Genomic DNA, 72089 nt, shown 5'->3' on the forward strand with positions numbered 1-72089 from the left:
GCACCAACAGCGTGTTTTATAATATCTCTGTTTTTATTTTAAAAAGATCACACTGATCAGGATTTTCTGCACCATCATTACACTGTCCAGAGCAGCGCCACTCAGTACTGTGTAGCTATGCTTAGTGCTGGTAATCCTTAAAAATAAGATAATTTGAGACTGACTTCCCAAAGAATAAACCATTTGAGATTAAAAAACAAAAAATAATGAAGCTGAGGTGGGCGGGCAGTTGTGGAAGCAGGAAACTCACGCTGCCTGTCACTCAGAGAGGTCCTGCCCATAATTATGCATAATTTTAGATCAAAATATATTTAAAATGAGTGACACACACCGCATTGGCATCAAGTTCAAGCCCTGGAGGTTGCCCCTTGGTTTATGCTAACAAAATATATGGACGTATTGCCCATTGTCAACCATTCATGGTTCATGGCTGCAAAAGTCCAGGAAATAGGTCAATGTTACATTTGTTTTTGCCCGTGATTACCTTTCTTTTCTTATCAAGTTTGAATTTGGCATAACAATGCTGGTTAAGATTAGGCATTAAAAACAAGGTATAGGGATGGGTACAGATCTTAAAACACAATTCATTACATTAAACACATTTAAGCACATCCTGGCATACGGTTGCCGTTTTTGGCCACCATTAGGATGAGTCTCAGCCACCGTAAATGCAGAGATGCAGCTGGGCAAATACGCACACGTTTTCCATTTCATTGAAATATTGACCTCATGTTCATTTTCCTGGTGAGGACAGGCTTATATTTATAAACACACACCACACTGTTAGCTGAAATAAGCACTCCACATTGTGGAGCTCTTACAAGCCCAACAAATAAACATTTACCTTTCTGTATGAGAGCTTGTTGTATAGGGAAAGGCCTTTCAGAAGTGCATGGCCATAAGGTGTATCTATTGACTGCTTGCCCTCAATGCTTTTGTGAGCAGGATTACATGAATGTGGGTGTGTGTTTATATTTTTGGCTGCTCTGGCTCTTCATGCATAAATCTGGAAGACGTAGGTTTAAGGAGGGATGTTCCTTGTCACAGAGAGGAAGAGGAAGTCAGTTGTTATAAGTTGGACTGTGCTGCTCCTCCTCCTTTCTCTGACACAAAAACAAAGATGTGTGTGTGTGTGTGTGTGTGTGTGTGTGTGTGTGAATTGAGATCTCTTCCTCAGCAAGACAGCAGCTCCTAACTAAGTAGCCCTTGACCCCGTTGAGCAGCACGTAGAGGGTCGGGCATGACCGTGCTGCTCTGGAAACAGCAGTGATTGTTTTCTTTGTGAACTGAGTTTATTTTCAGATGAGGACCTTTGGCTGAACGAGCAGCAGCTTTATTTCACAGACTTCATACAGCTTCAGTGTCAAGGGAAGAGAAGCGATAAAGGGAGAGGAAGACCTTAGTATCAAGGGAATAATAGAAAACACTGAAAAAGTGTGATGATAAAAAAGTGTCCACTCTGCAATAAAAGCCTGCAAAATGTAGGTGAGAAAGTTACGTGAGCGACTCCATATGACTGGCACATGGCTGTAGATGTCTGCACTGTTCACTTGTTATCCTGACAGACTGAAGACATTAAAACTTGGAGGAAGTAAGAGCAAGAGAGACAGAGGGAGGAAGAGGAGGGAGGAGGGAGGAGAGAGAGGGAGGGTTGAAAGAGGGGGACAGGGTGACTCAGTCAGGAGAAAAGGGGAAGTCTCCATACAGAGAAAAGGGAGGGAAGGAGAGGAGAGAAAAGCGAGAGGTTACATGCGGCTATTTGAGGTAGCCTCTGAGTTATGGAGCGAGACAGAATAGCCGGTAAGTTAAAGCTTTTTCTAAGTTTCATGAAGTTTCTTTTTTGTTTGTTAGACTTACAGACAAATGTATTTTGCATTGTGGCAGCTAGAAGCCACCCTGCTTGTGTTTGATTTGCTTGGTCAGGGAGAAGCAGGCACTCATAGACCTCCCTTGTCTGTGTGTGTGTAGACCTTACCATTCAGAATTGTTACTTTATGAGCTACAACCTTAAAATCTCTCTTTTTCATTCATTCCCCGGTAGCACATCGTCAAGAATCTATTTTTTCCAAACTGCTGCCATATGCACATTTTAGTAACCTCATGTGATGTGCTGTCAGAGACGACTTCCCAGAATGAGAAAATGTATTACTTCCAGTGTAAAGTAGCTGCAGTTGTGTCACTGATTTACAGTTGAACTCTTTAAAATAAGCCACCAACTGATGGACAGCGTTAAATCTTCATACCATCATCACGTGGTTGACTTTAAGCTCAGCTGTCAGATTAATTGTAACACAGGGAATATTTTAAGTTTGAGTAAAGAAGGATTGAAAGCAGAGCTCATATGTCTGCTAATGTGACTCAGTTTTTATAAGAGCTTGAGAAATGTCTACCATCTGTGCATCTTTGTAGCATCTGCTGACAACGCCTCACACTAGCCATCCTTCCTGTTTTTTCTATGTGTGGCTTATTTAATGCTAACAGAGATCTGCTCATGGCCTGGGTCTGTAATCCTATAATCTTGCACGTTTAGGCAAAACTGAGTAAAGGACTCTTTAATTTGAATGCTAATAAGGAGGCTGATGTCTGCACACCTATTTTTTATTTCCACTTGGTGGCACTGTTGGTGTGTCATTTTTTTCCTCAATCCTATGTCCTGTGACATGCTCCATGTGAATGATTTATATTTTGCAGACATAGGGACTTTTTATGAAAGGTGGAGTAATTGAGGAAAAAAAACAGCCTGACTTTACCCCCTCCTTTTTTGAGGAAGTCTTGTATGGGCTAGGCTACTTCCTGGTTCACAACCTGTGCTGTGTAGTTCTGTTTGGACCGGTTGTCATGACAACAGCGTGGTGGCGCATGCTTACATGAGTTTTTGAATGTCCACCATCTTGATTGAGTATCTTCCTTTTCCTTGTTTGGTCAGCATTACAGTAATGGGTTCAATATGATCTGTCATCTGTCCCACACAGTCTCTGCCTGTTGTCGTGCTAATTGGTAAAGCGATGCCTTTTAACAAAGGATGCCGTCTGTGAGTGTTGTGTTATGCTATGTAATGTAAATCACTGTCTTATCTGATAGGATGCCAATAACTGGACTATTGAGCATCAATTTATGTGATTAAAGTCATAGGATAGGACAGTTACAACCCATTTTGATGATGCTCTGGTGTTGTTTTAAATCGGGATTTGATCTGTTGGTGTAAGTGCACCATTTTTCTTTACTGTTTTTGCACATGAATCCGTGGTTTTAGAAGTCCTGCATAGCCTAAAAAATACATATAACCCCAGCCACATCCACAAGAGTTAAAGCAAAATCAAGGAAATCACTCAGCTCACTATGTTCCATAAAAGAAGTGTACAGGATATCCTCTATGAGTGAACGCCCCGCAGCTCTCCTCCCACTGCCCTCCCAGTTATCTCACCTCATATTGTTTCTCAGATTAGTATTTGTTAATGATAAATGAGGGAACTGTGAAAACAGTCAGCTCAGGGGAGTGAAGGAAGCTGAGTGGGAAGCCACACCTTCAGTCCTCCTGAGGGAGGATTTCTGACAGGTGATATTATTCAACATGATGGAAATACAGAGACAGATAAACTCCTCTGTGAAGGCTGCACTACACATGTGATCTGCTGTGTGTGAAGAGGAAACCAAGCAAGAGGGGAACTTAAATTTCCTGCACACAATAATCAAGTCTGATGCCTGATGTGTTACCCTTAAAGGGACAGTTAACCCAAAACAAAGCGCAGTTTTCCTGTGGCCTGCAGTGCAATGTCTGTGTGAGTTTTTTTACAGAGTCAAAGTGGCAAAGAAGTACATGTGGAGTAACTCAATACACGGTTACTTAAGGAAATACACAGACCCTACTGTCAGCAATTTTATGTTGGATTACTCTTTTCTAGCAAACTACAACCAGCAGTTGGATCACAGTGTAGGAGGCGGAGTGCATCCACAGCAGACTTGTGCTTATGACAGAGCGGCTGGCATGGGTCAGACAGAGTGTTGAGAGTTTTAAGAAAATTGAAACAACTAGTGTTCAAGAGAGGACTAATTATTATGTCAGCTGAGAATATGGTGGATAAAGCTTGTTTTCGATGAAAGAAATTTGCCTGGTAACAAACCATGATCTTTTCCTAAACCTGTCCAGGCAGCATTCAAACTATTCTGTCATTAATGTGTGATGTGTGTTGGGTGGAGACCATATATCTGCATTATAAATGCCATTTGTCTGAGAAGAACCATTTCTTGCACAGCGAATACCATCCAAGTCTTAAAAACCACGGCAGCCTCGCTGCTGCCAGCATAAATTGTCCACACAGCTTTTAAGCCCATTTAAAAGTCTTACTATTAAAGAGAACGTGGATAATAGTTTTTCCAAAGAGCTGTCATCTTAATAAAAACATGCATACGTGAGTAGTGGCACAAATTGAGCTTGGTTAAAGTGAGGCCTTATGTGCCATAGATGGCTACTTTCAATGCACTCTTTCTGCTCTTCCAAACCTCTCCTTTCTTTTCCTATTCTTTCTGTTAGTTATGAACATTCACTAACATTCATTTTGTCATGTTTACTGGATGTGCAGTTCACACTGATTAGCTTTTAAAAGGTGTCATTTAGATAAACACAGAAACCACACATACGTGAGCTTGGCGGAAAGAAGAAACACACAAATAGAGGCAGATCTGCCACTTCCTGCCATTAAAGGTTTGTGGTTGTGCAGAATTCCCTGTGTTACACTGACCAAGCAACACCCAGCTTAAAACCTGACACAAAGGACACACTGCAACTTATTATATATTATATTTTATTAGTAATTACTGTTGTATTGTACTTATCAGTGTGGAATCATGAGTAAATCTGCTAATAAATGCAAATTCAAAGCCTTCACTAGTTACCGTAATTGTAGACCATAAAACATTCCTTGAAAACAGAATTTAGCATCACTTTCAAAATCTAAATTCTCTGACATTAAATAAATATTTTTTTCACTTTTAAATGTGACAAGCACAGTCCTCATGTTCAAACACATATAGATTAAATCTTTTACCGTATGTGCAAATGTCTCTGTGCTGCTATTTTAGTCAAACGTGTGCACACCACCTTCAAGAAACCAAATGAGCACATGCACATATACACAATCACAAATTCACTGTGTGAATGCACAGACTCCGGATTAAGAGTGTTCACTCATCCTGTTGCCCAGAATGTGTGACCGGGTTTAGATAAAAATACACACTTTCTGAAGGAGGTGTGTATTTCACACACTGTGTTTTAGCTGAACTACTGCAGAGCCTTGTGGCATATGGTGTACAGTACAGATGCACACAATTATATATAGAGAACATACACATTAACACTAACAGCTGTTGGCATGTATAATGCAGGGTTTGTGCTTCCCTCCACAACATAGGACAATAGATTTATGTTCTACTCCTTAAACTTCATTATTGGTTTCACATACAAGCACACTACTGTGTGTGCACATGCTCTGTTCACTCTGTTTTCTCTCCTGAGACACCTTCATGGTACTTGTATGATGTAGTCAGACCCAAACAAACACACAGTGTAAGTTTGTGTTACCATTGACCTTTCAGGTGTTAGGGTTAGGGGCCACGCATGGGCTTGGGATTTGTTCATGAGAACACTCAAAATGGTGTTTTTTATTCAGTCGGAACTATTTAAGACTCTAAAAGAGAACCGCCTTTCACACTGGACAAGAAAACCCACTGTGACCTATAGACGTCTGGCTTTTGTCTTCAGTGGGAAATGGTACAATCATCCATGCATTCATTCCTGTGTTGAATGGTTTGAGCTCTGATTGGAAGAGATGTAAACATAACACTTAGAAGGACATGGGTGTTCATATTCAGGATTTTTGGGTCCTCTGTTGAAGGTATATAGTGGTTGTAACATAGTTAGCAACCTGTTGCTTTCTATTGCTTTCAGATGACGTATTTACGACTTTAAACGTGACACACCCTCTGCTGGCAGTGGAAAAAGGTCTGTTAGTGGACTGCTGCCCATGTTGATGAGTGTTGTCTGTAGACCAGCCTGTACATTCACTGTAATGACCTTTACCATTAATATAGGTATAATAAAAAAGACTACAGTCTGGATTCCAAACTGGAGACTGTGAAAGGCAGCTCACTTACAGCCAATCAGCAGACACTGATATCATCACTATTGCTTTGCTTCTGTAGCTGACTCCGTTGTGTAGCGTGTCCCACAGGGAGTCGGTGGGAGTGTTTAGGTAGACACAGGGCTAACTTTGATATTTCAGCACCTTTTCCTCAAAGATCAGTCACTATATTGGCTGCAGCAGCTTTCAAGGCTAGCACAGTGTAACCATACCCACCACATCAAAAGCTGGCTTTTCATCAGCCTCCCTGTCAAAAGACAAGCAGCAGTGCTGGATTTCCTGGTCAAATGTGTGCACTATGCTGAAATTCCCATCTTCTTCCTGATAACAGTCACACTTGGTGCGCGTTGGTGCACGACATAACTTACTGATTGTCCCCAGGCACCGGTGTATATATCTCGGATGTCAACGTTCTCCAGGAAGTCTCTCATATTTGCAAGTCACAGGAAAGCAGCTTCTACAAAAGTGACTGCACTTTAATTAGCACGGCTGGTCAGATTGTAGAGGAGGTTTACTCCGATCTGAAACCTCAATACCTCACTTTTCCTGTTGCCGCTGTGTCAGAGTGAAAATACTCTTCATTTATAACATAGGGTCTTCTCTTTTTGCACATTAACTTGGTTAAAGTGAATGTGTGACATGTTGTTCACCTTCAGAGAGGCTGAAAAATCAAACCTGAGAGCATCTTCCGGGGGAAAAGGTCTCGGTGTATGACAGCATTTCTTTACATGAATGTTTGTGCGTCTACATGCGAGTGTGTGTATGTAGGGGCAGGGGAAACACACATACACAGGACATTAGTTAGGGGGGTGTGTGCTTCTAACTACAGGCAGGAGGAGGAGGAGGAGGAGGAGGAGGCTTGCCTTTTCACTCCCTCTGAAGTCTGAATGCAGCAATATAGAGAAGTTAGTGGAGGTCAGAGAAAATAAGTTGCTCCTTTAAGAGAAAGCTGTGGGCTCGAACTTGTTTCTCATTGAATCTATTTTGGAGTTTGTTCAGAATTAAGAAGGAGTCTCCTCAAGGTGGAAAGAAAAAAACATTTTTTGTGGAATCTTCTGTGTGAAAAAATGTCTGTCAACCCACACTTGGATGGAATTATTTCTGATTTTGAAGGTTAGTGATGTGTTTTCTAAATAAATGTGTGTCTGTCAGACAACATATTTCAGACATAATGCAAATGCTATTAATATTGTCTAATATCTATACACATGTTGTGAATGTGCTTGGTGCTCATGTCTGTATTATTATGGCTGGGGGTACTGCTGTGTGTGTGTTAAAAACAGGGCGGCAGGCATATGTTAGCCAAGTCACTCTAGCCTACAGTATGGTCTGTTATTGATTATACCAAAGTTACGTCAATAATAGAAACAAACAGAGCACTGACACCACACAGTTCCAGCCCCGGAAAGCCTTCAGCTGAAAAACACTGAGAGGGAAACCTCAGCACTAAGAGTTAACATCTGTCTAACCCCTCGTACACAATTCACAACCGCGTCTCTCTTTTGTTCGTCAAGCCAATGTGGAGCTGACATTAATTCCCATTGTCCCTGCCATTTGGTCATTCTTCCTTCCTCACTTCCTGTTCCTCTTGCTGTCAGTTCCTCCAGCTGCTGCTCACAGTGAGATATCATGTCAGCCTCAACAACAGCCAGATTATCGGAAGTATGCCCCTTGATGTCACATTTCATTTGTGTTCACAACAAATCAGAAAGACTGCTCGCCATCAAATTAATCAAGTATCATGTTAACAGCAGCTCTTTTATGCCTGTGTTCATGTTCTTGAGTCATGCCAACATTACAGAAAGGCCGTCAGCTACTTAAACCAATACAGGAAATCACAGGTGGTTATTTTTGTGGTATTTTAGGAGTTATGAAGTTTGTTTAGAACTGAAAAAAAAACCCAGATATTCATGAAAAGTAGTAAAAAAAAAGCTTACAGTACAGCCAAGCTCTGCATAAAGAAAGCTGACTTAACTTAGCAGCTAATTCTGAGTGAGCATATACTTTAATGCACACACAGTGGATTATATGAACTCATTTGTTCCATTCAGGCAAGAAAAAGAGTGAACAGAGAGGGGCACTGCAAACACTTGACTGAGTAAATCCTCATTATATCCCAGATCATTGTGTTTTCCAGTACATTGCACTTCACTGTATCCCACACTGAGGAGGAAATGGGTGCAGAGAGAAAGGAAAAAGGCAGTTTAATTGGTGAGCACACTGAAGATGTAATAATGTCTCTTTGTATGTGGAACTATTATGGAAAATGGTTGATTTTGTGTCATTTGTACCATAGAAACTACACACTGAAAAAATATTATGGTTTCCTAAAAGGTAGAAAATGTCCCTTCAGAACATAAACCTATGAGTCACAAGAGAACAAGCCCAGAATAAGTCCTTATTTGTGTATTCATGGAAGCTGTGTGGCCCTGTGCATGAGCTCCTCGCCAACTGAGCCAAAGTATTTGGACTGATTGTCTGCATAAAGGTGCCATGTTGTTGCCCCAGCATGACAGGAAATTAACATTGAAATAAAGAGGGTGCATGTGTGTGGTACTTTTTCTCAGCCTTGCACAGACTATAGTGTGTTATTAAGTGGGTCAGAGTGGATAGAGTGTGTTAATACAGCACATTTTTAACAGTTCTCTGTGGTCCTGTTTGCAGATATATTAGAGTGTGCAGGTGGCATTTAAATCCCGACCAGTAAAGGTGATTTCTGCATGTATTTTCTGACCTGCACATTTGCACGCTGACAGCTCTGCATCGTTGTTCCTCATTCATGATTTACTGGCAGATTCAGCATACAGCCTTTTTGTAAAATGCTGACATGTTGTTTTTTTGTGTTGTGGTTCATTCTGTAAAAAAAATGTACGTTTGAAAATTATTATAATTTCTGCTTTGAGGTCACCGAGCTCCAATTAATCACATGATTAATATCTTTGTAATATTCCATGTTGCCACCCACTTCCTCACCCATACACTCGCTCTCTCTCAGGACTTTAAAGGTCCAAATGCTCTGTGCTAACTGGTGGTGAGTGGAATTTGACCACTCCTTTATACCCTCGGTGGTCACTGATGTAAATCAATCTGCTCATGTGGAAGATAGTCAGTGGCTCATCAAAGAAACGAACTGAGGATTTAAATACCTGTCAGAGGTTGAGGCCTGGAGAGCCTGAAGCCATGAAGAAGGCCAGCTCTGTGTGTGTGTGTGCTCTAAAATCTTCAGTGAGGGGTGAAATTGCCTCTTGGTTCTGATTAGGGTTCAGATTCTCCTTTTAAACATCTGGATCTTCAACATTACAAGTAACAATGTTTCTATCTGAGCTTTGCACTAACTTCTTCTCTCATGTGTTTTTTTTTCTTTTTTACCAAAACACCTCCAACACTCCCAGAATTTTATTCTGCTGGACACAGGATATGAGCCAGACCAGTCAGGAACCATGCTGTAAATCTGACACAGTGAGCCACACTGCTGCTGGGCAACATTAGCAAACCCACCAGCGGGCAGTTGGAGGAAATGTGTGTTTGACAGTGTAACATTAAGGTTTTGTCTTACCAAGCAGAACAGCAGTGTGTGAAATTATATCGTACATTGTTTGGCCTTGTCTTGTCAGTTGGGAGGTTTGGTTGTGTTTTTCCTCGTCTGACCACAACGACTTGTATTCTGTGGCTACTGACATCAGATAAACTCCACTGTGTATAAAATGGTTTTATATAACCAGTGTTTGACACAGAATAATTGTCCTGATCTCTTGACTTATTGCCTGAGGTTAGAATTACAAGAGCCAATTATGAGTTCAAGGCTATGTACAGTGGAGACATCCTTTATTAATTAAAATACTGGTGTTTGTTATTGGCTTTGGTACTATATGGTATTTTATATACAGAGTCCTGCTACAAACGTAGACAAGCATTATACGCCTGTCAAACTAACTGTGTTTCATTTTTTTTCCCCCTCCGGGTGAGAACAGTCACATGGCAGCTTTCTGACAATTTAAAGACCCAGTGTAGGAATAGATTATTGTTTAATAAAAATGTGCATGCCATGCCATGCTCTTCTCTTTCTCAGTTTGCAGTCACAGTTTGGTTAGCTTTAGGCAACAAATCAGTTTACATTTAAGTTCAAATAAACCCTTTTCACACATTTATTAGCACTGTTTTATTTTATCTATCAACCTCTAGTGTGAATTGTGCCACTGGATATACAATGGTTTAAAAAAAAAAAAAAACACTACCCTCGATGTGTTCACAAGTGTTTCACACACCATCTGTGATGACCAAATCATCTGCCAAACCCTAAAACAGTTCAACACTATATACACAGTAAATGTAAAATATAAACATTGCAGTCTCAGTGTTGTAATATGCAAATTTGAACCCTAGCAGAATTTAGTGCACCCTTAGCAAACCTAACCTTTGCTGACAGCACAGAAATCTCCAGTGACAGCTTTGACTTGACCTGTGTTACCCTCTCCATTCCTCACCCTGCAACCTTCTTGCCTCCGTATCTCCGCTCTGTTTTCTCCCGCCTGTCTCTCTGTTTGCTTTCCTCCCTCCACCCTCTGACCACCCCTTCATAGTGCATCTGGACTCAGATGATACTGAATGTTTGTGTTCACTGGTTCCTTGAGTGTAAGTGATGACACTGGTGATAAAGAGTCAGCATGACCTAACACCTGGGCTCCATTAGAACAAATCACTGTGAACAGCTGCCTCTGTCTTTGTTTTTTTGTGCCAGTAATCCTGCACTGCGTTATCATCCCGCAGGAGACACCGTGAGATACTGGACACTGGGCAGTGATAGGTAGTGAAGGGACGTGGGGAGATGAGGCTCCTAGCTGCTGTTAATGAGGTTCCTCTGAGGTAGGACTCAGCCGCTCATTCCTAGCTCATAGTCTGGGAATGCTCTTTCACTGGGAACGATACTCCTTCATCCATCTGTCAGTCCCACACAAATCTGCTCCTATTGCCCCATGACCCTGTACTTATTATATGCCTCCTTCCCCCTTTTCCTTTAGCTGCACAAGAGCCACAGCACTACCACTGACCACATGAATAAACATGACAAAAATAAGAGTTGACTGATCCTCTAAGTGACAAATGCCCTGAATGCGTTTTGTTCCATTCACTACAACTCCAGACAAAATTAAAGCACTGTAAGACTTAGATTTACTTCTCCTCTTAAATCATGCACACTTGGCCGCACAGTCCCAAAATACAAACAACCTGAGAGCAAAGCACTCAAGTCCTCTGCTTTAGTGTTGCGCCTGAGAGCATATAATCAGAAAACAGCCAAGAACAGAGATCTACGATCACTTAACAGGTCAATGGCAAAACATCTTGCTTCTTACTTGTGACCCTGTTATTGCTCTGCTTTCACATTTTAGAGATCTTCCAAAATTCAAGCTTACAGAAAGTGTCAAGAGATGTTACGGCGTACACGCTTTCTTAAAATGCTGCCTTCCTCGCTAGACTAAAGCTTGTTGTATCAGGACCTTCTTTTGAAAGCTACAGACCACTTTTTGGCAGACCGACTTATGCTCTGGCCAGAGTTGAAACCTTGGACTTGCTCTCGGCAATCATAAAACTCAAGACAGGAAAGCAAGAGTAAGAAGGACACAGTCCAGTGGCAGTGTGGGTTTGGACCCCACTTACAAATTACATGTTTATTATTGTATATGCATATATTTTTTTTATCAGTTTATCAGTCAAAAGGATGGATTTTAAAGGCGTTTTATGGAGCCGTACTGGATAATAAACTTTGCTCTTTGTAAAAATTGAGCACAGAAAATAAGGAAAAAGAGTGTGAGAAAATGACTGTTAAACTGTTTATGAGTGGTTGTTTGCAGTTTTTTTTAACCTTTTATGTGCTTTTTAGGGGATATTTCAGGCTTTCTACTCTGCTTAGGTCTTGAGAAATTGGTGGAGGGTTCACAGGTCTGATGAATGCCAAGATCTGAGATCAGATCTATAGGTGAAAGTCCACAGAATTTCTCACTTGGGAGTAAATTCATACGTCCACCATGCTGGAACGAGGCATCTTATAGCAGTAAATCAGATGGGTGATGCCTGAAGCGTGTGTGTGTGTGACAGCTTTGCTGTGACTGTCGAGCTCTCTTTCTCCTAACAGAGTTTTGGTCTTAATTGGGAGCAGTGGAGCCGGGGCATGGTGTCCTCCCTGTGGGTGTAGCTGCTTTAAAAATAAGCATGTATACATTCCCGTAACGCATACTCACTTCTTTTTACGACCATTTTCAACAAAACTACAGACAGTTGGACAAAAACAGAGGCACATGTGAGGCACACCGCAGGCTGCAAACAAATCAAATAATCAGCACTGTGTTTTGAACTGAAGGAAACGGTAGATGTTCTTAAGGGTGTGCGTGAGCTGACGAGTCTAACTAGTGTGTCATTACAACGCCAGCTCCTGGCCGCTGGCTTGGCACAGCAACTCAAATTCAAGTTGACTTTCAGCCAGTGCACTCTTTCCAGGGGGTGATTCCATCCCTCAATATCTTCACGTTGGACGGCGCAGCTATTGTCTCACATCACAGCTAATCTTGGGGAACGATGAGCCTCTGTCTATGCGCACATAAACAGGGCCTTTTATTTTGACTAAATGCTTGGCAGGGGATGATGGTTGGCTGATTGCGTGCATTATAACATGTCGTGAAACGCTTCAAGTGGCTCTGTGTAAAACCCTAGTATTTTATACTGTAGTCTGCCACACACAGAGCATCGAAGTCACGGCTAAACGATGCATGAATTGACTTAAACATGTTATAAACTATAGTGAAAAAGAGGATGTAATGAATGTAGATAGGTATGCTGCACGCTATTTCTTTTGTACGCCACCAAAATTGCTTCTCCATCTCCTCCACCCTCAGACCTCAGGCGTTTCACTGCTTGGATGCTTTAAACAATTAACTTTTTATACAACTCAGTTAATTGTTTCGACCTTTTTGATGAATATTTTATGATATTGTTCCTCCTTCCTATAAACAGTAATCTTGACCCATAAATTGTTTATAAGGGAAAGATGAGCTTGTTTTTCTTCAAGAAGTTGTAACAGCAAATTGATGTGCTGTTGTGTTCTGGTTTTCTGCTCTGATGAAGAATAGGAACTTCAGTACAAAGTGGACTAGTCTTTTTTTACCTGCTATGTTAGGTCATATGCACAAATAATAATTAGACTGTAATCTCTCAGTTCATTTTCAGGCCAAAGTCCTTTTTTAGACATCTCATTTCACAGAAAGAATGTGTAATGGTTTTATAATCAATTCCTAGAAAATTAGACGTTCAGTGTTTTTTGGAAGTTGTAACCCTGGCAACAGGTCTTTTATTCTATTATATTAAAAAAGGAAAACACCAAAACATCACATTGGAAAAACTGCAACCACTGTAATAATTGACTGAAAAATCGAAAAATAATCTTTGCTGTTGTCATGTGACCACATGACTGATATGTCGACTTTGTGTCTTCCCGCAGCCCTGAAGAGGTCCTTTGAGGTGGAAGATGTTGACACCTCATCTCACTCTTCGCCTGGCTCCCGTCGCACAACCAACTCCCCTCACCGTAACGCCATGTCCCCCACCAGCATCTACTACCGCGACCTGGGCACCGCTGCCCAAGCCACCAACAACAACAACCTCAACTATACCCAACCCCGCTCCATCATGGGTGGAGGAGGCTCCAAGACTCCTGAGCCCGTATCACGCCGCTCCGAACTTTCCATTGACATCTCTTCCAGCAAGCAGGTAGAAAACATCACCAGCCCCTCTTCTGCCCGCTTTGCCACCAACAGCGCTCTGAAACGCCCCGAAGTCCTGGGCCACTCCAAGACCCCCGAGATGAGCCACAAGAGGGAGGTGACCTTTGCCAAGACGCCAAGTGACTCCCCAGTAATACGCCGCAATGAGGCCAACAATAACAACAACGGAATGAGTCGAACCCCAGAACACAATCACGCTCGCAAGTTCGAACCCCCAAGTCCCGGGGATGTCCGTAAACCTGACATCAGCATCACTAAAGCTCCTCCGGAGAACAACGGCCACCATCCAGCAGCGCATCACCCACACCACCCGAACCCACACCACAATACCATTGTCACCACCTTCCGCTGTTCCTCGCCTAACCATGCTGGACGCAAATCCCCCAACCCTGACAGTAAGTCTACTTTAATCTCAGTTTATCTATCTGATATGCTACAGTGGTGTATGTGTGTGTAAAGAGCTTTTGTAAAGACACCAACCATAGAGTTTGGTTGCAGACAGTGAAGTTACTTTGCATCTATTTGTAGCACATGTGGCCAAGTGTTGTGTTCAGTATTTTAGTAAAGTATTGCTTTGGTCATGTGATTGAATCCTCCAGTTTGTGTAAATTGTTTTAGCATTGACTTAAAATCTTGGTGTGGCAAAGTCATCTTTGGAAAAGAGTTTAAATTGAGTGAAAGAGACACTCTCAGATTCACATAAAACCAAATGACATTTTCTTATGTGACAAGGAAACGGCGCCTTTTCTCTCCTGGCTGTTAGTTTCCATTCAAATCCCACTGGGTAAAAAAATACTGTCACATTTTCCAGATTAGATTGGATGGATTTGGACTCTGATTCATTTGGACCTCGTATCTTTGTGCTCGGTCTCCACTCACACTGCTGCAGCCGTCTAACTTGAGTATCAGAACTCTCACCAGCAAACAGAGCAGCTTGTTTGATTAAACTGATGTCTGCATGTCTGTCAGTAATACAAGTAACCGTGTCCTTGGAGGCCTGTCTGACGGTAGAAACAGCAGACTGTCTGACTGTATTTGTGGTAATCCGCTTCTGTTTTTTTCATACCGTATTGGAGCCATGGTGGTTTTTGTGTGATGTGATGAAAGCCTAACCTTTGCACCACCAGAACAGTTGCAGTGGAACAGTAATTAGTGTTACAGTTATAGTAAAACTATATGGAGCAGAGAAGGATGGATTTTTTTCCTAAAGGTTTGTAATAGATTTTACTGATGGACGTTAGCACGTAATCTGACATGTACACAATACAATTAAGCCAAATATGTACTCACGTTTTTCCATCTATACACTTCACATGTCACTAAAGATTCCCAGCATAGGTTGCACCAGATAATATAGACTGTTTGGAGTATACTTGGAGGAGGAATGGTCACAGTGGGTTTAGGATTGACAAAATTAATCCGTATGTTTCACAGTATTATTTGCTACATTTGTAGTGTTAAAAAGGGATTTTAATGCCAAGTTTGTTTGTTAGAGTTATTGTATCATTTGTGATTTGCATATTAAAATGATTATAGCTTGCAACATCCAAAATAAGTAATGGCTGCCTGAAGAATTATTTCCCTGTTGATTTCATGTTGTATGTCTCTGCTTTGTACAGTTATATAGACTTAAAATCAAATGTTACGGTTTTTCATTGGGCAGATGTTTTCTTGTCAGGTTTCAAACAATGTCCCAGTGTCTGCGCCTGTGTGCCTGTGCTGCAGTGTGTCATGCTGTTTTTACTGCATACGACCGTAAATCTCTCGACCTTTTCTGTGCTGAAAGTTTTACATGGTTCTCTTCAGGATTATTGGGGTTGTAGCCACTTTTTTGTCCACAGGGAGAGGCCCTAATAAGGGTGTAAATGCACGGTGACCTGCCTGGAGGGCTCAGTGGTTTGCAACTGGGCCCACCATGCTCTAGTTCTAATATAGTAGCATTACACACATATGTCACAGATTTCAGACTAAATTAATGTACATGCCTCTAAGGCCCCATTTAGAGGCCATTAAAGGGTTAAAAACACATTAATCTCTTCGTAACTTATTGTCATCCCAATTGCTTCAATGGTCAGTGCTTTCCAGACCGTCCTTACCAGAACAATTTAATTTTTGTGTCTCCATGGTAGCCAAGAAAATGGCCTCTGCTTGCTAACAGGAAAACGTTAACCCATGTAACCCTAATGTGTTTCGATGCAAATATCAGAACTTGTGACAGTAACACATCTAGATACGCCCCACTTTTAGCAAAGATTATTGCTTCCATATTTTACCATGTGTCTGTAGGCTTTGTTTTTGGTGTGTTGAGTAAGCTGCTTTCCTGTTCCCATTCAGTTTTTCCAGGAGGAAATGACATCACATGAATGCACACAGACTACGCCGTGCTTCCTTCCGTGTTCTGTCAGTGTGATTGTTTCCCCTGCAGTGTGACCTCACTAAAGAGAACTTCCTCTCTTGGGGTCATGTGATCCAAGTCACGTCTTGTCTGCATCCCTCTGTACTTTGATCCAAGTATGACAGAAAATGAAATATGCAAGGATGTTTATGTAGAAGGTCAACATATAAAGGAACTGTGGACACACTTACACATAGTGTGAGCTGCAAATGCATCATTTGGGAGGATTGATGTCCCCAGAGGTTACACAACTCAATTACATTTTCGTCTAGAATTAAATCATAATATTATTTTACTTATGTGTACATTGTAAGGTCATCCATGTGTTATAGAAAAAGACCCTTAAAAATACAGTGGTGAGAGTGGGAAAGAGGTAGAGAAGTAATGCAACCAGGATGTTAAGCAAACCAATCACTTTAACTCCCATGAGGGGTCAGTCACTGTGTAAGGTACCTGGAAACATATCCATTTAAGTTGTTTGCTCCTGAGTTGTCCAGTTAGGATATGTTCCACTTAATTTGCTTGTGTTTAGTGTGTTTATATGTGCTTTGAGCTCAGACCGTTCTACCTTTGAAAGCACTTTTCCCCCACAGTGTTCACACCTGAAGATGCCTTTGGTGTCCTGACCCTATCAATTTATTGGACCCTGTTGGAAATCCATCATTATAAACTAGTGTTTTAGACAAACACTTCCTAAAGCATGTGAATTGTAGTCACAATCTCATCAAGGATAATAAATGTGTAATAAAGCAAACTATTTTCCATGTGGCGTAATGTGGGGGGCCATAAAAAATATATATATATATTTAACACGGCTTCAAGGAGCAGGCAAAGAGCTTTTAACTGATGTTAAATTTCTGAAGAAAGATGACAAACCCCACCATTACTTGAGGCTACAGACTCATTCTGATGGGTATCTGGTCCACCCCTGTGTGGCAGACAGACAGTGAAGCTTATCTTGACAGGCAGGCCTGCTGTTCATCAATTTATCAAAGACAGCAGAAAGAGCTCTATCTAACTTCTGTAGACAGAGAAGCTTGGACCACCTGTGAAATGACACATTTCTTACATTCTGTATATGATTATAATAACAATACTATAATTTCTATTTAAAAAAAGAAACAGTTGAAGTGATGACACCCGTGTCCTGTGATGAACAGAGCGGTGCTTTAGATGTGAACTTCCTCCTTTTTTTTACAGTATTCAGTGTAGAGATCAACAGACAGGGCCATAAATAGTGTCCTTATCACTGGGATTATAGGTTATCATTGGGTCACATGCAGTAACTTTATTTTAGTAACTTTTTAGTGTTTTTGTGATAAGAGTTAAATAAAAGTCATTGTCTTATCATCATCAGCTTGATTATAGCACTGGAGACAGCAGAAAGTAAACACTAGATAAAGTGTTTTATGGGGAGAAATGTGTATTTAATGGGCGTTGTGCTTTATGTAGTGCGAGTGTGTCCTGTGTTCCTGTTGTTATGGTGAGAAAAATGAGCAAGTGAAGCCATTGGTCTTTTATTTGGATTTGGTTTGGGTTGCTGAGTGTGGAGGGTGAATTGTGTCTGCCTGTCCATAGGTCAAAAAAGAGTGCACACACACACACACACATGCACACACGCACAAACTTTTTTGCCTTGTTTTTGTTGTCTCTCACCAGCACACCTTCACAAGCACACACACATACATTGACCCTCAGGCGGAGGCATATCCGAGGTCAATCCTCTCCCAGTGTAATTACTCTGGACTGATCCCAGACCATTACTCAGTGTGACCTGTCAGCTAATTACCCAGAAAAAAAGAGAGAAAGAAATTTTGCCTACGTGCTTGTGAGGAGAAACTGCTGCTGAGACTAACATCGTCAGGTTTAAGTGCTTTGTAGATTCTTATTAAAGCTCTGATTGGTTTGAGTTTCCTTTGAAATGTAATTCCTATTTGAACCAAAATAATTTTGGATGGCTTGAAGTGTAAAAAATTGATGTACAGGATTTTTACTTTCTGGGATAAATCTGCTTGCAGAATTTGCCACTATTGCTTGTCAGACCTGATATATACCGGTAATTGCTCCACATGTTTAGATATTTTAGTTGGATTAAACCACACCCTGTATGTTAAAGGCCTATTTGACACCATCACAACTGATTCAGAATCACATGTCTTTTGAGGAAGCTCAGTTACAACACCAGCAGGCTTTTTGCATCACAGTAACACTGTGACCTTTCTTGCTCTGAAGCGCAGGCTGTGTCTTGGGTTTAGCTGCCATATAATGAGCATTTTTTGCTCACTTGAAGTCAGAGAGCTTCTTCTTCTGCTCTGTCTATCTTTTCAGTTCAAAAATGTCCCGCAGTAATAACACTGTCACTTCTGATTATCTTGAATATGACTTTCACTGTGGCTGTGTTTCACAAACAAGCCACCAGGGGGCAATGCATGATAGGAGAATCTGGTAATAAACCAAACCTGAAAAAGCACAGTAACAGACAGTAAACAGTACTAACTAAACATGTTATGCTAACTATGACTGTGCTTTCTGTCACTGCTGGAGCTTGATATAGAAACAGGTCCAGGGTCAGCTGAAGAACACATCAGCACAGAGACGACAGGCTTTTTATGTTTATATGTGATTCAAGGTTTTTAACACTCTAATAAATTACAAGGCTAGACATTTATTCAATATACAACTTTGCAGCTCTTTGAAGTGTTTGACACTAACAGAACTTGACATGAAATGTTTTCTTCATTTGTAATGAACATCTTACATTGGCGGAAGGGGGTGGAGCTGACTAATGGGAAAAGGACAGCTCCTCTGCCCCAGATATATACACACACACACACACACACAGAGAGACAGAGAAAAAGAGAGAGAGACAGAGAGAGAGAGATACACACATGCAGAGTTTCCCTCTCCTCCAGATAAGGCTTTCGGAAGTTGAAGTTTACATTGAGCATCTGGGGGAAGTCAAGGGTTAAAGAAGTTTCCCACCACTGCAGAAAGACCTTTGTCCTTTGCAGTCATTTTGCCAAATCCCAGAACTGCTGCAAACACCCCCATTTCATTCAGTTTCTGGTGCATGCTGTGCTGTGACCATCAACACGCTCACATCTTTCATTTAAAAGCACACACACAGAAACCTTTGGCAGAATGTTCACGCTCTGTCTTCCATCTGTAGTTTCACAAAACAACCGAACTGATGACGGACACAGAATCATGCAGTAAGATAAAAGACAGCCACTAGGATATGGGCCATCAAAAGCTGATGGAGGAAACCAAGATAATGTGGGTCTCTTTTGACATAATCTTCATTTATCTCCTCTGTCTCTGTGAATCCTTCTTCTTGTTTATCCAGATATGACACTCAGCTGTGATTCCTGTGTGTCCATGAAACTGATGGGAAAATCATGCCTCTTATCTTGGCCATGAAAAGGAAGAAACAGTGTCTGGACATAGGGGGAAAAAACACCATGCCAGTTTGAATCATAGGCTTTATTACCACATCAAATGCACTTACATGCCAGTTATACTATATAACAAACACAAACCACAAGGACAATAAATTATGTTTTAATAGTCCAGGTGTGTAATTCCAAAGCTGAAAAACTGTGTTAGCCTGGAGTTTATGTTAACTCACGTGCAGCCTGTTTTACTCCACATTCTCTGCTCTCACTTGTTGGCTGACAGAGAACATACTGGAAAAACAATTGTTCTGTGTGTGTGTGTGTGGACAGACAGATGGCCTTTTGTGCCACAGTCCTGCCATCTGCTGACATGAGTAGATAAGTGAGCAAAGGGATTCATGTGTGAGGGTGTCTGTGTCCCTCCCTGGAGGGAGCATGTGCAGGGAATAAAAACTTAGAGGGCGCAGTTGTGTCCCTTATGTTGCACCAACTACAAAGTGAACTTTTAGCCGTCTGGTGTCAGGACTAAAAGCGGTCGGTTGTGCACACCATGTCTCTGTTTTGATCATCATATTTTCTGTTTGGTCATAATAAAATACACATACTGGAACATTTCTGATAGCATGGACAAAGATGCTTCTAAAAGTCAAATCATAAGTGTTACAAGGTTTCTCCTAAAGCAGTGGGCTGTTGTTTTTGGTGCTGTTTACTCTGTTTACAGGCTGTCAGCTCTGTACACAGGAACTTCAGTTCTGTGAACTCATATACTTTAGTTGGTAAACCCTCACCACATAAACAACATGGTATAAAGATAAACTTAATCAAGTTAAAACTAGGTCATGGTCACATTTCTAAACCACACTGTCTTTTCTTGTACACATTAAATGAACATACCTGTTAATTCTCACAGTGTCAGGAGAACAGTTTCTGGTGGTTTATCCCAATCAGCTGTATCTGCAGTTTGTTTTTGTTGCTGTTTCAGTCACCCTAAGTGTTGAGAAAAGACATGGTAGCAGAGCTTGGTGAACTTTCACCTCCAGCCTTGATGGTGCTCGGTGGTGTCACACAGCAGACTGCTGACAGACTGCAGACATCATTCATAAGAGGAGGAGGCGTCATTTTCTGTGCGTCTCTATCTGCACATGGAAGGTTTCTATTATAGATAATTAGCATCATAACTTGATTAGATGCCTTTGGAAGACATGCTTCAACCGCACAAAGAGTTTAATCACAGAGCTCCTTCCGTCTTCTCTTCGTTTCTGGAGTTGAGTCATCCTTATCCCTCACCCCCGCAGACTGTAACGAGAGGGGCCAGGGATTCCCCAGAAGGCCGATCCCCTGGAGTCACTGTGTTTATTGTACATCAGGGAAGGCTTCAACTCCGGAACATCATGAGAGAGCACATGTTGCTGTGTGTGTGAGTGTGTGTGCATGTGTGCTCTGAGAGAGTAGTTAGTTCAATTTGCTCCTGTTTATCTGCAGAGTTGCACTGAGTGTAACAGTGGCTGCCACATAGAAAATAACAAACTCAGAAAGCGAGAAGAAACAAAAAAAGAGGCTGAGATGACTTCTACTTGCAGTGAGATATACAACAACCATGAGATGGAAAACCTTTGTGAGTATCTGGTTGTTTGTATGTGTGGGAGAGCTTTGGACCCTGCTGAGGTAGGAGAACTGCCTGGTTTCCATTAAGGCCGATCACATCGAAGTATGATGTAGATAGCGCAGATAGCGCAAGTTGATGTCTTTTTTTCTTTAAATGCATTTTTTTGTGTGTTGAGTCTGCCCTGCTTTTGAGATATGTTTCTATGTTTCCTCCTACAATCCCTGTTTCAATCTCTCTTTTGAAGAAACTGTCATTTGAGCATGTGATACTTGAAAGTGGCGAAAGCTCCTTTTCTCGCTCTCTGGTCCAGCTGGGAAAACTTTGGTGGCTTAAAGCGGACTGAAAGACACCATAGACAAACATTTACACTCATAAACAGTCGCTCAGCTTACAATATCTGGCCAGTTTATCTGCTTTTGTGGTCAACATTATGAAAACAGTGCAGAGGTTTTTCTGTTAACACTGTAGAGTAAAAGAAAACTGATGAAAAAGCAAACCCAGGCCTGAGTTATTGTAACCTTGAGATAAAATGTCCAGGCTGGGCTCACAGGAGTAAATCTGGAGGAGTGAACTATTTTACTGTCAACATGTGAACCATTTCAAGATATATACACAGATTAATCCATCTGTACTGTTAACGTATGTTCAGTGATTTCATCCATGGGAGGGGAGGCTGAGTCTTGGGGGCCACTTTAGGGTGTCCTCACTCGTCACACATGCTGTCTCCATTTGCACCACAGGGGAGCACAGCAAAAAAACACAACAGGAAGTCTCCAACAGACTCAGCTATCTTTCCCGTAGATATCCAGGCCAAGCCAGATGTTCTTCCTCTTTTCCCTCTTTACTTTTCCAGCCACCCCCATCCACCCCTCCTCTTTTGTCTCTGCCTCTTCTTGCCATTTCTCCTTCACTCAGCTCTCCCCCTCTCCAGGCTAGAATGTGTCGCCGAGTCACTCGATCCCCTGAGTCACAGAGGTGACTCCTTTAATCAGCTCCATATGCGCTCTGTTCTGATTGGGTGGCCTTCAGCAATCACTGCTGACCTTTTTGGACCCATCATAGATTTCCCCAATTGAGCTCAAGGCTTGCCCGTCATCACTGCGTATTAGTCTTTAGATAACTTCAGGCCACATGGCTTTATGAGTTGATGTTTTCAACCTATGCTTTAAGTTTAGTTCTCTCATTATATTACAGAGTTCATATAATGTTCCATATTTCCACATACAGGAAGATGATTGTGTCTCACAGGGTAGCAAGATTCTTGTAAGATTTGTGCGATCACAAACTTGCTTTAAGCTGTGTACATATAGTCAAATCACGGGTGGTCTGGGCCAACTACTTGCTAGTATTTCAGAAATCCTCATAGCCATGTAAATCCCGGTTGTTTTAATCATCATTACTGTTGTTTCCCCGGTGAGGTCAGGCACAGCGATCACTCTGCTTTTCCTCAACACTATTATTAGATACCTACCACACAGAAGACATCTTTGGTTCCCACAAGAAGAAATGGCAGCTTGAGACACTGGTCTGTCATGAAACATAAATACAGACAACAGCAGGAATCAGTCTAAAATCTGTCACCAAAAAAGGATGCTCTCCAAGCTTTAGAGAAGATTTAGCCTTGTTTACCTTCAGAGCACAGTCTAGGATAGATTTAGAGTCCATGCATTGCTGTATTTCTAATAACATTATGAGCTATAGAGAGAGCTGAAACTGTTCCATCAGGATGTTTAACTGCTGTTCAGACCACAAGAGACATCACTGTAAATCATACTGGAATACACTGGAAGTAAATCTTCTGCCACTGGTGTAAAATCAATTTATATGTAAAATGTATTAGATTCCTTACTAATGAAAACACATGAAACCTTTTTATTCTCCGGCAGTGTGCAGCACAGATTACCTGACGCTCACACACTGTCAGTTGCATGAAAGCTTTTGTAGATTCAAAACAAAACCACAGCCAAGAGTGAGATTCATCTCCAGCTTTAACAGGAAGGAAGCATATCTGCTGAATGTTATGAAAACCTCTCTCAGACATTCAGCCTGTGTGTGCTGATGGAAAGAAAAGTCGATGCACATCAACAAAGGAACAGAAAAATCACTCTTTTGTTCTAGTCATTAAAAATGTTTTTGTAGCCAACATTTCTTTAAGTCCATTTAGTCATAAAATCTATTCTTAGAAGACGTCTCTCTAGCATGTTGACTGCATTAGTGTTTTGCAGTCAGTGGGTTGCATGTGATAAATGTGTGAGTGTTGTGGGAGAGCTGGGATACAGGAAGGAGCAGCCCTACAGATTTCCACAGAACTTTAAGCACTTGGAACCACTTTCATCTTTTTGCAGCCAATACTTACTTCAGTGTAGCTTCACTCGATTACAGTAAAGTTGCTGTGAGGATTTTCATATTTTTCAACACATGTTGCCAAACACACAAGTACATAAATGGAGCGCTCCTCTTAGGCAGACATTTTGTATTATAATCTTGTTTATTTCAAGTTGGATACACCAGAAAATGGTTAATGAGATGTGAAAAAGAAAGCCATTGAGAAATGTGAGCCAAAAAAAGGCACAGGAGTGCTCTCAGACAGGGTTTGTCCATCGTGATGTTGCCACGCAATGAGTCTATTAAACGGAGTCTGTACACAGTCATAACACTGTTGAATGAAAACCACCTAAAACTGGAATTATTTAATAAGTTCAAAAAGGAGTATTTTAATCTTCTGTGTTAGTCATGCATGAGTCAGGCTCAGTTTGAAGGATGGAGTCGTGTGTGTTTCTCAAACAGGAAGAGAAAGTGAGCGAGGTGTGGGTGAATAAAGGAGAGTGTGTGTGTGCACATTTAAAATCATTTAAACTCTAATACCCTCCTCTGGAAAACAATGCAGCGGGGAAGAAGAGCAGATGGACACACACAAGGACAGAGAAGCGGCCTTTTGTCTTGCGTGCACACACCTTCACCCTCCCTCACAGAGTGTTGTTTGTATTTTCTATTTTGTCATAAACACACACTTTTACTTTTGTGGATTTCTGTAATCACACATGGTTTGTAATGGCTTGTGTTATCCACAATGTTCTCCATTCACTTTCTCTGAATGAGGGGTGTGGCCGCCAAATGCCTTTCTAGCCATTTGGGATAGTGGTCACATGATCATATGTGGGCGTGGCCGTAGGGGAAGCAGCAGCAGCAGCAGTCCAGCCTCACCAGCTGGAGCTGTGATTGAGAGGGGAACAGAGTGAGGGAGGAAGAAAGAGAAGGAGAGGAAAGGGTTGGGTAAGTTGTTACATTTTTACGTTTGTCTTAAATGTTTCTGTAACAGTTGAGAGGGAATGTAGGTAAGTGGAGAAAGTAAGGGTTGAAGGAGAGACAGAGAAAGTGAAAGAAGGCGGTGTAGTTTGAGTTAGCGTGACTTTGATACCACAGTTAGTTTGCCAGGTGTCTACTGTGTGATTGAAGCTGAGATGTCTTTTTGCTGGAAACTCTTATGCAGCGTGAAGGCCTCATACGTTCTTATGACTTTTTAGTTCTGTGTTTTCCCTTTTCTATTGTTCAGCCATCGCTGAAAGTTTGGGGGGTCAGCTCTACCACCCCCCACCACCCCCATTCTCCTCCTCCTCCTCCCTTCTCATTTTCTTTTCTTCCTTCCCCTCCCATTGTGTCTCTTGCTTTGCAGCATGCATGGATAGCCAATCTCCCATAATGAGACAGGAGTGTTGACCAATCAGGGTAGTCCTTACTACTCTTGTTAAGTTATATGCCTCCAGGGTTGTTCAGCCTCTGCTTTGGTCACATCAGACAGAGTTTCCAGGCTGAGTTTGATCCAGTGCAGTGGATTAGCTAAGCACTGATGGAGCCGAGCTGTTTTGATGTGATTTAATTTTGTCAATCCCTCATGTCTGCCCTCTGGAGAGTTTGTAGCCAGGTTCAAGGAGAGGTGAGGAGTCAAACGGCTCATGTTTTAAGAGTTGCTTTTGCTAAGGAAAGCGCAAGAGCGCTTTTCTTCAACTAACTCTTGTCATTTGCTTCTGGTGAGAAGGAAATTGGGTTGTGGTTAGTCACTTAGCTATAATTTTATCACCCCTAGGCCAGTGAGGCTTTTGAAATATTAGCTATCTCTCATGATTTCAGTGCATCACATGATTTTTACCCAGTATGGTGGCTGAATAGTTGCTTTGTTAGATACTATACTCAGAAATCCAAGTTAAGTCTGAGCCACAGAAAAACAAAGACTACAAATTATTTTTTAGTTTAGTCAAGTATTGTCAGAGATCTTCTATGATCCTTGTTGTGGAGCCACTTTTTATCATCGCTGCCATCAATCCTCCACATTGAGAATCCCTGCATGATTAGAATCCACTTGTGTGCTACCCTCAAGTCAAGTCTAGCATCACAATACCAACAAAGCTATATTGAATTATGCAATTAATTTGCATGTGTTTTGTATCAAGGCTGCAGCTCTACACACAATACATCACAAAAATCATATTTCTGATTTACATAGAGCATCATTACACATTGATTCACATTAGGCTTCAGTTAAAGTCACTTAGGCATTGTTTGTATAAGTAATTCAAACACTGCTTCATAAACACTTCACTGGGATTGCTGCATTTTCCTATTGTATATATTGTGTAACTGGTAGTTGCAGTTTATGTGTATGTCAAATCTGTTTCTTTAAAGGTAAATCCATTCCTGTGGTTGCCACCGGTGGACAGTTAGTGCACTTTTGGCCTGTGTTTTTGACCAAAGTATTTGCCCAGAAGGAATCAGAGAGGAGAGGAGGCGTAATTGTGTTTTACAGTAAACAACCTGGCGGTCTGAAAAATGTGTGCGGTGGCACATTATTTAGCACATTCACAGTTAAAAACAAAGCTAGCATAGGGGCCACTGTATTTTATATTCAGAGGTTTAAAAAAAGTGTCCTGCCCTGTCACACCCATGTCATGATGCTGCTGGCTCAGCAGCAATGCATGTCCTTTCTACAGCTCTCTATCAAAACAATAGTTTGGTCTCTCATGGCTGTCTGTCTCTGTCAAAGCCATGGAGTAACTGTCTATTTTATGGACAACTTAAAGCTACTTACAAAAAGAACCTTCTTTGTGTGTCATTTCTGAAGAGTGAGATGTTTCTCATTTCCTCTCATTAGGCACTATGCAGTTCTTAACATTGAAATATGTGAACCAGTCAGTCCCTTTCCCACTTCATACTTAGTGGTCACTTGATTTACAGCGCTATGGGCTTTGTTTGTCCTCTGCCATATACCAGTTCCCCTGCTGCAGCTGTGGATGGGTCTTGTGGCAGGACCCTCCTAGTTCCCCTTCCATGTTTCTCAGAAATGTTGAGGCAAAGAGTCGCAGCTGTGGTCACTGAGTCTGCAGTACTGATAGCTGCCCAGAACAGCGGGCTCTCACAATGCTACTCAGCACCACAGTGTTTTTGCCTGCTGCGTTAGCCTTTGCTTTCTCATTTTCTTAGTCTCTGCTTACTGTTATTGATCCAAACCTTGCCCTGTCTTGTTGTGTTTTTCAGCTTCTCACTGTTGTTGTAACATTTGTCTCATATTTCATCTTTTTCTGGCCATGACTTTTACCCTCCATGTGTACAGGCTCTTTCTCTCTACTCACTCTTTCCATCTTTTTGAGGTGTTTTTTGGACACGACCAGAAGTTTCCGAGTGGAGAGCTGTATTTCAACGCTGAGCAACACACCATCTGCTTTGCTCCGCACTAGCCCAGGGGTGGTGTTCTCAGAGGGCCGTAACAAGTGACAAGACTGAAAGATGAAGTGGGCCGGTAGCATTCCTCAGATCCTTTTTGAAGCGCCGACTTTTGTCAGCTGTAGCCATCACTGACCTTACTGTACCTTGTTGCCTTGCACGACGATGAGTCTTTACAAAGGATGAAACTCAGTGGGATTATTTATCTAAAAGTCTTCTTTTGAAGTACTGATGTGGTGGATTGAGTGAGAAGGATTTCCTCTTTCATTCTCATGACAGCACAGTGAGAACCTCTTCTATTCTTCCAACTTCCTTCTGGTGACAGCACTTCTGTCATTCCCTGCTGCACACATGGCATCATGTTATCTCCATCAAACACAGCACCATGTAGGACTGAGCTAGTGACCTGTACCTGTTTAAAAAAAAAAGCATACACTGAGGCCAGCAGCACTAAGCAAAAAGATGAAATAATATATTAGAAGGAGAATTGTGATTTCAACCCATAATATTAGTTTCCATTTAACCTAGTTTAGTCTTGTCCATATACTGTATATAAAGAGAAAATATTTCTCAAAAAGGCCAAAACATTTCTAAACTGCCTTCTTTATGTTAATGAAAGGTCCACAGTACTCCTGTCTTTGGTCTAATCTGTAGAAGGTCTGACTGCAGAACCTGACTTGTTACAGGATATATTAAAGACAAAGTGCTGCATCATTCTGTTTTTGTTACAGACAAATCCACTTCTTTTGACTCTGTCCACAGCATAATAAGTCAATACAGCCTTGCCTCCCTGTCTGTCTTTTTCTTTCCATCTCTTCAGCTGTTCCTTGTCTTGCAATGTGCTGGATTGCTGCTGAACAGGCAGGGTAACTTCAATGAAAAGGGCAGCATGGATATTAGTTTTACCCAACATAGCACTGCCTCACAGATATAACAGTATATAGCCTTGCCTAATAACAGTCTTGAAAGAAGAGTGAAGTTCAGGAGGAAGACTTGACCTAAAAAATCCCGAGTGGATGCATAGAACATTAAATGATGCTGACCGGCCTTCAGTTATAGACTAAAGTGTAATTCCTAGAGATAGACTTTAAAGCTTGATGCTGTGTCTGCAGTCTTGGCTTTGCCAGACTCCTAGTTGGTCGTAAAAAGGGCACGACTGGGAAGGTGAGCGTGGCCGACTTGGTGATCTCTACAGAGAATCAGCCAGCAAACTGCAGCGTGGTAGCTGGAGTTTCAGCCAGTTTGCACTGATTGAGAGTGAAGAAAGTAAGTCTGTGTAACTCATTTCATTCTTTACCTGACTGCACGTATAAAACGACTCCATAAAGTCAATATGGGGTACTAAATTGTGCATGCGTTAATCCTGTATTCATTTGACACCGCTTCCTTCCTCTCACTGGATCCCCTTCATTCATCTTCAGACAGCAGCAGGCATAAAACTTAACGATCTTTTCCTTTTTTTGAGGGAGTCACCAACAGGCCAGTGGAAATGTCATTTCTGTTTTTCAAACCATATTTAAAAATTACCAGAGAGGCTTCATACAGTGCACTGTTTGTAGGAGCGGTCACTGAGTGTGTTCGATTGGAGGAGCAGACGTGTACCTTTAATCCCCATGCATCACACTCACTAAAGAGCGAGTAGACACATTAATCACACAAGGAAGAAGATGCATGGTTCATCTACGAAGTCCAAATCACATTTACCCAGAAACAGGTTTATTTATGTCCTTTAATATTTTTGGCATCCCACAGATCAGACCTTTCATCAAAGGTGGCATTGTTTGCCAGACATCAGAGGTTTGATTCGAAGTAAACAACCTGAGTCCTTTCCAGTGTGACTGAAAGTTATATTCAGGGAAGTTCTCACAGACCTGCTTTCATTCATGCATTTATTTCCAGTTGGATTTAGAGTACTGTAGGGCTCAGGGGAACATCCAGAAAGTCCTGTGTGGCTTCACAGAACAAGTATGTGTTGTTATATTGACTGCCAGTTAGAATATGTTTTTTAAAATGTTGAAACTCATAGATTGAGATCTGAATTTTTATCCTAGTAACAGAAAGATCCGACACCCTGTGTCTATGCTACGTGGTCATGCAAATAACATAGGTCAATGCGGGGTCTCCTGGTGAAACTTACGGTTGCTATAGTAACCAAGAAGATGGCTGAAAAGTTTGTTGCAGAAGTGACAACTTCGACCTCGCATTTTATGTTGTATGTGTTTGAACCCACAACGCAGCAGTGCGCTTCAGCAAATGGCCCGTTAAGCTCCTAGTTCAGTTCATCTTGGTTGCATGAAATCTGCAGGATTCTCCATGGTTGTGAAATTTGTCAGTATCAGCGGAACTGAAAGCTACTTTCGGGTTAACTTGCAAATTCTCACAGACAGATGAGTTTCACTGTAAGGAGTGTGGCTCATTTGCACTAAGTACATGTTGCACATATATTAAATCATTTTATTTTGGTCTCCTTCAGCTCATATTTTCCTGTTCTTCCTGCAGCATATTTACAGACAATGTCAGGGACTCCACCAACCAAACAATAACACAGAAATGTGATGATGTGGCTGCTGTGGATCGATGGAAACTGAATTTCTCTGGCTTTAGGAGGCTTCTCGGGAAGACAATGAATGCTTTGTTTCTGGCGATGGCCTGTTCAAGTTTCACCGGGTGAATATTAAATGCAGGGGTTGGATGCGATATGCCTGATGGGACTTTAATGAAGGGAGTGTTGAGTTATGTGTGAATGTGGAAGAGGATCCTTTGTTACAGCAAAACAGCAAATTATATCTGATCGAAGGGGGAACTTTATACATTAGCTTTCCAGGAGAGTTTGGTTACAGTTTAAGGAAAGAACAAAGTGAGTTTTGATGCTTCGGGATAGAGGTTATTGATATCTGTCAGCCAAATGTTTACATGTTACATACTTTTTGAAATCCTAACTTGATGTATTGCTCTTCGATGATGGCTGAGGCGACACAAGAATGCAGCCTGAAAGCACTTTTGTGTTTTCCCGGTCTCCACGGAGCTTTACTGAAGCTGAGGACTAACAAAAATAAATTCGACTGCACTCACTTTGAGACTGGACAGTATCGGTTTTGTTTTGCCTAAAATAATGTAATGGCTACAACTGAAACTTATTTGCACAGGATTTGTGAGGTTTTTCCAGAGCTTAGTCATATTATAGTGATACAAATCCATAATTACCTTACTGAGCAACAGTACTGTACAATACAGAAGGCATCAAATGAGAATGTAACCTTTTAAAGTAAATAAAGGGATAAAAGTGCACTCCTTAGATTTAGTGCAGCTTTTTAATTCAAAAATGGTTCATCGCTGTTGTAGTTGAAGATCGTGTAAACTTTGCAGTCTGCTTTTTCAATAGTTTCAGCAGAGCCTGTAAACCTGCCATCAGAAGAAGAAGTCATACGTCTTGTGAGGAATAAACTGCTGTGGTTTGTCTGCTGTGAAGCTTTCGGTGGCAAACAGGAAGCCAGATAAAGACATGCAACAGAACTGAGTTTAACTGACATACGAGCACTTATCACCAACACCTTTTAGAGCAAACTGTGTTGGATGCTGCACACCATGAATGGATACGTGCACTGTGAAAACACAAGTGATAAAACATGAAGCAGCTCTCATAAGTGCCCTCATTGGAAAATAAACGACTGGAAACTGGAGTAATCTCTTTGATGGGATCTATGCATTCATGCGGAGAAAGACCTTGAACTCATCTGCATTCATTGAACAAAGGAGTGAAGTCAGCTAATCCTGGAGAGAAGAGGCAAAAAAGGGGAGAAATATGCTTATGCAAAATGCTTCTATCTTTAAGATTATATTTACAAAGAAAGACAAGGGGCAGGTCAGATATTAGGATGTGTTTAGGGTTCAGCTTGGGTCCATGGATGCACATGTTTTTTCCCTTTGCGGTGGTTTCATTTCAGAACTTTTATGAACAATTATGTGCATTATTTAAAAAAGTGTAACCCACATGGTGTCTGACTACCAGCTAATCCTTACCTTGTATCATTAGAAAGCATTACTGATGAAAGTCGTTCTTTGTGCCCTGTTAGAATGAGAAGTGAATATCAAAGCAGCTGAGCGGGTTGCTGTCAGACTTCCTTTTTTCCCCTCTTGCACACGTGTCATTTTGTGTTTGCTCCTACGCCTGTGTGTTTGTCTCTGCTGAAGTGTATGACTGTTTGTCTATTCTTGGAGAGCAGCTTTGTATGCCAGTGGATGTCCCGGGGCTGGCATGGTCACAGTGGCCAGAAGGCCGTTTGGCTGCAAACCTAGAATGTGTCATTAAAGCTAATCTTCATTCTGTCATTCAAAAGCCTACTGATGCACTTGGTAATAAGAGGTCAGTGCAGGGTTAGCCAACTATATAAACACTGCACAAATATTTGCAAAATGGTTAAATCGAACCAAATACCTCAGGATTATGGTGTCATTTCTGTGACACAACACTTTTTACAGCAGTGCTGCACTAAATCAGCTCACTGTGAAGTTTACTCATTCTTTGTACGGCATTATTGTGCAAAAACAAAAACCTTTATGTGGTGATCGTTTAGTGATTGATGATAATGGATTTGGTGAGTTTTAGCCAAGCTACACTGTGCACAGTGCATTAGGACTGATGGACTATACAGACCACGGAAGGTGGTGTAATCCTTGCTCATGGTCCAAAACTGTAGCTTCTTTCTAAGTAAAAGTAAGACGCATTCAGTTCAGACTGTGGGTATGTATTTATGTGCACATATGTGATGTAGGAAAGTCCATGATCACAGGGCACAAGCTGTTTAATTAAGAGGTGGATACGTTGCATCCTTTGCAGATAAACCATTAACTTTAACCTCCCTCTGTGTGTGTCTCTCTGCGAGACAGGTCCTTAAACAACCATAAAAGCACCCACAGTGCTACAGGGGCTGCACAAGGTGGTTATTAGTTACACTTTTCCCAAGACAATCACTGGTACCCAAAAGAGGGACATTTTTTTTCTTGTGGGGAAGAGTTTGCAGTTGTTAAAAAAAATGGAAAATCACATGTCTCTTTCACCTTCCACCACACACTTTCCATCCAAAAAAACAAATGCAGAGCAAGGACGCGATATCGGAAAGCCGTCTGTTAAGTCTGCTTCATTTGTATTCATGTTGTCAACAGATGTACTCTTGTGTAAAAAAACATCCCATGTTTATGCCCAAAGGCCTCTACCACAGTTTGACTGCTCCTGTCCTGTCAGCCACACAGGCTGTAAATATGGCCAGAAAGGCTCGTCTCCATTCAGTGTCAGGTATATGTGTCTGTGGTTTGTAGTGTCTGTAACTGCCAACCTCACACAGACACTACCAGAGGTTTCTGTCACAGCACAGGAAATGTTGTCTCCTCCTACTGCAAGCACACACTAGCACGTTTGGCAGAGGCCGAGTCGAGTTTTAGTGTGTTTGCTGCAGCAGTGCTTTGGCACACAGCTTTGGTCTTCTAGCAACTCCTGAAAGTGAAGTGTGTGGTTGTGCTGTTTTTTCTTCAAACCAGGTCTGTTCGTTTTGTCGTTAATAATCATGAGAGGAAACTGTTACATGGTGTAAATTCATAGTTTGTCTGGCTAGGTTGCTAATGTGGTTGTTGATCAAAGTTTGTGCACACTGAGGTGTGGATACACTTCTGTTTTTCAGTTTAGACATTTGTGATGATTGTTGAGTGTATTTGTTGGAAAAGGGACGCTTCTCAAAAGTGTGAATTTGTCTGGTGTCCTGTTTCACACAGGAAATGAACTGTTCAGATCAGTACATCTTCTCACTTAACTGCAGATAAGATTGTACTTCTGTGAATATATCATGCTCAGCACATGAATTAACATTTCTGTTCCCCTTTCTTTGTATCCCACAGGGTCAGAGGTCAGTCTGAGCCATACCATGTCTGAATCCGCCAAATTACACCCCAACCCTCAGGGTAAGGGGGAGAAGACCCATGGCAGCGACTTCAGCTACGTGGGTATCGATGCCATCCTGGAGCAGATGAGGAGGAAGGCCATGAAGCAAGGCTTTGAGCTCAACATCATGGTTGTTGGTGAGTTTGGCACACGTCGTAGTAACTATAGTCATAAAAGGTGACAAATCCAGATGACGTAATGGCCCCAACTGCCTTGTCCTTGATGTTGACACTGAGTTCGTCTATGCCTGGATGATTGGTTAAAACCAACCGACACAGATGTGTCACAGAGGCCTGAATCTCTGAATGCTCCCAGATGTGTTGTGTTTACAGCAGTTATTGACTCTGTGCTGACATCAGCAAAAAAAAATCACATGGGAACACTTTTAATTCATGCAGCAGTGGTCACACAAAACAGGACATGCACAATATGCCTAGTTAACATAATCCAGGTCAGAAGAGTGCAAATTAAGCATGAGAGATGTTTTTTATTTAGTATAAAACCTCTTTTATCGTTATGTACGTGTGGTTCGTTGGAGTATGTTATGAGTCAGCCACCATGGAGCCTTCCTCAACAAGCTCTTTTATTGTGCGTCCATGACGTGGCAAACAAACACACTCGCACTTGAGTGGATAAAGGGAGGCTGTCAACTTGAGAAAGTGGCATAATGATGCCGATTACTCTGACAAGTTAAAGCTTTTACACTCCAGTGAGAGCTCCCGTGCCTCCTTAGAGAGCTACCAATTAGATGCCACCATCAAGTCTGTGTTCTCCTCCACACGCACACTTATCCATGATTACACATGCATGCAGGACATGTACAGTGTGACATGCTGTCTTTAGAGAAAGGATCGTCAAAGTGTGTTTTATAAAACACTGGCATACACTGCCTCATTCCAGCTGTGTAGAAGGTAGGGAGATTTTATGCCCTGCAGGGTGTTGTTGTGAGCACACAGCTATAGACGGCATGTCAGCGCAGCTCCAAGGAGACACGGCATGACAAACAAGCACTTGTTGCATAGATACGGTTCATCAGAAGAGACATATTGATTTATAGCTGCTGTGGAATGAAGTGAAAGTGTAAGACAGATTGCTAGTGAGAAAATGATGGCCATGCAGTCTAACTCAGTAAATGTTTATCTGTGACAATAAGCACCGTAAAGTGCCTGTCTGTTTAATCTTCCTCAGATGAGCATCTCAGTTTTCATTACTGTTGCAGGCAAACTAGACATGCATCCACTTGCACACTTCAAGAGTAAATGTGTAGTGAAATGATATACTGTTGTAATGAAAACTGTAGGCGCGATTGGGATACAGTAGGTAATAGAAAAGAACAATGACGACGTGCATGAGGAGAGTTTAGATTGATTCTGATAGAGGGAGATTTGAGGTACTATGGCAACATATCAAGAATTCACCTCCTCGTCATTGTGATGCCGGTACTAACTTGCCTTTTATATTTGGCACCATCCGTCTTTTCTCAATCCCAATGTTTGGCATTGTTTCAGACACAGAGGTGTGTGGCATTTTGGAGATGTGTGTGATATTAAATTCACCCCTTGTGCAACAGTGCTACAGTGTGCTCAGATAGATCCTTGTTATACAGCACAGAAAGCTGACGTGAAAGGTTCAAACCGCTGTCTTGACCATGTCCCTCTAGGATCTTGTGGCATTTACACAATGCATTTGCCTAATCCCTCCCCTCAGCTAGCTGACCTCAGCCAAGGTGTCAAAATGTGTGTGTGTGTGTTAGGGAAGTGAGGGAAAGAAAATGTGAGCGTCTCCTTGTAGGCAGTGCATGAGTGGACACATGTGAAGTGTGTGTGTGTGCGTGTGAGAGAGAGAGAGAGAGATAGAGGTGGAAAAGCCTGCCCTGGGTGCCACAGAGGACCTGGCAGCTTGGCAACAGTCCACACACCACAGTGATTGCCCACAGGGGCTGAAAGCAAACAGCAGGCAGGGGCCAGGCGAAGTGGGGCGTGTGTGTGTGTCCATTTGTTAATCGGTCGCACAAAACCATTCCAAAATCAATCATTGTGTTATACAGTACTGTAATATAGATATGTGGAAGAACTACCTGCCATGTCAACTTTTTATTTCCAGAATGCATAGCTTTTTATTTACTTAATGAGAGCTAAGTTCTTCTCTATAAAAGGGGTCAAACCGAGGTCCTGATGTGTCTCACAGCCCCCTCCCCCCGCAACACTGAATTCATGTTTACCTTACAATATATCACAAAGACAGCCATGTTCAGCGGTAAAATACATTACCGTAGACATGACTTAAGGGAATTCATGCCTGCTGTATTTTGTGTGTGTGTGTGTGGTCCGTACAACACATCTGTCCTCTTCAGCTTTTACTTCTGACCCTGCAGTTGCAGGCATGAAGTCCCATGTTTGTGGCCGATTCAAACTCTCACGATATGTTAGTGCTGACGTCATGTGATGGCATATCATTTGATTTGAATGAGACTCTTGTCTTCATAGTGTGGCCTTGTGACTTTCTTGGACTGGAATATGTGTTCCTACTTTCTCTAAATGTTGTTTTTGTGTGTGTGTGGGTGTTTTGCTCTTCAGGGCAAAGTGGTCTGGGGAAGTCCACTCTGATGAACACACTGTTTAAATCCAAAGTTAGCCGCAAGTCGGTGCTGCCCAACCCGGAGGAGAGGATCCCGAAGACGATCGAGATCAAGTCCATCAGTCACGGTCGGTTTAATAGCTTACAGCCTACATGCATACAATATATCATAATTGATGTGTCATTATAATAATATGTTTGCATCTGTTTCTTTGTTTAGATATTGAGGAGAAAGGAGTGAGGATGAAGCTGACAGTCATTGACACTCCTGGCTTCGGGGATCAAATCAACAATGAAAACTGGTGAGCTCAGATTACCTAATCTGAAGGCTGCAGCAGCTGCTTGTAAAATCCTTCAGAACAGATTTTCTTTTTCCTCATGCCTGAACTATGTATGCTTTTTTTCAGTTGGCAACCCATCATGAAGTTCATCAACGACCAGTATGAGGTCTACCTGCAGGAGGAAATAAACATCAACAGGAAGAAAAGGATCCCTGATTCCAGGGTGCACTGCTGCATATACTTCATTCCTCCAACTGGCCACTGGTAAGAGTTCATAGTAAAGAGACAAAGCTTATAACATTACATGGCTCTTTAAGTGGTGCTACAGCCATGTGTGCACTCCTACGACAAGCTATTAGCTTCCACATTGGTTAAATTCCCATGATCCTTTGCTCTAGGTTGATGGAGATCTTTTGTGGCACAACAAAACAGCCTAAAGTGCTCTTTTGTTTCTTGCACAGCTACAGACATGAATCAGGGCTGCTGGGAACCTCTCCTCAGCGATTCTCTGTCTACAGCTCTATAAGCTGCTTTTTCTTTTTCATCTCGCTCGCTAATGACCGCATGTGGAACTCATTCTCTCCTCAGAGACACTTAAGTATCACTTGAAGAGTCCCGTTTCACAAAGATTCTCGACTCTACAGTTAACACTGTAGAGGGAGTTTGATCATAGAACCAATGTGATATATACACACACATACACACACTCTGTGTGTGCTAAATATGCCAGTTTTCTGCCTAAATATGTTCAAAACACTGTTACATTTAACAACAAAGTAGGAGGAAACCTGGTTGTGTCTCTCTCAAGTGTCCTTGCAGTACAGTTGACTTATTGAGCCAACAGTTGGAGGCTGTTGACATCATGTTTGCTTTGGCGTGCTTTACTAATTCCAAGGTAACACAAACCACATTTCTGTTGTTAGAGTTTTCAAGTTGCTGTCATTTGTTTGATTTAACCATGATGAACTGTGTGTGGGTCAGGAAGGGCATACAGCCGCACATCCAGACGCACAACAATGCTTGGAGTGTTTGTGGTCTCTCAAGGCCTCTTAGGGTTATATATTATATTATACATGTGTAGATAAAAAAAAACATAGTGCATGCTTACAGCCAGTGCACACTAACCAAGCAGTGACAGACCCATCCTCTGCCGTTACATATTTCTGTGCACTACTTGGCAGCTGACGTTCCTTCTATGATTGGGGGATGACATGTTGTGTGTCTGTGTGTCCCGCTGTTTGACAGACCCCCTCATCATCTGCTCATGTCGGCACAGCTGCTCCTTTGGATAGAGTGTGTGTGTGTGTGTTTCGTGAAGGAGGGGGGGTAGGTAGTGGACTCAAGTGGGCAGTGGGCATGCTAACACTTGTAGAAGTGTGTGGGTGCCCTGGATGATCATATTTCCTCCAGCTGCATCTTTTCATTTCTGCCCCTGTGAATCTTTGTTGCGTAGGTCCACACACATACTTGGGCGTGCTTTACACCTATTTCGACATCAGAAATGCAAACATGTCGGGAAGTGTTTTAGGTGTATAGGATGAAATATTCAGACTAACATACACTATTTAAAAAGCAGTCTGCAGTCATCCTCCCACACACAGTCAACTCCATTATTCTCTTTTCGCTTATTCTCTTTTTTCAGTTCACACAGTAATGTCAGTCGAAGTTTTAAATTGGGGCCTGTTACCAATTACACAGACACGCTGCCAAAAGCTTCTGGATGCCTCTGCTGTGACCAAGAATTACACGCAGAAAAAATGATGACAGAACGAGGTCTTACAGGCCTCTATCATATCGTTTTTCTACAGTTGTGTTCTCCTCAACATCAGTTTGTATTTATCGAGGCTCAAATGTAATTTGCAAGTAATTTGCCTTGAAGTCGCTTCTGTGGTTCCAGATAGAAGAACAGTGCTTAGTAAGGCAGAACACAGCCTTGGCATCAGCAACCATTTCCGATAATGGCAGTCAACCACACTATTTTTCCCTCAGGGCAGTCTTCTTGTTACCTCATTTAACAAGAGAAAAAAGGGACTGCACTTTGACTCTCATCAACTTAGGGCTGGTTTCTGATCCATTATGAAAAAGGAGAAGGCGGGTGGATGGTGGGGGGTGGGGGTGGCAATTATATGCACTGTGCTAGGTTTGTTTTTTTTCCTCATTTCATTTGATCACAGAGCTTAACATTCCCTATATCTTTTTTTTTAACCCCATAAAGCTGCATTTGTACATACATACATAAGTGTACATCTGTGCATACATGCATACTGTACAGCTTATTGTGCGTGCAGCACATATTATCATGCAAGGATACATGTGTGCATGTTTGCTCTGTCATGCATGTGATGCAGCACACATCCTTGTATATTCACTTAATGCATGCAGTTACATAACTGACAGACAGATCATCCCCCACCAACCTATGGTCCTTTTCTTATTTCTTAGATCTTCTATCCTTTATATTTCACATAACGTCTCATGACATATATCCCCTGAGAATTTGACGCTTCACTTACTCTGCTTCTCTTTTTACCTTTGTGCTGCTCTGTTTCCTCCTCTCTCCTCTCTCTCCGTGCTCACCAGCATTTCATCCTATTTTGATGTCAGTCACTGTGGAGAGCTAGCCAGCCCTCTCATCCAGCTGCCCCTGGGTCTCTGAACCAGGCTGGCATGGCTTGGCTGAGGCTAATTGGAGGGCAGAATAGACAGCATGAAGAGAGTTTGTCTGCAGGAACCACTAGAGGCAACACAGACAACAACAGCTGTGTAGAGGAAAAGGGCAACTCTGATCATTACTGCAGTACACAATCATCAGCAAAATGTGGCACATTTGATCAAATATACATTAAAATCAATGACTAAATTCAACTATGATCACAACGGATGGAAACACAAAATTTCAATGCAGCATGTAGTCGATGTAAGAATGCGTGGACGACTAAGTGCAATAAAATGGACCATTACTGCCCTCTAATGGCTGTTCTGTTTAACTACAGCCACAACTAATTCTACTCCTGTAACTTCCTGTTGTAAGTGTGATGATTATTTGTAAAAACAAGCTGTTATATTGTCGTCTTTCTCTCCTACAGTCTCAGGCCTTTGGATGTGGAGTTCATGAGACGTCTCAGTAAGGTGGTCAACATTGTCCCAGTCATCGCCAAGGCTGACACACTCACCCTGGAGGAAAGGGACTACTTCAAACAGACGGTGAGAGGATTGTGCTATGTGTGGATGTGTGTAGGTGTTTTAATGACAGTGTCCTTTTTTTGTTTTAATAAATAAATATTGAGAATAGCCACACCCAGAGTCACAACCAGAGCCACAGAGAGGCTTTAAGACCTCGGCTGAGGTGGCATAAAGAAGAAGAAAAAGAAAGCCTACAGTTTCTTTTATTATTTTAGCTTCTTATTTTGTTCAGGTTTAGAAGGACTTGATTTGACCACGTGTTAGAGCGCCTTTCTTGTGGTTACAAATTGCATTATTGCTAACACATAAAAAATTATTGTTTTGTGTATAGACAGGTTTTCTGATGTGGTTTGAAATTACACGTCCCTGTCATCACACCTTCAAAGTTAAAATAAATAGATGAAACACACCAGTAGGTCTGCATACATAAATATAGGTGTTACATACAGTATAAAAGCTGCCAGGCACCACAAACAAAGGCCAGCTGGACAAACCCACAACTTTTGGCCATCATGGGAAACACTGTACACAGCACGCTCTTTCCAGATGGAAGAAGTGATTATTTAAAGCATTTATTTTCTGAGTGGTGATCCACAACTCTTGACAGCTGGGCCCTCCTTTTTTTTAGATGTGGATCCACTGCCCACTTACCAGCTGAGCAGGCAACCCCTTCATTACCCATGAACCTACGGGGTGACCTTACAGTACAGCCGAGTTCAAAGAGGTCTCCACTAAAACACAAAACTAAAATGCCAAGCAAGCTTCAGTCAACAAGGAATATACATTAGTATACATTAAATACTCTTTGAGAGTTTTTCAGTTTTTAATACATCATTGGAAGTCAAACCCCTCTATATAACACCGTGACTAGTGTGTGTACTTTGTAAAACATCCTGCAGCACTTTAAGATTCATTCATAAACTGGAAATTTTTATTTGTCCCTGTCACTGCGTTTTCTAGTTGTAGATGTATTTGGCTTGGGCTACATTACAGTGTGTTAACCTAACCTTCTTATCATGGCTTCCCTGCTACAGCAGATTATTGCTTCACCTGGCTGAATCTCTTCCTCTGTCTGTTTCGGTTGGAGTGTTTTCAAACCACAGGAGGCGGACAGCCACCTGCCTTCCCCCATCATTTCCTTTATCGTTACATCCCTTCTTTCAAGAGTATAGACTTCCTGAACAGCTTTATTCATCTTAGAGTGGAGTGAAAGCACAATGGGTGTCTTGGCTACCATTTCCTTCCCTTGGTGTCCGTAACACCGTCCACTAAGGACAAAGCAGAGATTGCTCCAAGTCTTAGCAGAGATTGCTCCAGCCGCAGGGCTTGTAGCTGAATTGTTTTGGTTGGCCACACATGCTCTGTGTGACCCTGAAGATTACTGACTAAAAACTTCACATGCCAAATGTTTTTTTTGTCCTCCTTTTTTTTCTGAAGCATCCTAAACATTGAAACTAAATAAGATTTGTTTTTTATTAAATGTTGGTCCATTCCTATAACCAACAGTTGATGTGGCTGTTTTGTAGAATTTTACTCGGTTTGCATCCTATAATGTAGCCTTTAGAAAACTTCCAAGGATAAACAATGACATGTTTGATCAAGGACCAAGTGGAAATTGTCATAAGTAGTAATTGTGGGAGAGAAAAGCCATTCATTAAAAGCACATTTCTCTCAGAAACTTGTCTGTTTTCTCCGTCCATGCCTTAGTTTCAGTCATTATAAAGACATCCGCAGAATAATGTCGGCAGTTTACGAGCCACGCTTCTGTCTGGATGTCTTTTTCCTTCTTCTTCCTAACGTCCAAGATAGCAGCGGATCGTATAATGTATAAGGATAATTTACATTTTAATCACGGTTTTAAACCACTAAAATATCACGCATAATTTTGATGGATAAGACGATGTATTTTTAGATCTAACACTGTACTCCTTTGTGTCTATGTGCCCTTCTGTGTTTAGATAAGGGAAGAGCTGCGAGCCAATGGAATCGATGTTTACCCACAGAAAGAGTTTGATGAGGATGCAGAGGACAGGATGATCAATGACAAAATCAGGGTATGTTCACACTGTCAGATTTTTTTACAGCCACAGTGGACTGTGTCCTTATGTGGCCTCAAATCTATCATCACATCTTAAAAGCCATGATTACATTGAAAGAAGCTAATTAGAGCATATTGTTCTGGTAACAACACTGAGCATTTATATATGTGTGTGTTTACATGTGTGCACTTGACAGGAGATGATCCCTTTTGCTGTGGTGGGCAGTGATCAGGAGTACCAGGTGAATGGGAAGAAGATTCTAGGAAGGAAAACAAAATGGGGCACTATAGAGGGTAATACACACAAGTCCTAAATGCACCACAATGCACAAACTGTATGTATGAAGTGCACAGCTGGTCACCTGACCAACTGAAAAGATAATAGAGAATGAATCACCGGGCTGAAAACACTTTCGTTATGCAGTGTGAATGCAGATCAGTGATGTTATCTGTCCATATAACGGTGCTATGTGCATGCTAGTAGGTCAGTTACCACAATGTACGATAATCAAATATGTGCATTGGCTTTGCAATATTTCTACAAAGTTGTGGAATGCAGCTTTAAAACTCTGTTGTTTGACTACCAGGTGCATGTTTACATACGTTTCTCCTCAGCCTGTATGGGGGACAGCAGGAAAACGATTTACAGGGACTTTCTGTGTCCTCTGGGATGACAGGCAGAAACATAAAACACACACACATACTGCCTCCCTCCCAGACACACTTGCACGCAATAACTTTGATGCCGTTTACACTTGCTGGCCTGTGCTGCGCACTCAGACTGCCAAAGAGGTTCTTAGCTTGTTGAGTGTCCTTACATCACCTACGGGTGTGTGTGTGTTGGAGAGGCAAAGAAATAGAGGGGGGGGGCATCTGTCTGGGCAGGCAGTGAAAAGACGAAAAGACAAAAAGACAGCTGAAGGAGGACTGTGAGTGCTCAACAAAGTCTCCTTCTCATTATGCCTTTCCGTACGGTTATCTGTAGAGGACAAAGTTTATTAGCTGTCCTATAAATGTGTAAATCCTTTGCAAAACAACATTTAATATGCTTTAGATTTTTAAGACTGTACAGGCAGAGTACTGTATATTTGATCTATGACTGCATGTGGTTGTGAAACAGTGTAAAACAGCCAGTGTTCACCAGGAGTATGAACTTAAAATACAAGCAAGAGACATGAGTGAGTACAAATATACTGGAAATATTCAGCTCAGTCAGTAAGGCAACATACTGGAATGATTTGACCGTAGTGTTTTTATAATATAATATAATATAATATAATGTAATAGTGTTTTTCTTTCTCAAAAGATGACATCTTACTATTAGTATCTGATGTTGCGGCTCATAGCAACTCCACCGAGCTGTAAGGTGAGAGGACTGTGGGAAAGAACAACGGCTCCATTCTAGTTAAGCTAAGTGTTAGAGGAGAGAGAGAGAGAGAGAGAGAGAGAGAGAGAGAGAGAGAGCTGCTGCGCTGCTGGACATGTCTGCTCCAACATCATAAATTAGTTCTCATAGGAGAAGCCAGAACTCTCTATATATCACAAGTGGAGGAGAACCTGTTTACTTTCATGGGCTGAGAGAGGGCAAAAAAAGAAGCAGGAACAAATTTAAATTTATATAAGGGACTTTTCAACGGTACCCCAGGAGCAGAGACTGCAGATAGCAGCCGTGCAGCTTGTTACAAGTTGGTAGCATGTTCCCTTGATGCCGCTAATCACCGCTCACAGACCCAGCAGTTATACCACCCTCCTCCTTTTCAAAGAGAATTTAATTTCCTGCCCAGGATTTCAAAGCTTTACATAAATAGCACCCTCCTTTATTTCATTTTCACCCTTGACATAATCTATAATTCAAACATGTGTTAGCCCTACTGGCGGCACCAGCAGCTTGTCATGGGGAGTTTGTTAAAACGTCTCACTTAAAGTTCTTCCAATATAGAGGAGAGCTAAGAGGTATTAAATTACTGAAAAGTGGAAGAGTGTGTTATCTTGGCTTAAGAAAATTGCTGGAGATGTCATGTTGGAGGATGCCCTTCAGTTGACATGTGAGCAACATTGCCATCGTGTGGCAGTTTTTAGAACTACAGGATGTATTTATTGTCTAATGTCATTTCATTGAGCTGTTTCCTCTTTTCTTTCTTTACAGTTGAGAACATCGCACACTGTGAGTTCGCCTACCTGCGAGACCTCCTCATCAGGTAAGCCTCCATCACTATAATCATTCATAAAATTTATCAGGGTGTGACTCCAGCTCCCCGTTAGAGATCAGATCAGATATTCACTCACACATTTTATTTTTCTGAGAATTTGGAAATAGTAGTGACTCTTTAATTTTCTTATTTAGCACCTTTTATATGAAAAAACTGGACTCAAAATATTTTACAGAAACCTAGAGCTTGACCCTGAGCAATGATTTAAGTCAACAGTGTCAAGAACAATTTTCTTTAATGGGAAAAAATTAAGACAGAGAACACGGCAAACTTTTTTTTTCCGTTTGTCGCTTCAACAAATGTTGCACAAACACTGTGACATTTCTAACTGAGCTAAACAATGCACCAAACATGACAACCACTGACAGGTAAATGCATAATATTGACTATGCACCTGTCTGGGGCCGAGACATATTGGGCAGCAAGTGAAGAGCAGTTTGAAGCTTTAGAAATGCGATCGGTGCCCAGTGGTCAGGGAAAACAGCCCATTCCACAGAAGAGCTACTGTCTCAGGAATTGCTGAAAACCGTATAGTGCTAGCTGTGATATAAAGGTCACTCTGCATCAATGCACATCGGTCTGTCAGAGTACATTTTTGAGCACTCTTCAACAACAAAAACAGGGAGATGGTGACCCGGTCGGATGAATCATGTGGACAGTTGTGATGGGAAAGAAACCACATTAAACTGTGGGAAGGAGGGGAAGCTGGTGAAGGCAGTGTAAAGCTCAGGGAATCACTGGGTCCCAGCACTCATGTGGTCACTTACCTTCCAAAGACCTTCACAGAATGAGGCAGCTGGTTTTAATGTTTAATCGACCACATGGACATTTTTACATTTTCTTTCATTCTTTCCTGCAGGACACACATGCAGAACATCAAAGACATCACGGGCAGCATCCACTATGAGACGTATCGAGTGCGCCGGTTAAATGAGTCCAATGCGCTTTTCAGCTCTCAGCCATCTGACCATCCTGCTGTTCAGCCAAAGACCAACGGCCAGCCCGAGCAGCAGCCCAGCACCCTGCAGGCCAACGGAGTGGCCGCACAGCATGAAGCCCTGTCCCATGAGATGTAGATGGGGTCTACTGTGGAGCCAAATCTAAGATATCAGGACACAGCCAGGCACAAAACATTACACTCACACATCTGTTTACATGAACAAGCCCACATCCACACAAACACACACACGTCATGCTGTGAAGACCATGTTTCATTACCTAGAAGGACTACCCAACTACAGCTTTTAATTTATCAGGAAGTCAGAGGGTGGAGAGTTAGTCATGACATGGGCTGATTTCTTATCTTTTTCCATTATGAGACGTCCTCGCCACAGACCTCACATACTGAACAGGACTCTTGTTTTTCTCTATCAGCCTAACTGCCTGGTTTAATCTACTTTTAGTTTACAATAAACCACGAGAAGTTGTCAGGTCGTGTTTTAGTGGATCCATGGACTGTCAAGTTTGCAGTGGAGTGCAAAATAGAATGTGCGTAGATGGACAGTGAAACAAGATTATGATCAGACTTAATTAGTATCAGAGCACCAGAAGAAGAAAATAAGTCACAGAGTTAAGGACAGACGGGAAAATTTTAACAACAAGAAAGAGGTTACACAATTCAAAATGAAATATTTAGGATGATAGTAAAATGAACTAGCAATAACCTGCCTGGTCTGCTTTGTGTTGTGGTGTATAGTATTGTATAGTTACTAGTAGGGATATATAGATTAGGCTTATAGTGTTACAGAGAAAGTAAAGATATCATTGACACCTCCACACTGTAAAAAATGAAAAAACAGTATCGGTGTGGAGACGTTTTCAGACACCTCTTATAATGTTTCCATCGTGTTATGTTTTTAAAAACCTCTCTTTGCCCGACCTTGCTGTCTTTCTATATATAATGCTGATGTTGTGTTTTACAGTTATATGTTGCATTTTACATTGCTCATTTAATGTTGTTTTTATTGCTGATGTTCTAATGTTATTGTATAAGATGAGGGTGCAGCTGTTGTCCCATACAGCCGTCATTTTGTCCATTTATAAACCCAATAAAGTCATTTTTTTCTGTTCTGCAGAGAAGCACATAAAGTATTTACAGCTGATTTAAGAACGTGTATTTATGTGTATGTTTAGTGTAGTCAAGTTTCATTTAACTTTCATTCCAGTTGTTGGCTTACACGAGCTTGTTGCAGGTTTTAAACAGTGATTATAATTAGCTTGTTTTTGTTTAGTTTCCTTCAGTATGTTGTACCTATTTTTGCAAGACTGCACTATATCTAGCAAGTAGAACTGGTCTGTTTTTTTGCACAGAGAATATTAATATTCACCGCCCAATTCTGCCCATGGTTATTAGTAAGAACAGTGACCTTTACACTGCAAGCGTAAAGCATTTCATTAGTCATTTGTGACGCAATTTGTGCCTAAAAAAAACCTGAATTAACAAAAGGTCATTACGTTTCAGAGACATTTGTCAATATTTTTGATCAAAATGTGCATTCATACATACTTGAGAGAGATCCTATAGAGACTACATCTACAATAACATTCTAATTTCCCCCCAAAGAGTTGACATTTTAAGAAAAAATTATTTTCCACACACAAGCGATCCTTATCTAAAGACAGTTAGTGGGTTACCATTTGTTTACTGTTGTATAGTTCGTGTGCAATTTGTCATAGTATTATAGCTCGAGGTTTTATCTTTGATATGCCATCTCAAAGAATAAAGATTAATATTTTTATTGTTTAAAGTTGTTTGTCTTGATTGTTGAAAAGGTGAAGGACGTGACTAAAAGAGCAGACACGTCTCTGTGCAGAGGGTCGATGCCGATACTTCCGAAATAAGCCGCGGTGCCTCTAGTCGAACTTCACATATTGACTACAGTTGTAGCGATCAACAGCGGATGGTGCGGTCTATGGAAGAGAATTAGGGCCACTGAAAAAAATACAAAAAATTTCATGACAGAAAAAAAAAATTCATACAGAAAGGCTTCGGTTAGCTTGTAGCTTGTTGGCTAGCATGTATTAGGAACGTAATCTCAGAATTTTGAGATTAAAGTCAGAATTCTGAGAAAAAAAAATGTTTTTTCTGTCATGACAATTTTTTTATTTTTTTCAGTGGCACTAATCCTCTTCCGTATGCGGTCACAACAGAAGCAATTTCTCCTAAGAAAAATCACAAGAATTGTACAATTTTAAACTAGTGCTTATCGCCCTATGATGTCAGAAGGGGCTGTAAACAGCTACACATCAGTCACACAAAGACAGGAGTTTTTGGTTCATTCATAATAGTCTGGATGGAATCATTAATGAAAAGAAGCAGCACCACAGAGGCAGTATGAACCCAACTGTGAGGAAATGTGACTTTTCACTAGCATCACACCATGCCCACGCAGCGCTGGTTTAACAGGGCTTCTCATTTACACCTGCTGCCACACTCTTTTTCAACTACCCTGCCGATCAAAATGTGTTGACAGTGTTGCTTGTTGAAGGTCATTGTCACCCTTTCACACATCCCAGCTCCTGCTGTGGCTTCCGCTGCTCTGTCTCTGTGTGTAGGATTCGTTGGTTTGAAAGTTCTCTGTGCTGAGGACGACATCACCACGGCGACGAATGACAAATGTGAAGGTGAGAGACAATGAAACCTGCAGAAAGATCAGTATCTATTGAAGACCTACTGAACATTGACACCTCTATCTATACTGTTTTCCAGGCAGTTTCCCCGAAGCATGAAGGTGAGTGATAATGACATCTCTGACACCACTGTGACAGTCCCACATCTCCCTGCCGGTGGGGGTACTACGCCAAGTTAGTGGTGCATGTAAGGCGATATATGTATGCACTTCCTCACTTCATTGGTGCAGCATATTTTCATGTAATACAGGGATTTTTTTTCCTAATGGTAATTCTGGAAATGCATCAATAAATTGGACTAAAATATGTAAGTTTAAGAAAGTGAGTTGCCAGAAACCTTGCAGAAACCTGCATTTTACATTGTATCACCAGGAGAGATTATAAAGTTTATATAGAAAATTATAATTATAAAGTAAATATAAAAAGCACTAGTTCTGTGTGCTCACCTTTAATCTGTGTTTGTTCCACCACAACCAAACTTGAGTCTTTTATTTTGAAATTCCCCTGATGTGGGTGGAGTCATTTTTAGGGGCCAGCCTCCAGCTCCACATGGCCTCTCCTGTCAGTGGAGCTGTGAGCTAACTTCTGGAGTCTGGAGTAACACAGGAGTCTGTGTGTTTTTTTTACTCCTATAAGTTCTCCAGGTTGCAGTAAGTGGTCATGTTAACCTTTGATCATCAAAGCAAACTTGGTAGAAGTTTTAGGAAGTGGAGGAGAAGACTGAAGGTGGGTGAAGGTTTTGCTTTTGTTTGCACCACAGCTGTGACTTTTATATGTTTCTGCTGCTGCAGTTTCTCATTGGCAAGTGAACAACTACACATATCCTGAAGTCAGTATCAAAGCAAAGGTTGGCTAGGAAGCTACATAAATTAGCTACATAGCAAGTTACTTACATGTGACCAGTGGATGAATCTACTTTAATGTGTTCTTTCCCCTAAGATTGATGAGCTCACACCACACGTTCACACATCAAGTGATATTTCATATATAGCACATACACAGCTAGCTAGGATGCTACTTCTGTTAGTTACTAGCAAGCTGCCAGACTTTCTTCTTTTTATTTTTCTTTTCACTGTTGTTTCCATGGCAAATTGATATCTGCTTTAGCTTGATGGCATCGTCTCTATATTTAGCTACGTCTCTAATGATGTCTGTTTGTGAGTTACAGAAAGTTATGATTACCAGATATAGCCGTAGCCTATTTAGGCAAGAACCATGTTTGTTGAATTGCAGGACGCCTCCCAAGGGCTCAATTATAGATTCTGCACTGTGCTCATTCACTCATTCAGCCCTTCTCTGGTGTCTGGATCACAGCAGTTCACAATGATTTCTATTCTAATCATCAGAGCGACTGGAGTTAATGGGATGGCTGACTCGGAGAGCTTGAAATGGCCGGCTCAGCACTTCAGAAAGAGTTTTGATTCTCATTTATCAGCACTCGTCAAAGTCCTTGTTTCCTAACAAACATGTAGACAGAAGTCACCAGAACAAAAGAGGATGTTCCCCGGGGTGCTTTAAACATGTTTATGAGCATTTTTCAGAATTAGCAGATGCAGCACGTGTTGAGCTGTGTTTTGTACTCGCAGACTACCCAATGCTCAGCTCAGGCAATGAGCCAGCATGTAGTAACACACTGTGAAAACTGTGGGAGGTCTGAATTAATTAGCTATTCAACAACACGAGCTACATTGAATAATTTTAAGTTATATCAGCTCAGCCAAGGCAGATCTGACGAGCTTTTAAATTTGACAGTGTGGTGAAATTATGTTTCTCACTTTTCCTCAGATGGTGAGCGGTCTGTCTGCAGGTGGCTGTCTGGGGCTCAGGGGATGATGTGTTGCCAGGATTGACAGCATAGATGGGGCGGTTGGAGACTGACAAGGTACCGGTACGTGTGTGTGTATGTGTGTGTGTGTGTTTTCAAAAGGGCTTGATAATAATTCGCAGGCTTATAGTCCTTTCAGTGAGATGAAAAACATGGAAATGGCTCAACTGTATTTAGTCAGAGGCAGCAAATAGTGGGCAGACATCTCCCTCCACCACGGTGCTGCTTCAGACGTGCCAAATATAACAGCAGGTACATTATGTGTCTCAGCTGGATCATATCGCCTAATATATCACTGCACTTCACCCACCACCATATTGCTCTACGGTTGCCTGTTACCAGTGACTACTGGCCAGGAAAACGGTGATTCATGTTGCTCTCATTCAGTAAACACAGCCAACACAGCATGCACATTTTCCCACCAACTGATAAAATCTTAGTCGTAATGGCGGATGCATTTGTTCATAAATGTACATAAAAATCCTCAAATATATGAATATCTAAGCCCCAAATTTAGAGAGAATAGAAAAGAAGTGTTAAAAACACAGCTTCTCTTGTTCGTTCACTGGCTCCGTCGTTACCAGGCAGAGTTCTTCCAGCCAGACAGCCAATGAGCCACCAGGCGATCCAGACAGCCAGTGATGCCAACCAGATAGACTCCCAGCCAGCCAGTTCACCATCTGGCTGGTAAGCCTATCGTTGAGCGAGCCAACGCCTGTCTGTGCTGGTGTGGCACCAGTGGCTACTTGTGTTAGTCCCAAACACAGACCAACACACACAGAAGCACGTCTTTCGTCAGCCCTAGTCTCCTTCAGAGCTACTTAGAGACACACTCACAGAACAGAGGAGAACTGTTATATCTGCCTGTTCCTCAGCCCAAAACAAAAGACTGCTACCCAGTACCCAGCTCACACATCCTCTGCCTGGCTGCACAGCGCCTTCAGAGTAATCGACGCAAGGTAATTAGTTGGTAATTAATCGCCGTCCGTTAATGGCTTTGCGTTTATTCAAAACTGTGCATGCAGACGATTTGTATTTTGTTTATCCTTTTCACTCTGGGCTAATGAGCAGCTTTAAATTCACCTACTTATTTACACAAGAGCAAATGCGTCACACACAGACCAGTAGTGTTCTTTAATCCTCTGCCCGGTTTACCCTTGAGCGCCGCTGGACATACGGCGTGGCACCCCTGTTTGTTGTTGTTGGTGTACGCTAATGTGCCACATCCATCTGTTTGTTTGTTTAATTTGGATTTTGCTTGTTTCTAGCCATGTTCCCGCCCCTTCCCTCCACCATTCCCTCCCCCTTTCCCCCTCCATCCACACCTCTCGCAACTCCTCCTCCGCCTCCTTACCACCTCCTTCCTGCTGCTGTGACACCAGGGAGCTCATCTGCCTACATCACAGGCTCTCGTGCGGTCAGGGCGAGGAGTGGGGAGGAGGGTCCACTGCCCCTATGCAAATTTGCCTTGTTTTGATTAAAAGACAGCTGCATATTTCATTAAAGTCACCAGTGGAGGTGGGAAAGACGAAAAAAAAGGCATACCTCTCTTGGGAGGCGAAGGTTGTTTAGCTGGAGTGAATGTTGTAGGAGCTGCTGTTTAGTGCTGCTGAGGGGAACAAATAGAGAAGACGAAAGGGCTGCCCAGGGACTGCTTTGGGGCTTAATGGTGCTGACTGAATGGCACATCAGTTAAAACTCATACTGACGTAGAGTGTGAGTGAGTGTGCATGGCATGATAACTGGAGCAATTGACAATGAAATATAGACCCCCATCAGCCTTGAATGTGCTTTGGTGTGCCAGGGAGGTTGTGTTGTTACCCCCTAATGCCAGGCTGAGAGAGAAAATCTTTGCTTCTGTGTAATAAAAGGCAAATGGCTTCACATGTGACCATCTTTCTACTCTGGGGTTGATAGGATATTTGTATAGAGGTTTTACTTGAGTTTTCAGAGTTCAATTGAGTAATTCTTGTATGAAGAAGTAAACATGTCTATCTAGAGTGCTATTTTTTTGTATGATCTTTTACAACTTGAGGGTGACAATCAATGGTATGTGTAGTTAGGTGGGCATGTTATTAAGTATAAGGATGGAAATAGGAAGGATGGGGGGGCTGGCATCGAGCCAAAGACTTGGGAGGATGAAGCAATGGTTGCTCTGCATAATCAATCAGAGACAATAGAGGAAGCAAGCGAGTGGTTGTGGCTTTCTTGACAGGGCTGATTGTATGATTGTATTTATGCAGGGGTGGAAGTGAGGGGGAGAGAAGCATTAAAAGGGATAGGGATAGTAAGATGTCGGTGCAGGTGCAGGGAGCGCCATAATGGGTGGTGCAAAGCCAAGGACATATACCCAAGAGGAACTGATTGAATGCCATGGCAATAAAAAAAGAGGCAGTTTCATGCACCATTGACGGAGTTGGCATCCTCACACTCACACTGAAATGGAAACCCCTTCCAGGTCATGATATTGCATTTTGTTTCTTTGTGTACTGCACTGAGTAAAATATAAAATAAAATTAAAAACGTATCCTCAAACCTGATTTTTTTTCTTCTCTTTCTCATGTGGCATACATCTGATGTTTTGATTGTATGTCAAAACAAAGATATGACAGAAATGAGAAGATCAAATTGCGAGTCACAATAGGTGGGGAAAATAATCAGACCTGAGCCTGCAGTGCACATACAACCGGAGAGATTGTCCTTTTCATTTTCTCTGTAGGTAGTGCAGCATGTCCCCGAGCGGCCTAATAGAATGCTTGTCTTGTATCTTCTCAGCCATGAACTTTTCTCTGTCACAATTACATTCAGTCTGGAAGCATGCGTGCCTTGCAGCCAAACACATTATATTAGCTAAAATAGGCATTCAAATGCTTTTGTTGATCCCAACGTTCATATAACATTAGAGAAGTATTGTTCTCAGCAGAAAAGTGCAGTGCTTGCTATTTGTTTACACTCTTTAGTCTGTAGTAAACAATAATTTCACACACAAGAATACAAAAGTATTGTAGTAGTCTTTCAAACAGATTAGTTTGATTGGCTTTAGCAGTCTGCTACACTCATTAAAAAAAGAAAGAAATGGCAGGTTAAGCTTTAAATTAGGTATCATGCAGCTTCACGGGGTGTGAGGTGTGCCTTACACTATGGTCAGACAGTCATGGAAAGATGGAGGACCATGCGGCGAACCTCCAGGCCTGAGAAATGAAGGCCATCAAGTCTTAAAAATTGCAGTTCAACCTGAGGCCTCTAGAGGCTGCCTTGAAAAATGAGTCAATCCATGAAGGCTACCATGTTACAGCAAAAATAAGCATATTTAGAGCCTGCTACATGTAATTTTTAGCTTAATGGTAAGTGTTGTTTATTTTTGTTTATTATAACTTATTTTAATGATATTAAGACATATTCTTCTGCATTTGAGTGTGAGAATTAGAGGTGCTGAGCCAAACTCTAATGCTGCCAACCTGACAAGGACACTCACAACAGCACTTTAAAAAGAGTGGTGACATCACAATGGTGTGTCCATAGTTATATAAAGTCATTGGGAGGACAGAGGAAAATGTGCTTTCTTTAGTAAGTCTTACCAAAAGAGTCATTTTGGAAGAACTTACTTTACCAGAATTAGCAGAATATGCAATATGCACATAAACTATACGAATGTAAAACTAAAATGTTGAATACTTCATCTATATAGTAATAATAATAATATCTGCAGTGAGAAAAAGAAGCAGATGCTTAGAGCTGTGCCATCCATGTCATGTTGCAGCACTGCCTCCTGCTGTTTGTCCACAGCTGTAGCATTTCAGTCCTGTGCCAACGTGTGCAGAAAAAAAGCTAATTCCCCACTGTCAGTCCCTAACATTAATGCATATACTGATCCACAAGCACCTTGGAGCCCTCTCCACTCCATCTACCGCTCCTCCTCTGCCCGCTGCTCACTCATGTTATCAATTCACTGTTTTCTCTAGGAAAATATAAGTTAAGCTCACCTTATTTACATTTATATGATCAGATTTTCATCCTTATGGAAGGTATGCAAATTTGCCCTTTTCTCGAGACTTGGAGCCACTGACTGTGTAGATTTGTTGCGAGTACTCGGAGGAAAAAAAAATAATAGCATTGCCCTCCAGGAGGAAAGAGACCCAAGTTAGGATTTCTGGACCTCATGAATTTTGTAATGATCAATTTTGTTTACCATACCCCAAGACTTATCAGGACATTTGAGTGGGGGATATATAACATGAGATTGATTTAGACTCGAAATGTCTATCTTTTTGTGTGTGTGTATATATATACACCTTTGGTTGCTGTTCCTGCAGTGTTCAGAATATCATTTTCTTCATCTGATGGTCTCTAGATTCCACCGTCGGTGTATGAGATGCGCAGAGGTGGCAGGGTGCGCTCAGGCATCGGTCACATCTTAAATCCTCTGTGTGTTGAAGCAGAGGTCTTGAGCTTATTTTTTTTTTTTTTTTTTGGGGGGGGGGGTCTTGTTTGTGCGCATCTATGTACGTGTGTGTGTATGACTCAGAGACAGAAAACGTGTATGGAGGTCAGTGCTTTCCCCGAGTGTAACTCTTGAACCCATTGTGAAATGAGTGGTCAGGCATTGCACTGTTTTGCTATATGTGTGTGTGTGTGTCCAGTGTATGCCGGAGAGGGAATAGCACTCGAGCAAATTGCTTTCTGCCAGCATATTGCCAGCGCCAGTCTTTATTCCTCAAGATGGGGAGGCACGTCTCAGATGATTACAGCCCCCAATTCAGGCTGCTGGCCTGCCCTGCTTAGCCCGTTGCCCTGCTTTACAATGCTCTCCTCTATACCTTGCTATACCCGGCTTGATGAAATGCTGATGTGGAATATTTAACTGACACTCCAAGCGAAACCCAATAATATAATCAGGTAATAAGAAATTAATTTTCTCCCTGGCTGCACTTTGACTGGGGTGTTGATACAGGGAAGGGGAAGAGAACTCAAGAGGCAAATGTTGGCGAGGGAATGTTATAGGTAGCTTGGCCTCTTCCTCTCTCTTTTGCTCTTTCTCTCTCTCTCCCTTTCTCTCTATGTGCATCAACATTTCTCATGACACACTCCGGTGATTTGATAGCCACCCCCACACAGTCATTCACACACGCCATGCTCCTGTGCACATACAAATTTGCAGAGACCCGCACAATAACAAGGATGCCTCCCTCTCTACACCGCTGAACTGTAAATGACCAAAGCAAGAAAAGCCACTCAGACACCCACACACCACTACAAATGCACACACACACACACATTCATACATGCACACGGCTGCTGTCAGTGCAGAAAGTTGATGTCCCTTACAGGCTTACATCATGAGTGCTGGCAGAGGGTCCCTGTTGGTAAAAGGATGCATCTTGTTGTGTTCATGTCCCACTAAGTGCATTTCAGCTTGCTGCCTCTCTATTTTTTCTAGATCTATCTCGATTTATCTCCCTACATCTTCCCTCTCTCTCACTCTCAATCTCTATGCTTGTCCTTTATGTAGTTAATTAGGAGGCAGGAGTCCGTCGGTGTCAGTGCTCTGGTGTTTTATTGTTGCGCCCCCCCCCCCAATGGCCTCCAAGGGGGAGACATCAATAACCCTCCCCCACAACACAGACAAACATACACTTCATGCCAGAGTTTCCACAGCGCTGCCTGTTCTTGCCTGGCATAGCCATCCATCTCTCTGCTTACTCCCTCCCTGCCTCTCCTCGCCTGCCACCCACCCGACCGCTGCTCTCTCCTCTTCCTCCTCCTCCTCCTCCTCCAACAACCCCTCCTCCCCTCCCCACCCGCATCTCCATTCCCTGCCATCGCCTCTCTACCTGAGAGCATTTGTCATCCCGTTGTTCTGTGCGCCGACGCGGAATGAAAAAAAAAGAAAAAAAAAAACGATGGTGGGGGGGGGGGTGGGGGGTGGGGGGGCCTCAGTGGTAATATGCAAAAATGCGAAAAGGTAGATGCGGGTTGCCCTGGCAACAACTCTGAGGTTATTTCCAAGCGCTGATGGAAATCAATGTCATGTGCCAGGCAGGCAGGCACCTTCGTCCTCAGGAAAATTAGAAAAAGAGGGGGGTTGAGGGAGGGGAGGAGGGGAAGGGAGGGTGAGAAGGACAAAGAAAATGCAGAGGAACAGAAATCAGGTTTTCTTCTTTCTGAACCTTAAGGGCTTCTGACTTTCCTTCAAAGGAACTGGAGGCATGCCGTCATGCTATTGTGGGTCACTTTCTTTTTGCTTTTGTTTCTGCCTTTTTACATTCACCATAAATCCTGTGCGTTCTCTGCACACTTAATACAGCATCCAGACTCTCTTTCATCTTTTTATGTACAAAGAGGAAAAACAAATTTTCTGGCTGCAAAGGGCGACAAATCAAAAAGATAAATAAGACTGCTGGAAGAGGAGGAGGAGGAGGAGGCGGGGGGGAGGAAGAGGAAGAGGAGGAGGGAGCAGCAGCAGAGAGCAGAGGGAGTGTTGGGTGTGTGTTTGTGTTTGACCTGCATCAACAACTGATGAATCTGTTCTGTTGTAGTGAGAACCAGCGGCATGGCACTAGTGTCATCAGGGACTGATTCATCCATGAATTTATGAAAGTTTTTCAATTACTTCTTTTGATTCTTTAATGTAATGTGAGTCTGCAGGCCACTTTGTTTACTCGTGAATAGGAAAACATGCACTTACCTTTGTATAGAGTAGGTGGGGTTAGCCATCTTTTATCAAAAGTGGACAGCTACAAGAACAACCTACACCAACATACACCGCTGAAACACTGATGTGAGGCAATCAGGCATGAGTAAAGATTTAATTTATGTAATTCTTCTCTACTCATGGGTTCTGTATTATGTAAGTCAGGTAATGACACATTATGGGTATGCAGCTTTGTGCTACATTCTATTCTCTTTGTGTTTATGTTGCAAAAATCTACAGAGAATTGTGGATTCATAGAGGAAAGCATTTTTCTTATCACTTGGCACATAGAGAGATATATATTGAATTAATTTCCCTAGGTTGGAATCAATAACCCATAAACTATAATTTATTGTCTAAATGGCTGCAGCCACCACAGGCCATCTCTGACAAGTCTTGCGTCACCGTGGCAGGCTGCTGTGGAATAGATGGGCCATGCATGCCAAGCCAATAGGTTTTCCTCCTCATTTGCATACCTAACATGGCGTTCACACTCCAGTTGACACATTTGCAACCCGCCACTTATCCCATTACCGGCTGTCCCTGGTCACAGCATTGTTTGCTGTGTCGACACTCTCTTGCTGCCTGGCCAGCTCCTTCCCTATAGTGCAGCGTGTCGGAGCACTCACAGGTTGCTTGGATGCAGCCGAACACGACACAACTGGACTTGCAGGCACAGGCTGGAAGATGCATGCCAGCACACAAGAGCAGCATAACGTGCACGAGAAAACACACACATCTATAGAGTGTTGTGGTCATATCAAACAGACCGCATAAACAATAATATTTATTTCTTTTGACCAGCAACACAAAACAATACAGCTATTCTCTTTTTGATCTCTCTCTCTCTCTCTCTCTCTCTCTCACACACACACACACACACATACACACACACACACATACAATGCCTCCCACAATGCCTGCTCTCTTTGTGTATTGGGTGAGTTGCTAATATGGGGCTAATAATTTGTCATTAAGGTTTAATTTTTGTTGCCGCCTTTGCCCTGGATGTTTAATTTGAGTCTTAAATAAACTCCCCAGACCCTGCAGCCATTTTTGCCTCCATATCCCCACAACCCCCCCACCCCACCACCACCACCACCACCACCCCCCCCACCCATTGCTTCCCTGCTTCCCTGCCTCCCTCCCTCTTTTGCCCATTCTTTCCCTCATTCCTTCTCTTCTCAGAGGGCAGCATTATAAGTAAAACTGATTCCCACCGGCAACAAAAAGAAACACTTTTTACTAGTCAAGGAAGAGCTACCTTGTTCACCTTTAACATCGCTGCTGGATATAGTCTGTTACTCTCTCATGGAGCCACTATGGCATTTGCTTTCTCAGAAGAGGTATGCTGTTCTGCGGTAAAGCTGTCAGAGTTCCATGTTTTTTTTACAGCAGGGGGTTTGGTATCTTTCACACAGGACTCGCATGACATTTCTGTCCTTCTCTGTTATCAAATGGCTTTGCAAACCGGCTTACACAAACACTCTGAACTCTGTGAACTTAAAAATCTGAGCAGATTCTCCATGGCAGAGGGCTGTAGCTGAATGCTGTATGTCATCCATGGATTTTCTGATAAGATCATTTCCCACCCTGCGCATTTATTTTTGATGTGCTGTGTTGGTGGCGAACATGAGAAATGAATATTCATGAGTGTTGAAAATGCCTATATGTATCATGGTGATTTCCACCCGTGTCATCAAGCCATGCAAATTACATCCTCACATCTCTGTACAACCATACAGCCCCCTCTTTCTCCTTAATTAATGGTGCTGAGAAAATGTTTTTTCTTCCAGTGAAAATTAACTCCTTCAACATTGAATAGCTGCAGATATTAATGGGAACCAGTGACATAAGCAATGTATGTGTACACATTTGCACATTTACACTTCTCTAATGGACGTTATTGAACCTTGCAGGGGGGATAAAGGACATCCTGGTGTTTGTAATTACATCCGTACGATAACTAAAGTCCAGTTATTCCTCATGTGTTCATATACTGACAAATAAATTAAGAAACAGTTGTGTTTACCTTGTAAGATTCAATCATGCGATGACAAGCTCACATCTTTCCAAGCTTGAAGAAACAGCTGAACAACAGTTAAACACATAAGTGAGGGACTGGACTACTGAGGAAGGAATTCAGGTGTGACACAAGTTATCCAAACATCAGGTACCACCACAAAACTTACTGTCCAATAGGCAGCACTCTATTTTCATTCTCCTATGTTGGGCTGACACTGAACTGGTTAGCCTAGCTTAGCTACACCACAAAACAACATATCGATATCTAGTTCATATTTAGACTCTCATGCCCTAAAATACACACAGAGCATATGATAAACTGACAAAAAACAGAAATGCATCATGTGGCATTGTTTTAGTTTGCTACATCTACCTCTCCCACCCACATTATTATAAGATTAAACAAACCTGGTTGTGAGCAGAAATAATAGGTGTATTCAACTTTTCATATGCGGCCAATATGGGCAACAGCTCATGATGAAGAGAAGAGCTCAAGAAAGCGGTAAAGCTGACATGAGGGTCAAGTGCTGATCCAGCATCACATTTCCCTTTCAAATCTGTCCCTGAACATACGCTCACATACACACATTAGAGTCTTTAGTTACACATGTGTAGCTGCACACCCACATGGTCTGCTGGGAAAGCTGCCAGAGAGACGCTAAGTCACAGGCAGACAAAAAGCAGATGGATGAAATCAAATGAGTAAAGGAGAATGTTGCAAATTATTTAAGAGAGAGAGAGAGAGAGAGAGAGTGTGTGTGTGTGTGTGTGTGTGTGTGTGTGTGTGTGTGTGCGAGTGCGTGTGCGTGTGTGTGTGTGTGTGTGTGTGTGTGTGTGTGTGTGTGTGTGTGTGTGTGTGCGCATGCGCGCACGTGCAATGTGAGATAATATACTATATGTGGGGAATGAGAGAAAGGGAGAATCTATGCAGGATGGAGGCAATAGCTCACTGACAGACTGTGCTGCCGTGCTCAGCCAGTTCATTGCTGTCATTCCTTACTTCTTTTGACATTTTCAATTATGTCTTTCACACATGGCTGGGCACTTGGTTTTTTCTATGCTCTCCTTATCACCCTCCTTTGCTTTTCTCTATCATGCCCTCTCCCCTGCCTTCCTATTCTATTCCTCCACCTTATTCATTCCATTTCCTTTTTAAGTGGCTGCTCCTTCCTTGTTTTCTACCTTTTTTTTCTTTTCTTTCTTTCTTTTTTTAATAAATGGGGGTCAGGTAGCCTAGGCATCCCATTACTTCCTCACTTTGTGGTGGATGGAGTGAACTGTGGGGATGGTGAGGTGAGCAAGGGATAGGACGACCATGGAGTGAAAAGGATGCTGTCGGATATGTCAAGGAGTCCAGTTCAATTTATCTTGTTATCCAGAGGGGACCTCACAGGATGAAGGGTGAAAAAGGATCGGCGGACTGTTTTTCACAGGGCGACAGTCCTTCTTACTTCTTGTTCTTTTGGTAACAATGGAGAATTAATTCATAATTTTATGCTGTCAGATGACAGATATAAATTGCTATTTGCATTTTAACAGCCCAGTTTTCTTAGCTGTTAATGTTGGTGGCATCACTGTAAATATGTTAATATAATAAACGTAGACTATAAAAGAAGTGTGCGTAGGCCTGAATTCTTACTAATGGCCAGCAGGGGGCGAAACCTGAGAAGATGACATTCCTCTTCTTTTGATGTATGACCTTGTCCCTCACTAGTTCCTAAAAAAAGGAGTTGGTGGTCTTGTGTTTAGTGTTAAATTATCTTTTAATGCAGCATAATGTGAGCATACTTCAGGGTTCTAATGTGAACAACACCAAAATTGAACCAGGACATTAAAAAAAAAGCTGCACAACTCATCTGCTTCTGCTTCTTGCACGATCAATAACACAAAGTTAGACTAAAGTTGTTAAACAAACAGCAGCTAAAACATACAGTATATTATGTAAATACTGCATAGTGATTTAATTTTTCCCCATAACGTGCATTTTATTGTCAAGATGTGAATATTTCTCACATTATTGGCAGTCAGTATGTTATTGAATGCACTGCAAGATATCATCATGTAATAAAAACAGCACCGCATCAGTTATTGTAAATACACACTACATATTGGAAACACCCAAATACTGGTTGATGGATTGGATCTGTGATTGATTATCTGCTAGACTAATTGATGGAGTCATAATGAGGGCATGATGTTTTTCTCCACAAAGAGCAACAGACGACACATAATATCCATAATGCACGTTCCATATTAAGGAGAGCAGGGTTTTTTTCCCTTACTCCACCGACTGATGGATTTACTGATTGATTGACTGGCTGATTGACTAATTGATTGGTTTTCGTAATGAGGCAAAAACACATTTTTCTCCATTAATGTGAACCATGCAGGAGGGGATTCCCCCTCACTGGCAGCCATGATGTAATGTGTAGGTTCTAATGACCTCAGCATAATCACCACCATTATGAAACAGGCGCTCAGCTCTCAAAACCACTTCATCATCAGAGTGTTGCCTACTCATGCCTACGTCTCTCATTCAGTCCTCTCTCCTCTTCAACAAAGTCAGCCAAACGGATTACCAGCACTGCTGCCAGATCTCTGGCCACAATCACAGCAGAAATTCAGAGGCTGCCAACAAAGCTTTGTTTGTGTGAGCGACAGAGAGGTAGTGGACATTTGGCACTGCCAGGCTGGTGGCCCTGGTTGTACTCACTTTCACCAGGAGGTAGGGAGGGCCAGATTGTTATTTTTCCAGGCTAATCATTGAAGAGGCTTTGCCAGCCCCCCCTCCTCCTGCTGACTCTTAACCCTGACCCTTCAGCAGGAGAGCTCTCTCTTGGCAAGAGGAAAGGTAGAAAAGCAAAAGGGAAAAAAATGGGGGAAGTCAGTGGCACAGGCTGAACAAGAGGAATGGGGGAGTCATGGTCAAGAGCTGATTAATGAGCCTTTAATTTAATCAGCAATTCCCATCTCACCAGGGCCTCTCCACGTGGCTCTGTAGCAGCTTATTATTTTTAACAAGTCTGTGATCTCCCCCATTTCCCTCTCTTTCCCTCCTTTTTTTCCGTCTTTTCCAGTTCCTCTTTCAAACAAAGCCCTTATCTGTGTCAGAGTCAGGGATATGAATAGAGGGGAAATGATTAATGGAGATTTAAGAACTATGAAGGATGTCTAACTGACTCGTCATTCCACACAGAGCCACATTTGTCTCACACTTTGCCCTCAAATTTCCACACTAATAAGATTACCCCCTTTTTAATAATTATTCATCACATCAGACAAGAGCTTTATCTTGCATTAGTAATTAAGTACCTGTGTTTTTTTTGGTTTTTGTTTTTTTGTGGGGTGTTTTCTTTTTCCTCTACCTAACAGTAGAAAAGGTGGTAAAACAAACACATTTTATGAGGCATGTGTCCCATCTCTGTCCATTTTGGGGGGGGGGGGGGGGGGGGGGGGGGCTGCCTTCTATGTTCTCCTGGGGAGAGTGTGCTTGTTAGATTTATTCCAAGTAAATAACAAGCTGTACATTTTACATAAATTAAGTTTTGATTGCAGGCTTTGTGGGATTTTTCATTTGTCTTTAAGTGTCAGACTTCTCAATCAGAACGAAGCCTGGCCAATACAGGATTTTGGAGCCGATGCTACTGATATTTATTTTAGTAGTAGTAGTTATCCAATTGATATATTTCTTGTGTGCCAATATTACTGGTGTGTACACATCCAGGGGCAAAACTGTTTTGGTCGCTGGTCACAAAGTCTGCCGTAATGATCAAAGTAGATTTCATATCTCACTAATTCTAGAGCCTCTTTTCATCATAGACACCGCACTGATACACACATATCTGAAAAAGGCAAATATTGCACAACTAATTGATGCATCAGTTATGCTCTGTATAGAGTATATAAACAACAATTGAATTTGTCATTTTGATAACAAGGTGTGAGTGTATATAATTTGACATTCGTGCACTGACTTCTCTACCTCTCTGTAGTCTCTCCTCATACCGTACACGTCCTATAGTCACATTTGACTGGATAAAACAGCACACGCAGCACCTTTGCTTCAAATGCAATTCATTTATTTCTAGATAATTAGAAATGATGGCAGGTAAAAAAAAAGTGATGGAATAAGAAAAGCTTTGTAGTGAGTCAGAATGGAGATGAGAGGAGCTCTTTAATTCTACCTCTGATTACTAAGTGGCTCCGTCCATTATCTTTACACAGTGAATAGCAGAACACCATAAAAGTAAAATGTGACTCATCCATCCCCAGCGGTTATCGCACTCGATGGCTTATGGGAGTGAACCCCCCCCACCCCCACCCCACCCCCACCCCCTATCCATCCCCACACAGATTGACACATTGCCTACTTAACATTCAGAGAGTGCTTTTAGATTGTGTGTCCTTGTGTGTGTGTGTGTGTGTGTGTCTGTACAGGTTTGTACATACAAGCAGTCATTTACTCACAAGGTATACTTCTGGATGTCTTCAGGATGCACTTTTGTGTATGTATGAGTGTTTGTGTATTCATGAAAATGTGCATATGTGACTTTGCAAGAGTGTGTCAGGTCATTGCTTCTCACAATCTGAGACAAGGGGAGCTGTATGTAGGTCCCCCTCTTCCATCCTCTGCTGTGGCTCTCTGAGAGGTATTGCCTCTCTTATTGCTGTTGAAAAGTCCCATCAGTGCCAGGCGCTCTGATTTATGTCCCTGATCCCCTCCAACCTCCAGCTCCTTTCCATTAGGCTTTACAATATTCCCCCATTGTTCAGCTCCCTGCGTTATCGGCCCTGCCCAGGCCTGTCAGCAGGACCTGCCCCACACACAATCACATAGAGAGCAGCGAAGGGTGGGGGGACTGATAGGACGGAATGGGAGATCGAGGAGGTGGGGTACAGAATGGAGGCAAAGAGGAGGGAGAGGCAAGGATAAAGAGTGAGATAGAAAAAAAATGGCAGAAAGAGATGGGTGGGGGTAGGATAAAGGAAAGATTGGGTTAGTGGGATGAAAAGAGGACGAGGAAGTCGAGGTGGAGGGCAGCATGTTGAGGGAAGTGTCGAAGTAGGAGATGTCCATCTAAGCCTCTTTTTTATTGTTTCTGAAAGGGTGGAGGAGATGGTGATTTTAAGGGTGATTTGGAAGGGTTGGGCACAAGTTAGGCAAAATGTGAGAGGTAACGATGGGGGGGGGGGGTGGGGGTGGAGATGCCGTTTGGATGCATTACTTTAGGACATTCTCTTAGTGCATTTCCATTAAGATATAGATTTTATTGCCTTAGAAACGTGTTGGGTTGCTGTGTGTTCAGCGCGGTGTTGACGAGATAAGGCGCCGGCAGTGGTGCTAGCTCGTGAAAGCTTTTGATATGGAGCCCACTCTGTCATTTTCAGTCAGCTTTACTGCCTCGAAAGAAAGGTTAGATGAAGCAGGAGTGCTGTGATGCACTTGGTTAAATTGTAGGTGCCTTTCAGAGTGAAGTTTACAATATAGCAGAGGCAGGTGCAACAGAGTTGTTAAGTGCAGCACAATGAATGCTCAAAAGGCAGCCTTGAGAAAGGTCGACAGTGCCACATGAGCAGAATGTGAATGAGGGAGGACTATTTAAAGCATTCCAGGATCAATGCTTGTCTTGATGATGTGTGTGCAAAGACTGAGCACATAAAGGTTGTTTGTAACAGTGGAGTTTTGAGTATTTTGGCTCACAAATACGGCACGCTAAGTTGTCATTGCCACATTTCTGCGAAGCAGTGGAGTGTCATCATTAATTCAAATATATGTGTTTTTTTCAGCCACCTTCTTGCATGAGGATACCACCTTGTCTTAATTGTAGCCAAAGTCACAAATGGAAAAAAATTCTATTTGTTTCAGAATCTGCATACGCCTGCCCAGACAATGACATGGTAAATATAAAATGAATTGCAAATCTCCTTCATTTCATATGCAGGGGCTTCTTGTCTCATGAAGAGCCGGGTCCTTCCTGCAAAAGATCTTTCTGACATATACCTTTAAGAAGAGGAAGATGAGAGAACGTGGATGAAAAGGAGAAGAGGAAAGAGAGGGAGGGGGTAAGGAGGGTGGCCGATAAGCTTGCTTGCTTTCAACTCTGTGGAGGATAAGGCAGAAGTTTTAATATCTCTAAATCAGCTGCTCGATATTGAAAGTGTCATCTAATTGAAAATGATTTAGGACACCGGGCCCGCCTGGCAATCATATATAAATTCACTCCTGACACAAGCTCCAAAGTCTCTCTATTTCTACTTTATGAGTCATTTGCATGGTGGGGGCCTTGGAGAGTATAAACCATGCAAATGATATGGAGCGCTGCACAAGGTGATGTATCCCCTCCCTCCCCTCCTCCATCTCTCCATCTTTCTCTCATTCCCTCTCTTAGCCTCAGGAGAAATGCTTTCTGCTTTGCTGCTGCCTTTGTCCAGAAAGTCATTTATTTCTCTTGTTGTTTGCTCGCTTGCTATTTTACAGCTTGCCGCATAGGTTAAGGGGAAAGAGCGGGCTGCCACCCCATTCTGCTGAATGACTGTCATCTTCCATTTACAAACCGTGTTGTAACGTGGAAGTTATTTCCTTATTTTGTGAAAAGACAGACCGAGACAGCCACAATAGGAACTGTGCTCCCTACTGAATGTAATAAATATACTTGTGCTTTAATAGAGCACCGAAAACCTTGGGATTGTGTTGTTGCACTTTTGACTGTAATATGAAGTTAATACCTGCTATCTATAGCTTGAATGCAAATGAAACAATTTTGTTTGCATGTTTCATTTTGCTTTTGTCTTCTTAGCAGTGCTGTTATTTACATGATTGGAGGACAACTTTCAAGAAGGCAACACAAACATCAACAGAAGTGCACAAGGAACTTGAAATTGAAAAGAAGAATTTGAAAAGAAAGTCTTGATCTTTGCTGTTCCAGAGCAATTCTTTACCTGGCTGCACTCCTCTCAGATGGATATAAAGAGCAGCTATGAGAGTTCAGAAGGGCCAGCTGTACATGTTCACCCTTTACAGCACCTATAAAACTTTTATGATTTGAAAATCCTCTATTTCTCTCTCTGGAGAGACAAACTGGGGTTAAATGGATAAAAGGATATAAAAAAATGGAAACCAGCAGAAAGCAACAAAACGAGCATCACTATGGCTGCTGTTTCTCTGTAAATTGACTTTATAGGTAAAAGCTACTTGCTCCACCCAAAGCTGCTGTTAGTAAGTGTAAGGAAACTGGCATAAGGGATTATTCTGTGCACATTATCACCTAGCACTGTGTGGCCTTTTGTTGTAGAAACGGGGCTAAGTGATTCCACAGGGTGTAATTTGTGCGTAAACATGTGTGCCCTCATTTTTTTTCCCCCACTGGTCCATTTACCAAGAAGCACTGCGGTATAATCTTCTTTCTGTGTGTATGTGTGCATATGCTTAATGTTTTGTGTGTGAGTTTTTACATAAGCGTGATGGGAGCATCAATGCGTGCATCATCATTTTGCTGGTCTTATTTGTCCTTATATGAATTGATAAGTATATGCAAATGTTAGAGATTCTATATATGTATATATTTGTGTGTTTGTGTGTGTCTGTGTGTGTGTGCATTCAGAAGCTAGTAAGTGAATGACTGCAGCAGTCTCAAGTGTTGCCCAGGGAGCTCCTGCATGCGGTAGCAGTCTTGTTTGTCTTCTACAGCTGCTCAAACAATGGCTCCCCATGGGCTTGCTCCCCACCTAATTGAGAGACTACAGAGAGAGAGAGAGAGAGAGAGAGAGAGGAAGGAGTGATACGACTGCACTTACACCAGCTCAATTACAAACGCATCCACAAACACATCCGCCATGTCCACGCACGCACCAGTAAACCCGGGCATGTTGCCACATAAAGCATTACAAACTGGTTATAGAGCCACTGTACATTCACTGTCAGGTGCATCAACACACACACACGCACCAATCGTATCTGATGAAGAGACAGCTGCACTTAATCTAGCAGCACTTGTAGCACAAGGGTAAACCAAATAGTCAATACAGTGTTTTGTTGCGTCTGCGTCTCTGCCACTCTGCCCCAGTAAGACGTGATTCTTCAGTACATACTCTTATAACATCACATCTGGCTGCAAGAGCAAGTGATTAACTGCATTGTGAGCAAAATGGAGTTGCATCGTTATTGCATCAGATAATGAATAATGATTCAGGATTTTCTTATGTGTGAATAATAATTAGTATGTAGTAGTATGTATAGGTCTCATTTCTAGTAGCAAGCTAACAAGCTAACCCTGGCTGGTATATGTTGCAATTATTACAGACTGCAAAAATAACCAATGGATAGCAAACAAACAAACACATAGATAGATGGATAGATGGATTAAAAAAAAGGCAGACAAGTGGCATAAACTGCAGTTCCTCAAATGACCACTTGAGGCTGGCTCTAAAGTCAATCCCCACCTCCACATCTTAAATGGGCAACTTTTTTCTTCTTGTAATAATGTTAAATCATTGTGTAATGTACCTTTTTAAGGAGGGACAATGAAAAAACAAACATTTCATGCAGCATGCAAACATGGTTTAAAATATTTATTTCTTTTATTAGCAAAAAAGTAGACTACTAGATAATAATGCCAAAAACATTCAGAAGACAGTCGCATACACAGACACTCATACACCTGCAGTACTTTGGAGGCAATGGCCCAACATTTTTCCTGCTTGTCTCTCAGCACTCCAAGACCATTAAGTGAGGAGAGAAAGAAAAGAGTGTGTGTACATGCGTGTGTGAGTGTGTGTGTGTATAGCTCTCTGGGCCCATTAGAGTGGTAGTGCAGGGCGACTACCAGGAGAATAGACTGTAGAAACAAGTGGATTAGGACTTTCTAATAAGGACAGGCAATACCTCTTGATGGATGACAGCCCTCATACTGTACTGCCGCGCTTACAGGACGTGTGTACAGAGGGGGCTTCAGTGTATCTGAACACGTTAGCGTATCATAAAGTCTGTGTGTTTATGTCTATGTCTGCATAAGTGTTTGTGTATTCACTCTTAGAAGCTGTGAAAATGATGTCCTTGAATTTCACATACCCATAATAAGGTTTTGCTATTTTTCTGGCTTTTTTCCCCACCAAGTGTCACAAAAGACCAACTCACAGATGTCAGTATAAATATTTGCAGAGCACTAACTCCAAGCCTATTGGAAAAAAAAAAGAAAAACTCACAGGATATTGTTGAACAAGGCGCCTGTGTTCATCCAGTATCATTGACACATTCACTTGGTAGTACAATAGAGCCCAAAGCGAAGGAGGCATGGTAGTGGCGGCTGCTTGTGTAGTCAATGGGACCCTTTTACAAGCTATTTAAGGGGATAAAAAGCATGTCCTTTTCAGCACGACACCGGTGTCAGTGTGTTTCAAAGGTGCTCCAGGGCCATTTAGGAGCAGTGACAGCGCCGCCCGCTTTGATTAAAGCGCTACAGTGCAGAAAGGAAAGAGGCGAGTGAATATGGAAATGACCTCCGCCACCCTCTTTTGCTCCCACGCCAGCCTCTTGAAATGCGCAAAGCAGCAAGACAGAGATGAGTTTGTCCCGTTGCTGTTTACATAAGCATAAAACCAACACATCCTTGCATTTAGTACTTAAAATGTAGCTCACAAGGGAAGTGTGTGATGAGGAAAGAGGGGGAATGTGGTTATATGGTGGGCTCTGTGAAGTGGTTGAGAATGGCTCGAGTGTCTTGGTTTTGATTAATTAATGTTCTTTCAATGACAATGGACTCTAACTTGAAAACAAGTTCAGAACCTCTTCTCTTCTATCCCCTCCTCTCCTAACATTACACCACAGACACTAACTAATACATAAAATGTATACACACACACAAATGATCTTTGTGCTTCCCATTTTTCTGCAAATATTTAGTTAAGGGCAATCTATTCAAACAAGGAGAGCATATGTCACACATATAAAACCCTAAACTGAACCCCTGAATGAAGTGAAATAGTGATAAATTACTATGAAACTAATCATCCCCTTATCCCTCTGTCTGCAAAGGAGGCAAAAGTTCGACAATATACACATAAATCCTGAAGCTCATCCATAGCGCAGATCACACGTTCTAGCTGTGTCCTTCTCATTTGCATGTGCACTCTGTTACATGCCATTGGCCCTCAAATAGATGCGTCTCACCATAGAAGATTCCAGTAATTAACCCAGCACAACATAGTTGTCATCCGGTAATTGACCTAATTGTTTGGCTTGTCAGCTCCCGTTCTACGTATTAAGCATTAAATATGCTGGGTGTCATTAATCAAAGGATTATGGTGTATTCAGGGGAGGGCGGCTGCACTGCGTCTTGTTCTTGTTTAGCTGTGTGAGATGTTATGGTGTGCACAAGGTATTGTATAACTGCTTTTTCTTTGTGTGTTTTAATCGCCACAACATTTTTTTTTTTACAAGCTTTAAGCCTTTAATAGCTTGTGAAAGTCCTTATTTTACAGCCCAGCAACACTCCATCAAATTATGCACAGGGTTTGTTGTGTGTTTCATGTCGTCTTCCTTTGAAAAGTGTGTAAAATTGAATTTTGTTTAGCCTGGGTAAATCACAAATCAAAATCTGTTACTTCCAACACCATCATCCCATTACTGCAAAGCTCTCCCCACTCTAGCCTTAATGTACTGACGGAGAGTGCCGACATCAGCTCACCGGCCCTGATACCTTTCTATAGGCCCGTATGGATGTACTTGTGCGCATGTTTGTTGTGTGCATGTGTGTGGGTTTGTGTGTGTATGTGAGCAGGCAGATGGCTGAGGTCCAATTCACAGCTGATTCACGGCTGAGGCTTATGTATTTAGAAGCAGATTGCCTCCAGGTTGCTATAAAAGGTGTTGAGCTGCCACTTTTATTGGATTTTTAAAGTGTGCAGATTACATCCTGTATATGTCTAATGGCTCCCCACATACTGCTTATCCAGTTTTGACTCTCTCCTCTGGTCAGGTTTTTGTATTGTCTTGAGTAAACGAGGAAGGGTCTGCTCCCTTATACCCAATGCACACCACCAGTGCATTAATAACAATAACAATAAAAAGGTAATCAAATCTGTAAAAACAATATGTACTTAATGTTGGCCCAAGATCCGTCGCTAAAAGCCCACCTCATCAAACTGCAAATTAGTCTCGGCCGTAACTTTATTACGGCCTGGCCTGCAGACGGGCAGCCATAAATAATTCAGCTGCACCATCTCTGGAAGCGGTGAGATTTAATTCTGCAAAATGGAATGTGTGTGTGTGTGTGTGTGTCTGCATGCATGCCTGCAAGCTTTTGTTTGAGCTACTGTGTGTGTGAAATTAGACAACACGGTCATCCACACACAAACACACACTCACTCTGCTAACACTACCTTCCTCTTTCTCTGCGTGCTCCTATTGGCAGGCTGCTAGTTTTAGCCTCCTGTTGCAGAATATTCCCCACCAGGTAGCACCATGGCAACGCACTTAGCCGCATCCATCAGTCAGCCAGCCAGCACCTCAGCCCTCCCAGTTATAACCACCTAGACACACACACAAGTGGAGTGGAAAGATTAAGGAATCAAGAAAAACAGACATAGAATGTGGGTAATGGCGGATGGTGTCAAAAGGCTTTGTGAACTAAAGAATGAAGAGAATCAAGATTACCATAACATCTTTATTTAAAAAGAGGTTCTGATTTTATACAATACGGGCCTATTACTGCTGTAATAATAGAAAGAAACAAGAAACTTCAGAGCTTGATAAAATGATAATAGATGTCCAGTGGTGCGTTCAAGAAACCCAGCATTTGCTAGACTTCGAAAGCTGCAACTCCAAATAAACTTTTAGTAAACAAGGAAAAAAAATCAATGATTGGCCCAAAGCTTTTACACACATACTCCCAAACATTTCTTTGTAGTAGTGATATTTTGTTTGGATCATACTCTAAGTAAAGTAGTCCTGCACTCACTCTGTTTGGTTGGGCAAGTTCAAAATAGTTCAAAGCTTTCTTGCTTTCGATTATTGCTGGCGTGCTATTGATGACATCTTGGCTATGCAGGAGCATATCAATCAACTAGTCAACCAGGAGAATGCAGCCATGCAACGATGCAGCCTCTCCTGATTTGAAAAAAGTAACATAAGGTCAATATATCAGTCCTTCAAAAGAGGACATGTGAGCTTATTTCTCCGTCCGCATTACTATATATTCCCGGGGGCAGGCTTGGTGACTGTGCGGTTCGTAAAATGTGTGTAATGTCATAATATTTGTGTTTTAGTATGATCTTTAAATATCCTGTTTTAATGCCTAACCTTATGTCAAATACGGCTAGCATAACCATGTGCGATGTGTGGCGGCTATATTATTAACAACATGCAGTGTTTGTGTGTGAGGAATGTGTGGAATGTTTGGGTGCTATGTAATCAGCGGTGTCTCCTGTCAGAGTACAGCAGGGTAGCTTTGAGTTGACCATATTCCTACTACTGTCCACTAAGTCTCTGAACTTAGACTGTTAAAAAATGTCCACCAGCATCTTTTCCAATGTGTCATTCCATCTTTTCCAGTGCTAGCGGGACTATTAAGAACACTTTTTCTTTTACTTCAGTGACTAAAGTGGATAAACATTTGGCTTGTTTACCACTCATTTGACTTCAGAATGGTAATGTTTGCATCTTTTACAGACTACTTACAAGTGTTTTTTTCAAAAAGAGTGAAGTCAAGTCAAGTTAAGAGTCTATATGAATAGGATTTTATAACCTGACATACAATCAATGCCAGTGAGATGATGCCATAACTTGCACTGAGTTGCTTATAGTTTTCCATCTGACAATGCAGAAAGCTCATTTCCCCAAACCCTTTACAATACCTGCTTCTCTTTATGCCTAAAAATGTGGACTTTCCAAATCACGGAGCAGACAGCCATGGCATGAACCAACGTCTCGGGACAGATGGAAGCTGTCTGCTGCCCATGAAAATGTCATCACTATACCTGCGCTATATATCTTCATTAACGCAGCACAGATAGGCATCAGGGGAAATGCCCGTAGTTTGATAGGAATGCTCAAGTGCAGCGCATAAAGCTCTGCGTAGTGCACAACAGGCAATTTGAATTCATTGTGTGTGCAGAATCAGCCCATTAGTGGCATTTAGCTTTCAGGGCTGCAGAGTTTCCACAGAATTATGTTCCAGCCTGCCTGTATATGTGCCTGTAACAATAAGAGGCTGACATACAGTGTGGTATAGCAGCAGAGCACATTATAAGGCTGCTGTTTGACACCTCGGCTGCTGAGAGAGAGGCACTTTCTCCTTTTGGGCGAGGTGGGTGACAGAGGCGACACAAGGGATGCCCCGGGAAAATGTGGAGAGGAAGAGTGAAAATGGTCATAGTGGGGAGAGGGTTGGGTGAAACGTGAAATGATTTCTCCCTGTGTGTGTGTGTGTGTGTGTGTGTGTGAGGAAAAGAGAGAGGGAGGCAGAGTGTGAGTAGCAGGAGCAGAGGTTGAAGGATACCTTGAGATATAGCTGGATGGTGAGTGATAGCAGTAAAAGTGTGTGTGTGTGTGTGGCTGTGTGTACGTGTCGCCATGTGTATGAATCTTGGATGATGTAACATTGAGGCAATATCAGAGGTAATATAGGTGGTCTAAGACAGTGCTCGAGTGAGCAGGACCTGGGGGAGTTGTCTTAGTGAACACACCAACAGAGGCACTGTTTGTGTGTTTCCACTTGTTTTACTTATGTTGTGGGAACATAAATAAATCTCTTTAGATTTGGGAGACATCCTTATAGATGCAAGTTGTCACGATGTAAATTATAAAATGTATGAATGAAGACTTGGTTTAAGGAGTACAGTATAACAGTAAAGTATAACAGTGGATCTTCCAGAAATAAATGGAAGTCACTGCTGTCCTCTGAAGTGACAGAAATGCAATTTGGTGTATGTGTGTGTATGTGTGTGTGTGTAATGGAGCAACAGCTCTGTGGCCGCAAAGCACAATCAGTTCCACCAAGCTGACATTCCACCAGCACCTGCCTCGCCTCACATCACCCCCACCACCGCCACCACCACCACAGCCCCCACAGCATGGCTCACCGAGCCTCGGCATGGAAGCAGTGGCGCGAGCGATAAGGCTAATATTACTGGGGGATAAAAGCAGAATTAGCTACCTGCTGTGAAAAACGGGCACTGTGAGCCATGATGGAGAGCCAGGGGGTTTCAGTGGGGAGGTGCAGGGCACACATTGTGTGTGTGTATATGTGCTTGGTATACTGAGGGGGTGTTTGTTCTGATAATATTGGATTGCTGTGCGAAAAAAAAATGGCCTTACAACACTGCTGTGGCTCCATGTGGCTTCCAGATACTGACCTTCATTTCATCATTCCCTTATTTTTCAGTTTTGACATCTTTATTTAATAACTATATAACTCTGTTTGACTAATAGCATTTGAGGAACGAATAGTAATAGTAATATTGCATATGCAAAGAGAAAAACAAGAGACATCATTATAGCGTAGGTATATTGGTGAATGACTGTTTGGCTCTAAAAACTTCTCCAGGCACTTCTGCAGGAAACCATCACATAAAACCTGTCCCATTTTAGATAAATGGTTACGATTGGTGCAATAGGGTTGGAACTGAGTGGAACTGGCTGTGAAGAGGAGGGACTCCAGACCCATTTTATGGAGAGAACTTT

The 72089-nt window shown here is 42.0% G+C and overlaps 1 protein-coding gene across 6 annotated transcripts; it reads left to right on the forward strand.

The window, feature by feature from the left end:
- The first annotated feature begins 1689 nt into the window (after positions 1-1689).
- septin9b (septin 9b) lies at positions 1690-45988 on the forward strand. 6 transcript variants are annotated; one of them, XM_028400274.1, is made up of 12 exons: positions 1738-1800; positions 10905-11000; positions 13627-14304; positions 32910-33089; positions 35529-35657; positions 35750-35831; positions 35937-36074; positions 38897-39014; positions 40952-41047; positions 41229-41325; positions 43178-43229; positions 44101-45988. In XM_028400274.1, exons 3-12 carry the CDS (start codon positions 13722-13724, stop codon positions 44315-44317), a joined length of 1692 nt encoding a protein of 563 aa, XP_028256075.1. In that variant the 5' UTR covers positions 1738-1800; positions 10905-11000; positions 13627-13721; the 3' UTR covers positions 44318-45988. The 6 variants fall into 6 exon arrangements, with proteins under 6 accessions (XP_028256065.1, XP_028256075.1, XP_028256056.1 ...); XM_028400264.1 differs by lacking the exon at positions 10905-11000 and having other exon boundaries at positions 1690-1800; XM_028400255.1 differs by lacking the exons at positions 1738-1800; positions 10905-11000 and adding an exon at positions 7024-7250.
- The last annotated feature ends 26101 nt before the right edge of the window (positions 45989-72089 follow it).

The sequence above is a fragment of the Parambassis ranga genome, chromosome 1, assembly GCF_900634625.1.
Source record: "Parambassis ranga chromosome 1, fParRan2.1, whole genome shotgun sequence".
In the NCBI taxonomy this organism is placed as follows: domain Eukaryota; kingdom Metazoa; phylum Chordata; class Actinopteri; family Ambassidae; genus Parambassis; species Parambassis ranga.

Excerpts from the sequence above, each read along its gene's own strand:
- septin9b (XM_028400255.1), top strand. The coding sequence starts at position 7,205 with ATGTCTGTCAACCCACACTTGGATGGAATTATTTCTGATTTTGAAG. Across the intron at positions 7,251-13,626 it reads AATTATTTCTGATTTTGAAG|CCCTGAAGAGGTCCTTTGAG; the intron begins GTTAGTGATGTG and ends GTCTTCCCGCAG. Across the intron at positions 14,305-32,909 it reads CAAATCCCCCAACCCTGACA|GGTCAGAGGTCAGTCTGAGC; the intron begins GTAAGTCTACTT and ends TGTATCCCACAG.